Source organism: Pan paniscus, chromosome 8, assembly GCF_029289425.2.
Source record: "Pan paniscus chromosome 8, NHGRI_mPanPan1-v2.0_pri, whole genome shotgun sequence".
NCBI classification, from domain to species: Eukaryota; Metazoa; Chordata; class Mammalia; order Primates; family Hominidae; genus Pan; species Pan paniscus.
In genome coordinates, this window is record NC_073257.2 from 99,348,728 (window position 1) to 99,409,675 (window position 60,948).

The 60,948-nt window shown below is 44.8% G+C and overlaps 2 protein-coding genes across 2 annotated transcripts; one reads left to right on the forward strand and one right to left on the reverse strand.

Annotated features, from left to right (window-relative positions):
• Nucleotides 1-27,764: 27,764 nt before the first annotated feature.
• On the forward strand, nt 27,765-36,800 carry LOC117974671 (NUT family member 2D). The gene is made up of 7 exons (XM_034931050.3): nt 27,765-28,089; nt 30,138-30,837; nt 32,795-32,923; nt 33,896-34,035; nt 34,476-34,813; nt 35,295-35,411; nt 35,745-36,800. The coding sequence occupies exons 1-7, from the start codon at nt 27,924-27,926 to the stop codon at nt 36,528-36,530; spliced, it is 2,376 nt and encodes a 791-aa protein (XP_034786941.2). The 5' UTR covers nt 27,765-27,923; the 3' UTR covers nt 36,531-36,800.
• A 19,559-nt stretch (nt 36,801-56,359) lies between these two features.
• Nucleotides 56,360-59,956, reverse strand: LOC129393153 (procathepsin L-like). The gene is made up of 6 exons (XM_055092336.1): nt 59,230-59,956; nt 58,983-59,129; nt 58,538-58,762; nt 57,895-58,057; nt 57,185-57,302; nt 56,360-56,687 (listed from the first exon to the last, which is right to left on the reverse strand). Exons 1-6 carry the CDS (start codon nt 59,305-59,307, stop codon nt 56,588-56,590), a joined length of 831 nt encoding a protein of 276 aa, XP_054948311.1. The 5' UTR covers nt 59,308-59,956; the 3' UTR covers nt 56,360-56,587.
• Nucleotides 59,957-60,948: the final 992 nt, after the last annotated feature.

Sequence of the window (60,948 nt, forward strand, 5' to 3'; positions counted from 1 at the left end):
TACTTATAAAACATGCAAGTATCTTTATGATATTTGGTGATTTATTTTTCTCCAGCCATCTTGTCTTGTTGTTAGTGGGGAAAAAAATAGGGATGCTCTTTATCTATGAAAATGTGAAAAGTATATACACGTTTTAACTATACATGGTTTCCCTAAAAATTCTTCTTCTGTTTTTAATCCTCTACAATGATCATTGATATGTACAAATAAATATTGATGATAGCAACTGAAGGATCATTTTTGCTGTTATCAGAAATTGAAAATACTGTGACAGTCTATCAATAGAGAAATGGTTATGTACATTATGATACATAGCATATGTCCATATTTAGAATACGTACCAAATGTATACAACAAAGTACAATGAATACATGATTATACTAAGATGGATAGGCATGGATCCACATATTACTCTGTTTGTACATGGTCTTTTCCAAACAGAAATACAATGTAAGAAAGAAGAAAAGAAAAATAAAGAGAAAGAGAATAAAGGCGACAAAATAAAATATAAACCAGGATGCATAAGCTGGTCTCACCTTAGGGCTGGAACACCAGTAAAGCTTCTCTTCTCTGGAAAAAGCTTAGGTCTCTGAAGTTTTCTCAGTGCATCATAACTGACAGCAGCAGGAATATGGTTTTGCTAAAGGCAACAGAAAAGCAAAACAGTCTCAAGATTTAAATATTAATCCAAAGGTTAAACTTTTTACCTTAATGTTGCTGCTTTCTGTATGCACATCCCACAGGATGCAGGAAGGTGGAAAGGATGAAGGAATGTGGAAAATGTAGAAAATTAGAAAATAAGGTAAATTTAAAAGGGAATACGACTAACATTCATTCATTCACATTAAGCTCCTACCTTGTACCACATTCTATTGTAGACACTGCGGATATAGCAGTGTAAAAAAGAAAATAAAGAAAAATATGCCTTTTTGGAGCTTACATTCTCTTGGAAGGAGATGTGTAACAACATAAATAATTTATATAATATGTTAAGTGTTGCTAAGTGCTATGGAGGAAAGTAAAGCAGACAAAGCAAATAAAGAACACGAGGAGGAGATATAATTTTAAGTAGGGAAATAAGGAAGGCATGATGGAGACAGTAGCATTTGAGTGAAAGACTTGAAGAAGGTGATATGGTTTGACTGGGTCCCCCACTAAATCTAAAGCTTGAATGGTAGTTCCCATAATCCCCACATGTCATGGGAGGGACCTGGTGGGAGACAATTGAATCATGGGGGCAGTTACCCCCACGCTGCTGTTCTTGTGATATGAATGAATTCTCATGTTCTCTGAGGGTTTTATCAGGGTTTTCCCCCCCATTTTGCTTGGCACTTCTCCTTGCTGCCACCACGTGAAGAAGGATGTGTTGCTTCCCCTTCCACCATGGTTGTAAGTTTCCTGAGGTCTCACCAGCTGTGCAGAACTGTGACTCAATTAAATCTCTTTCCTTTATAAATTACCCAGTCTAGGATATGTTTTTATTAGCAGCATGAGAAGGAACTAATCCAGGAGATAAGGAAACAATTCAGGGAGGAATTTGAAGACAGGTGTTTTCAGTCAGAGAAACCATGTACAAAGTATCTAATATGAGAGTGCTATGGTCTGAATGTTGACAACCCCCCCCCCCATTACTGTTGAAATGTAATTCACAGTATGATACTATTAAAAGTTAAGGTCTTTGGAAGGTGATTATGTCATGAATACAGAGCCTTCATGAAGGAGATTGGTGCCTTTATAAAGGATGCCTGAGGGGGTTGGTTTGTCCCTTCCACCATATGACGACTCCACCATGTGAAGAAGAAGATGGGTCTATGAACTAGGAAATAGGGCCTCATCATATATGGAATATGTGAGCACTCTGATCTGGGACTTAGCTTCCGGAACTGTGAAAAATAAATTTCTGTCATTTATAAGCTACTTAGTCTATGGTATTTTGTTATAGCTGCTCGAATGGGCTAACACAGAGACAATTCCCAGCCTGCCCAAAGAGCACCAGGAAGTGTTGGGTACAGCAAAGCTGGAACAGAGGCATGAGGGGAAGAGCAACAGGGCTGTGATCAAAGAGGTGTGCCTGGTGGGGAGCATGAGTAGAGCTATATAATCTGTACAATAATGACTCAGAGTGGAATTAGAAGGCCTTAAAACTGAGTGAGCAGAGTGGCATGATCTCTATGATACTATGTTATATTCTTGCTTGGGTATTGAGAATAGACTGAAGGTGAGGGCTAATGCAGAAGCAGGAAGGGGGATAAAAATTCAGATGAGACATGATTTTGGCTTGGCCTGGGTGGATAACAGCAGTAGTAAAAATTATTTAAATGTTTTGAAGGTGGGTTTGCTGAGAAGTAAAGGATGTGTGGAGAAAACTGGATTGAGAATTGTATAAGGACTGTATTGTATATTGTATGAGAGTGTAGATCCAGGATGAGTCACAGTATTTTTGAAGTTGTAGTAAATGGAATGAACTAGGAAGATAGAAGTTAATGTTCAGAAGGCAGGAGACTTAAAAGCTAGATTGTAAAAATTTGCAATTAGGAGTAATAACGTGGTTTGAGCTGAGATCATGAGATTGAATAGCTAGATACTGAAGATAGCAAGTACATTGGAAATGACGAGGTCAAATGTCAAAGAAGATAAGTAATTTAAATGAGACATCAAAATAATGGCAGTAAGTCAGGTTGTAAAGACTTCAAAGAATGAGGGAAAGTGACTAAACATTGGGAGAGTGATCAATATAATCAAATGGTATGAGATTCCAAGCCGGAGGGGTTTGAGGAGAAGGAAGTAGAAGTATTCTGCAAGAGGACACTTATTTTACTTCTAGAGGCAGTGGTTAGAGCGCTGAGGGTGAGAACTAGTCTGCACTTAGGGGGCGACATGAGAAGCAGCAGCATCAGTGAGAGACAGATGACAATAAGAATGAAAATGTAAAGGGAAAATTGAGAAACTTATAAAAATTGAGATTCTTCTATGCACTCTGTACGTTTCTTACAGAAGCTTTCAACGCATTTAATTTCATTTAAATCTTGCAATACTCTTGAGAGATATTATCATTCCCTTTTTACCAAAAAAAGGCTGAATGGCCAAGATCACATAAAATCACATAAATAATAGAAGTCAAAAGTATGACTTTAACCCATCAAGTGTTATAAGAACCACATAATCTTCAATAAGTTGAAAGTATCTTAATTAATTAAATTAAAAAAATTAATAAAAATTTTTTCAAAAGATGTATTCAAGTTATCAATTTGAAGAAAAATGAACATATTACTTAGAAACAGCCCTGGATTAGAGTCCCAATTATATCACTTAATAATTGTGTGGTTTAGGTAAGCCATGTAAAGTTGCTGTACTACTTAAATTTAAAATAAAGACAATTTCACCTAAACATAAAATTGTTGTAATGTTATTGTGCAGTTATAAATCACTTATTAAATTATAAATTTATGATAAGTATTAAACAGAATACTTAATTTTAAGCCATAAGGTCTTCTATTAGAAAAATATTCAAATATAATGTGATACATCACTCATTTTTATAAAGAAAAATATAAATTTAATTATAACCTTAATAAAAAATTTTGGAGGTGCATTACCAAGGCTAAATTTATATTTCATAAAATGAACAAATTTAACATGTGTACCTTAACTTTATGTATTTCTGCACTCATATTCACACCAGCCATATCAAGATAAAGAACAGTTTCACTACCACAGAAAATGTTGTGCTGCTTTATTCCAGTCGATAACCACTGGTCAAATTTGTCTGGAATCATATAGATTTTATGCTTTTGTGTCAGACCTATTTTACTCAACATGATGTTTTGGAGATTTATCTATGCTGTTTTATGTGTCAATATTTTATTTTGTATTGCTATGTATTATTACTCTGTAAGTCAATATCATAATTTATCTCTTCTCCACTTTATAGATGTTACATCCAGTTTTTGCCTACAAAAAAAACCTGCTGTGAATAATTTTATATCGGTCTCTATTGTGTGAATACACACCCTCATTTATTTTTGGTACATACCTATAAATTGAATCATGATGTCATTGGGTATGTGTGCAGGTTAACTTTATAAGAAATTGCCAAACTTCTTTAAAATATAGCTGTAAATTTACTCTCCCACCACAAATGTATGAGATTTTCTTTGCTTCATAACCTCTTCAACACTTGCTATATTCAGTCCCCAATTTTCTTTCTTAAGAGATGGAGTCTTGCGCTATCACACAGGCTGGAGTGGAGTGGCACAATCATAGCTCACTGCAACCTTGGACTCCTGGGCTCAAGCTATCCTCCCATATCGGTCTCCAGGTATTTAGCCATTTTAATTTTACCAGTTCTCTTGGATATGTAATGACATCTCACTGAGGTTTTTATTTTCATTTTTTCTGATGACCAACTATGTTCAGCACATTTTCTTATCCTGATTCCCCAGTTGGCTGTCTTATGAACTGACCGTTCAAGTCTTTTGCCCACTTCTAATTGAGTGATGTATCTTCTGCATAACAATTTGTAGGATTTATTTACTTTCCATAGAAATATTTTGTCAGGTCTATGTATTTCAAATGTGTTATCTAACTGTGACATTTCTATTCATTTTTCATTGAGGTAAAAACATAACTTGTGATCTGTCCTCTTAGTAAGGTTTTAAATGTACAATATAGCACTGTTAAGTATATGCATGATGTTGCACAGAAAATCTTTAGAACTTATGCAACTTACACAACTGAAACTTTATACCTGTTGAACAGCAACCCTTCTTCCTCCTGCCCCTAACCATTCTATTCTCTATTTCTATGAGTTTGACTATTTTAGAAAGCTCATATATGTGAAATCATGCAGAATTTATCCTTCTGTGACTGGCTTATCATGATATCCTCCAGGTTCATTCATGTTCTTGCAGATGGCAGAATGTCCTTCCTTCTTAAAGCTGAAAATATTCCATTGTATTTATACACCACATTTTCTTTATTCATTTATGTGCTGATGGACATTTAAGTTTTCAAATTTTGTTGTTTTGTGAGTAATGCTGCAAAGAACATGGGTATGCAGGTAACTCTACCACATCCTGATTTCCATCCTTTTGGACATATGCCCAAGAGTAGGATTGCTGGATCATATATTGGTTCTATTTTTAGTTTTTCTAAGGAACCTCCATACTGTAATCCACAGTGGCCGAACCAATTTACATCCCCAGCAAGAGCATACAAGGGTTCCAGTTTCTCCACATCACTGCCAACACTTGTTATGTCTTGTTTTGTTTCATAATGGCTCTCCTAATGAGTGGTTAAGTGTTATCATATTTTGGCTTTTATTTGTATCTCTCTGATCATTAGTGATGTTGAACATCTTTTCATATACCTTTTGGCTATTTGTATGTCTTTGAAGAAAATCTATTCAATCTTTTTGCCCCCCTTTTTAAGTTATTTTTTTCTGTTGTTGTAGGAGTTCCTTATATATGTAATGAGGTTTTTTGAATAAATGAATATGTTTAATATAGTAAAAACATTAACACAATTTTTATTTTATGTTTAATACATTTTCTGCTCTAGAAAAAAAATCATTATTTATCTCACCCAAGATCATTACGATGTTCCTCAAAGTATTCTTCTAGAAGCTTTAGCATTCATATTTAGGTCTGTGATCCATCTTACATTGAATTTTGTGCATGATATGAGTGAGATATTAAGATTAATGAAAATGCTAATTATAATAGATTCTCAGGTCCTAGCCAAAGCTTTTGTATATTGGGATCTCTTGAGATCTAGGTTATTTAAAGGTAATAGACGATCAGTATTGATGAATTTGTTTTCTTTTTCTATCTGGTGATTCTCAACCCTTGTTCCATATTAGAATCAAGTGGTTTGCTTGCTTGCTTCTTTTTGTCTTTGCTTTTAGTAGCACTGCCTCAATCCTACCTTCAAAAATTCTAATTTGATAACCTGGACATCAGGATTTTTGGGGAGAAGGGGACAGGGTCTCATTCTGTCACCTGGGCTAGTGTACAGTGGCATGATCATAGCTCATTGCAGCCTCAAACTCCTGGGCTTGAGGGATCCTTCTGCCTCAACCTCTCACGTAGCTTGAATTACAGGTGTGAGCCACCATGCCTGGTGACATTGGGATTTTAATGGGTCTCTGGGTGAGTCTAATATAAAGCCAAGTTTGGGAATCATTGACAAGCTCCAAAAGCCTGGAAAAAATGTATACATGAAGATAGAGGTTAGTGTTACTCTCTCCTTGGATGAAAACCCCCGACAAGTTTTATTGATTTATTGGGAAACAACATTGGAAGCAGTTTCTCCTCTGCCTCTTTAATCCCTTGGCCAACGCAATCTTGAGTTAAGCGCAGTCTCACTATTAAGTCTTGTAGGGTGAATACATCTTTACTTCAAGTTTTCATCCACTTTATCTTCATCTCGGAGAGTTATTGTGAAAAAAAAAGTTCTCAGTGTATAACTCATATTAAGTAAAAGACATGTAATACATTGTAATAATTCAGCAAATATTGCTTGTGGTGTTTTACCTACTTTACACTTGTGGAAAATTTAAGGAAAAATTTTAAATAGTTCTACATTATTTTCATAGAAGAATCACAGTAAAATAAGAACTTTGCAAGTCCACATTTTACTACGTTGCATTATTTGAAAAGAAAACTAATTTTGAAGTGTCTGATGATTTCAAAACACGGTTCACTATTATTTAATTAGTGAAAGGAGATGCATGCGAGGATTTGAAATAGAATTTTTAACATTGACTTAGATACTTTCTCTAAATGTATTAGACATAAAAGTAAATAGTATTTACGTATTTGTTTGTAAGATGCTATAATTTTAAATTTAAATGTCTATGTAGCTTTTTCTGAAGGAAGCTGTTCTGACATTGTGGAAGCAATTTTGGGACATTTCTCTTACTTGATTGATTCTTTTCTTATCCAGATGCTACCCATTTTCAAGATTGCACAAACTCCACTTCTATAAGGGAACTCAGCCCACAAGGCTCTCACGTACATCAGTAACATCTATATCTTTATTGTATTACATATGCCTTGCCCTATCAAATGAAATTATATACCACGAAGTCAGGATCATATCTCAACTCTTCTGTAAACTCCACAATGCATAGCATAGTGTTACTCATGGAAAAATCAAATACTTGTGATTGAAATGGGTTAACATTCTTCTCATGTTAAGGAACATACTTCTTTAATTGTACCTGTTGTTATGCCGGGTGTAAGACTTTTTCTTTTCTCCTGAGTTGATATCAATAATTTAAAAACATATAAGAATTGGAGATAAATGGGGAAACAAACAATTTATGAAGGTCAAAACTATGAAGTAAATTTCAGTTCATGGTTATTTGGTAGAAATACTAGGTTGGAGAGTATGGTTCACATTTGAGACCAAATTAAATATTATTTAATAGATTTCTTTCACACTTAGTTGAAGGAAAGCATGCAGTAAAAACCTAGCTTGACCAAAAACCTGACTTGCTCTTGGCAAAAATTGTGGTGGAGAGAGAGAGAGAGAGAGAGAGAGAGAATGAATAACCTCTACCCTGTGGGAGGGTCTTTCCATTGCAAATGACCCAAGTAGAGAATCTGATGAATCTGAGCCTAGGAAAGTCAAAAAGGAAGCAGATTGGCATCCAGTCATTGAAGACAATAAACCTGAACACTAAGAAGGCATGATTAAATAAATGTCAGGTTCTGAACAATTAAACTGGTTACTTCTGTTACATTGAAGTAAGGAGAGAATACCTTGGAGTCTAACATAGTTTTCCAAATAAAAAGATAATGAGGCAGAAGATGACATTTTGTTTACTAAATTTTCTAGTTCATATTGAATAGTTTAATTAGAACTTGAAAGCCAAGGTCTCAGGGAACCATTTTTAAAGTGCTTTTCAAAGAGCTCATATTAAAATAATTATATGTAAATAACAAATAATTAGATATGAGGCTCACAAATGAAATATTTATGTTCATATAATATGGCTAATGTATGGTAACAATAGTATTAAATCTATAGATCTATGATGGGAGAATTACTAGAAAAACAATAGTAGGTCTCCCAATCCATGAGCATGGAATGATTTTCCATTTGCTTAGGTTATTAGTTTTCAGCATACAATTCTTACACATATTTTGCTAAATGTATTTCCAAGGGTTTATTTGTATAGTATTGTGAATATAATTATTTTCTTAATTTTTTTAAGAGATAGAGTGTCTTCCTCTATCTACCAGGCTGGAGTGCAGTAACTTGCAATCATAGTTCACTGCAACCTTGAACTCCTGGCTCAAGTGACCTTCCTGCCTCAACGTCCTGAGTACCTAGGACTGAGAGGTGAATGCCACCATGCCTGGCTAATTTAAAAAAATAAATAAATTCATAGAGAAGAGGATCTGTCTTTGTTGCCCAGGCTGGTTCTGAACTCCTGGCCTCAAGTAAGCCTCCTGACTTGGCCTCCCAAGGCACTGGGATTACAGGCCTGAGCTATTGAGCCCAGCCACTTCCATTTCCTGATGGCTTTATTGATATATTCTTCATTGTATTGACTATAACTTCCAGTGCAATATTGGATAGAATTAGGGAGAGTAAATTTTATAGACATCTTTGGCACGTCACCAATTTTGAGGGGCAAATATCCAGTCTTTCACCATTAGCTATGCTGTAAAATGTAGTGTTTTTGGTTGTTGTTGTTGTTGATGTCCTCTATCAGGTTGAAGAATTTCCATTCTATTTTTTTTATTAATTCACATTAGATTCTGTCAAATCCTTTTCCTGCATCATTGAGATAATCATTTCATTTTAGTTCATTTTATAACATAGTATATTACATTACATTTTGTATTTAAAATACAAAAACAGTCTTGCATTTCTGGAATTAATTTCACTTAGTCATGGAGTGCAATCATTTTTATATATGGTTGAATTTAGTTTGATAATATTTTATTGGAGATTTTTGTGTCTATATCTGTGAGGTACATTGATCTATAATTTAATTTTTATTTTTTCTTTTTAAAAATTTCTTTTTTTCTTTCTTTCTTCATTTTTGCTTTTGAATATAGGCCGTATAACATGAATTGGGAAGTTTCTTTTTCTATTTTCTGAGTATGTGTATCATTTCTTCACTGAATATGCAAAATAACTTACCAGTGAAGTCATGTGGTCCTGTATATTTCCTTATGAAAGACTTTTAATTGCAATTCGACATATTTATTCAGATTTTCTATTCATTTTTATTTCAGCTGTGGTAATTTATATATTTTTAAGACTTTCTACCTTAAATATAAGTTGTATAATTTGTGGTCACAAAGTGTTTCATAGTATTTCCCTTATAATTCATATATTTGGATGGGATGGGGGAGGATTGATAGTAGTAACCTTTGCTCCTGATTTTGGTAATCAACACATTATCTCTTTTTTCTTTCTTTTTTTTTTTTTCTTTTTTGAGACAGAGTTTTGCTGCTGTCGCCTAGGCTGGAGTGCAATGGCAGGATGTGGGTTCACTGTAACCTCCGCCTCCTGGGTTCAAATAATTCTGCCTCAGCCTCCTGAGTAGCTGGGATTACAAGCACCCGCCACCATGCCTGGCTAATTTTTGTATTGTTAGTAGAGATGGGGTTTCACCACGTTGGCCAGGCTACTCACGAACTCCTGGCCTCAAGTGATCCACCCGCCTCGGCCTCCCAAAGTGTTGGGACTACAGGCGTAAGCCACCATGCCCGGCCTTTTTTATTATTCATCATCTAAGTATTTCTCAATTTTGTTTATCTTTTCAAAGATTCAAACTTTGGATCTTTAAATTTCTTTATTGTTTTTTGTTTTATTTTCTGTTTGATTGATTTCTGCTCTAATCTGTATTATTTCTTTGTTTTTCTTGCTTTGTGCTCAGTTTATAGTCTTCCTTTTCTAATTTCTAAGGTTGGGAGAAAGAATTATTAATTTAAGAACTCTCTTTTTAAAATAACCTTTAGATTTTGATATAATTGTAGATTTACTTACAGTTATAAGAAATAATATAGAGAGATTTCTTGTAACCTTATCTCAGTTCTCCCAGTGGTAACATCTTGCAAAAGTATAGTACAATATCATAACCAATATGTGGAGATTGATAATAGTCAACATACAGAATATTTCCATTACCACGGAATCCCTCATGTTGTTCTTTCCTAGCCACATCTATTTTCCTCTTTTTCACCTCATCTTTAACCCTTGATAACCGCTAATCTTTCCTCCATTCTCATAATTTTGTCACTTCAATAATGTTCTACAAGGGAAATTCTACATCATATAATCTTTTGTGGTCAGATTTATTTACTCAGCATAATTCTCCGAAAATTTATGGAAGTTGTTGTCTATATCAATAACTTGTTTCTTTTTGTTGCTAAGTAGTGCTTCATTGCATGAATGTAATACATTTTGTTTAAACTTATTCACCCCTTCAAAAATGTCTGGGTTGTTTCCAGCTTGGGGTTATTAAAAATAAAGCTGTTCTGAATATTTGTGTAAAGTTTTTGAATTAAAGTGGTTTTTAAAAATTACTCTGCTGTAAATGCCCAGGAGTGAAATCACTGAGTCATAAAGTCATTGCCTGTTAAACTGTTTGTTTGCTTTTTAAAGAAATTATCAAATTGTTAGAGAATGGCTTTGTTATTTTACATTCCCATCAACCATGCAGCAGTTATGTAGTTTCTTTGCAGCCTTGCTAGCACTCAGTGTTGTCATTATTTTTTATTGTAACTATTCCATTGGGTATATATTGAAATCCCATTGGGGTTTTAATTTTTCATTCCCTAATGGCTAATGATGTTGACGTCTTTTCATGCTCTGATTTTCCAAACATATATTCTTTTCAGTGAAATGTATATTCATGTCTTTTGCCCACTTTCTAATTTGACTTTGTTCACTCTTAAGTTTTGAAAGTTCTTTATATATTCTTGCTACTAGTCTTTTTCAGACACATGGCAAGCAAAAGGGGAAGGAAGGAGCACCTTTTTACTGTCAAGTTGAGATGAAGGTCAAGGTTCCCCATTAGGCCTCCTTTGCCACACAAAAAGTAAATACTCTGTGTTTTTAAGATAAAGTAATGGATGCCAAGAAAGACTCAAATTTTTTATGTACTAATCATAAAAATGAACTATGATTTATAATTCTTCTCTTCCATTTTCATTATACATAAGTTAAGAAAACAAAATACATCATACTCAATAATAAGAATTCTGAGTAGAAACTCACCAGTTCACCTTAGCTATATTTTCCCTTTTGGGTTTCTTTTCTTTTACTTTTTTTCTCTCTCTCCTTTTTCTTTAAAAATTTTGGAGTGTGCAGAGGGATAAGGGTGAGGGAGCGTGGCAAGGAGAGGAGTTCAGATCAGGACAGGGAATGGAGGAGGGCAAGGAGTGAAGGGCACAACCCACAGCCTGGGAAAGAGAGGCATGAAACCCAGCGTGTCAGGTGGACGGATCATGGAATGGGGGGCCAGCGGAGGTTAAGGAAGGAGGGCCCAAGGGTAGGGGTGGGAAAAAGAGAAGAGGAGGAGGAGGAGGAAGTGCGCGTGTGAAGAGTGTTAAGAAAACGACAGGACAGAGCGGGGACGGGAAAAGCGGGCCGAGGGACAGGGTGAAAGGTGAGAAACGAGGGTATGAGGAAAGAGGGTCCGGGGCGCTGGGGAGTTGGGGAGACGATGGAGCGACGGGTAGAGCAGCTTGGGCCGAGCCGCGGGGGTGCAATCCAGACGCCGGGCGGGGGAGGGGGCGGCGGGGCGGCGGGACGGTGGGTGGGGGCCACCAGGCGGCGCCGGAGACCACCAAACATTACAGCGAGCGAGCCTGCTTCCTGGAGAGAGTGCAGACAAGGACCAGGAGCGGGAGCCGAGCCTCGCGGCCCGGGGCACGGCGCCGCCCGCCCCTCCCCGGCAGTGCCTCCCGACCCCCTGCCCTCCGCTGGGACATGGCCTGAGGCCCCGCCCGCCGCCCGGACCCTCGCCCCAGGACCGCGGGGTCTCTTCCCGGCCCCGCCGCCCGCCCCGGCGAGAACAGGCCCGGCGGGCAAGGCGGCGGCGGACCGAGGGAGGCCTGGCCCGGCAGCGGGGAGAAGGGTGCGGCGCAGCCCGAGTTTCCCACCTTTTCTCCTGGCCCAGACGCGGCTGGGGCGGACGGGACCTCTCGCGCTCTGCCTCCTCCTCTTGCTTCATGGAGCCATGCGCCTGGGTGGGGGCTCCCGAGAGCAGCTGGCCTGCGGGCGGGCCGGACGCGCTGCGCGGACGGGGCGGGGCGAAGGAGGCCGGCAGGCGGAGGAGGAAGCGGCGGGGCGGAGGCGGCGGCGGCCGGGAAGAACTAGAGGTATTCCCCGGGCGGCTGGAAGACTGAGTCGAGCCGGGACCCGAGTCCTCCGGTATCCCAGCAGCCACCGGAGGCAGTGCGGTAATGGAGGAAGAATGTAGGGAGTCCTCCAGTGGACCACACTCCTTCTAGCGAGCCGCGGAAACCATAGAGATCAGGGCTCAGCCGGAGGGCCGGCCCACTGCTGTCACGTGGCCTCCATCCGTGCGCTTTATTGGCTGGTGCTGGCTTTACGGGGTTGAATTTTGGACGCTGCCTGCCATTCGTGGGACCGAGTTTCAGGCAGCTGGAATAAAGAGAGACATCGGGGGAAAGCCGCGAGAAGGCCAGCGTCCCTGGCTGGGAGCAGAGCTAGCCGAGTAGGGCGCCCGGCTGTCAAACTGGCCGGCGCAGTGCACGCTGGGCCGCCCCGGAGCGGTCGCAGAGCCCGTCGGGAGTCGTAGTCCGGGACGGGCCCGCGGCATTGTCCGCGACGCAGCTCGGGATCCGGGTCGGGTTGTCGGCCGGGTTGCTGCCGGGCACCGTCGAGCGTTAGCCACCCAGCATTGATCTGCCAGCGGCTGTTCTCCCTAAGCACCCTCGCTCACGTCGCCTCGCCTCGCCTGACCGGCCGCAGCCTTGGATACCAGCCTTAAATCGAGCCGACTACGGCCCAGCCCCGCCCGCGGCGAGGTGCGCGGGGTTCGGTGCCAGCCGCTCGCCCCTGGCCGGGCCAGCCTCTTCATGCGCCGGGGACAGGCGCGCCCATCCGACTCTTCGAAGGGCGGCAGGGCCCCATCTGTGTCTTTCGCTCTCGAGCCCCCAGCTAGAGTTGGCTTCAGCGGAATACCTACTGTGCAGGATTATTCAACAAGCCGATTGATCACATTCTTCAGCTCTAGCAGTGCAAAGGCTTCACTGAAAAAGAACATTACAAATTTTTTTTGAAAGAAATTTGGGGGTAAATTTAATTTTAAATACTGATTTTTGATAACATTTGATCTTATGACAGCATTTGTATTTTTAATTACAGATAGGATTACACTAAAAGTCATTTCTGACCTGCTCCCTTACCCTTATGGCTAAAATAAACTGCTAGACCCTGAAGCAAAGGCGAGCCATGTTCTAGAGCAATGTTTTTCTTGTATTAAAATACGGCCCCATGCTCACAAAAAAAAAAAAAAATTTGGAGTGTAAACATATACATCATCTTAATTTGAGTCCTTATGTGTTGACGGTGTGCAGGGAAGAATGGGAAAGTAACTAAGTGGAGCTCAGAAAGAACTAACAAATTCATGAAAAAGTGACATTATTGCTGGTCTTTTTTTTTTTTTAATTTTCTGCTTCCTCACACTCTCCCATACTAAATGAATTATTTAGTGGTTTTTTTTTGTTTTGTTTTGTTTTTTGTGATACGGAGTTTTGCTATTGTTGCCCAGGCTGGCACGATCTTGGCTCACCGCAGCCTCCGCCTCCCAAGTTCAAGTGATTCTCCTACCTCAGCCTCCCAAGTAGCTGGGATTACAGGCATGCACCACCGCGCCCGGCTAATTTTTTGTGTTTTTATTAGAGACGGAGTTTCTCCATGGTGGTCAGGCTGGTCGCAAACTCCCGACCTTAGGTGATACGCCCACCTCGGCCTCCCAAAGTGCTGGGATTACAGGCGTGAGCCACCGTGCCCGGCCGACAGGTGTTTTTTATGAGTTACAGACTATGTGCTTTCAGAATGAGGCAACCGATTTAAGGATGTAAGCATAATTTAAGGATATTGAAAATGATATAGGAATAAATTTTGTTTAGTCATTCATGGATTTATTCATTTTCAGATGACTATGTGTGTGAATATTTAAGAATTCTAAAACCGCATGGGATTACTTATAACTATATAGGAGCCTAACACGATAATGGAATCAGAATATACTTTGCTGAAGGGAGGAGGCTTTTAACTGAAAGTCTTCTCTCTACGTTTTTATGTCTCTAACAGGAATCCACTGAAGACCTACATTTCCCGGAAGGTTAACAGCCCCCTTCTCAGTTTTCCTGGTAAAGTGTTTTTATATTGGTAGAATACCTTCTGTCACACTCTATATTTTTCTTATCTCAAGTAGAAAAAATTTTTGCCCTTTTGCTTGGGACTGTTAACAGCCCTGGTAGTGGAAAAGTAGAAGGAAATGATTCTGTGAATTTTCTGTTATATAAATTTTAGCCAGTTTAGGACTTTTGAATGAGGGGCCATACAGCCAAGGATTTAGGATTTCAGCTCAGGAAAGAAAACTACATAGGTGTTTAATCGTGTCCTAGCCACTTATTAGCTGGGTAACTTTGAGCAAGTTTTATACATATCCTTCCCACGAGTTTTTCATTTCTAATACTGGCTGTGTAATACAGTATGTTTCATAGACTTGCTGTAATAATCGATGGAGTGTATCTAATAGTGTTTATTTTACTGTAACTGGGCCACAGTTCGGAAGTACTCAATTAAAATTAGCCGTCATTATTCCTAGTATTAATATGGTGATGAACAGCTAAAGAGCATTTAAATAATTATCATTAATATGGATAAATTTTGACCATACCTGAATAAATATTTATAATATAACTGTTGAGAGTATATAAGTTTAATATTTTAGGGAAATACAATGTCAAATTCTATCAAGCTCTATTCTCAAACTAAAACAATAGCAGTTTGCTTTCAGATATTTTGAATATTATTGTGACATTTCCCCCTTCTACCTTTCTGGGACCTTGGATACAGGAACCATGTAAGGGTAAATCGTCTAGGTCTTCGTTGTGGGACAGGGGTGATATACTACAGTTCCACAGGGGCTGAGCCAGGTTTCAAGGGTGAGATAGAGAGCTGATGGTAAAAATAACAATGAGAGCAAAGGCCAAAATGTATGGAGTATTTATTATGTGTCAGACATTTTTCACTAAGCATTCTAGTACAATATTTCTTCAGATCTATGAAGATCTTAATCTTAAGTAGTAAATGGTTTTATTATAACCACTATACAAAATAGAAACACTAACATAAAAAGGTTAATCTGTTTAAATTATCTTGGATTATCAACCCAATTAGCTGTGTCCTCAGAACAGAAGCTGGTAGCACTACACTGAACTATACCACACTTGCAAGCCTTCAGAGGAAAATTCCCTAAGAGAAAATGGTATCTATGACTCAATATTTCTTCCCATACCCTCAGTGACTTACGGTATTTATTTACTAAATGCCAAAGCAGATAGTCCAATAGGAAATATGTAGCTAAATGGCCTGCGAAGAGAAGGGAATGTCAAATAACAGGCAAAATAGAATCTGACACCCTAGGTCTCAGCAAGTGTTTTGAATGGACAATAAAGAAAGTGACTAGAATGTAACCTCTGAAAAAATGTTGTGAAGCACCAATGGCCTTGAAAAAATCTAGGGAGCTGATGTAAAGGACATCCACTTCATAATGACAATTGTTGAACAAATTACTTGTTGGAGATGGAGTTGCAGGCAAAGCAAATATTTACCACTGCTTTAAAATACGTTTATTGTACTCAGGAGAAGAGTCTGGAACTGTGGTTTCAGAATGAGCTTATCCAACAGTAAGAAGAGGACTGGGGCATACCTTTTAAAATAATAATGATATATTTATAATCATCCTAGTGTGATTTATTTACCTTTTAGTAAATCAAGTTCTTAGAAAACTAAAGTAAAAAAATCTTAACATTACATATGCAGGACTTAATCTGAATAATCATAAATTTTCATAAACTTAATTTACATACCACACCATAGTAGCTGTGATATAGTAAATTAATAAGTTTTTTGTACTATGGTGTAGCTCTTTCATCCTAAGAATAAAAAAGATTCTATTATGTCAAAAGACATGTATCTGGATGGTTAAAAAAATCCAATCATACATAACTGAAGAAAATGTAGGTATTTTAGTGGAATAAGAATGTGATATATGAAAACAGAAAAATAAATATCTTCAATGTTACTTAAAGAAACAGAATTAACAAAGATGTATCATGGAAGAGAGGATAGTTCTGTAAAAACACGTAAAATAACTTTCAAAGATGAAAATTTTACATATGTAAAAGCATTTGTCAATGAAAGTAATAATAATTCCATTCATGCATTTGTTCATGTATAACCAATAACTTACTTGTGATGCCATAGAAAAAATTCAAGCATCAAACTGAAAAGCAGATTTTAATAGGTAAGAAACTAGTGGCCTTTAAGCTGACAATATATTTGTTTGAATAAAAAATATTATTATTTTAAAATAATCAAATTAGCAAAATACAAAAAAAAGAACATTTCACATGAACATCTTAATTTTTGGTATGTGTTTAAATATCAGGACATTTACTCATATTCTTCATAAACAGAGTCATAAGTCTTAGTAGATGCTGCCATGTGTAGGTGGGTTGTCTTCTCTAATTATCCTCAGTCCCCACCATTCCATAGTGTCCCCAGTAGAGATATTACTGACATTTTTCATTTATTGCCATAATTTAGCTGTTGTTTTTCACAGTCAGCTTGCCTTCTTTATTTTAATATTTATATACCACGTAGGCATCTCAGTGTTTCACTCTTGCTATGAGACAGCCATAGATCTCTTTTGACCTAGAGTTTTTTATTCTCTTTGTTTTTCAAAATTATTTTCCCTAAAAGAATGGAACCTATGAGCCTCCAAATAGTGCATTTAAACTCAATCACCTCTAGAAAACAATGCTAAACTATTCAGAAAGAATGAAGAGAATAAGTGAATTCTCCAAACCCAGAGCTAATGAGTGCCAGCTCTGAAAATGAAGTCCTTGATTCTTGACATCTGGCCTAGTGTGCCTAGGAAGTATAATCAGTTACTCTGACTCAGTCATTTTAATAATTGATGTAAACTACTTAACAGTTAAACATTATATACTTAAAATACTTAAATTAGCTTAGATATAATCGAAGAATTTCACTTTTTAACTCCAAATAATGAAGTGTTTGGTTGTAGGGTATTAGATCTTTCATGGAAGAAAGTAGTCCCGTAAGTCTAAGTACAAATTTCAAATGTAAAATAAAACTGATCAAGCCAGAGACCAGGTTTGGCAAAAAGTATCATTTGATATGACTTGTAAAATGTCAATTATTGTGAACAATTTTAAAAAGACCTCATCAGACCATATTGCATGTTCTCGTAAAGGGGAAAAGAAGTATATAACAGCATGTACTGAATACTTTATACCCATTATACATCGGGCTTTTTAGATTCATTCTACCATTTAATTTTTATGGACATGCTGGGGATACGGTATTGTTATCATCCTTATTCTTTAGTGAGAACTGAGATTTACAAAAGAATAAGTAAATTTTCCAAAATTCATTACTGATAATCTGTACACAGACCATTTCCAAATTCATGAGATAATTGCTGTTTTAGTTACTTTGGGCTGTTAAAACAAATTACCGTAGACTGGGTGACTTAATCAGAAAACGCGTGTTCTCACAGTTCTGGAGGCTGGAAAATTTAAGATAAAGGTGCTTGCACATCCAGTGACTGATGAGGGCCTGTTTCTTTGTTTGCACATGGCCATTTTCTCATTGTATACTGACATGGCAGAGACTGAGAGAGAGAAAGAGATTATCTCTTTGATGTCTCTTCCTATAAGAGTATTAATCTCATTCACCAACTAATTACTTCCCAAGGGCCCACCACTGAATACTATCACACTGGGGACTAGGGTTTCACCATATGAATTTTGAAGGCACATAGACATTCAGTTTTAGCAACTGCTAACAATATTACTCTTACACAACCATTTTTCTCACTTAAATATTTTCAATCAATTATTTAATAAATGGAAGCAGTGGGATTACCTTGGTATGACCATAAGAATTTATCTGGGAGATGTCTATGTGTGTGTGCATGTGTGTGTGTATGTTTATCGTGGGGAAGAAGTTTGTGAGTAGAAGCAGTGGATTGAGAATCTGGATAATAATAAAATATTCTATTGATCCTGGTGATTTGAATGTATGATAGGAGCTGGTTGTCAACTGATTTAATCAGTGGGTATTTCAGTATGAGGCATAGTTGGTGACTGAGCTTTCACATGGTAATCTGAGGTGAATATTGACATAGAGTTAGAATTATAACTCACATAAATTCACACAAAAACATTTTTACATTGCCTACTGATTTTTATACATATAACCAAGAAATAAAGTATATGGTGGCCACCTTTCTCCAGGGATTTATAGGGTAATTAGATGAACTCTTCAATAATTATAAAAATAAGAGCTGAAATAACAAGTGCATATTCTGAATTACAAAAATCATTCAAAGTAACAAAAAGCTTATATCTTTGATCCCAATAACCTATTTTAATTTTCTTTTTAAAATAAAAGTGTTAGAGGCAAAAAAAAAAGCCATAACTAAACCAAGTACAGATAAAGGAAATAAGAATGAGAAACAGTGTATGTGTGTGTGTATGTGTGTGTGTATGTGTGGGCATGCCTATAGGTATAGTTGTGTGTGAATTTAAGTGAACACACTTACTAATTGAATAAAATACAATAAGTGTTTGTGTATGTATCTGCATGTTTGTGTCGTATTTTGGAGTTGTTATTCAGCTTTTACAGAATATTCAAATAGAAAACCAAATAAGATTGTCACCTATATTGCATAAATAACCAGAGAAAAGTCACTTAAGTGGCCATAAAAGAAATGTTGAACATAAATGCAGAGAATTCTATTTAGAGTAAGAATGCCCACATGTATTACAGTCCCCAAAAAGCAATTAAGCAGAAGAAATTGCTTTCAGAGCTTGGAAAGATTTAAAGCGTTACCATTAAAGTTTGAGTTGGATGTTACTCCATGAAGAGAATATATCCTTAAACACTGCTGCCCTGTGCATCAGCACATACTCACTCCGATATTGGACCTGTTGCTGGTTAGAAATGTCTTGACAAATGGGATCTAATTAAACTAAAGAGCTTCTGCACAGCAAAAGAAACTACCGTCAGAGTGAACAGGCAACCTAAAGAACGGGAAAAAAATTTTGCAATCTATCCATCTGACAAAGGACTAATATCCAGAGTTTACAAAGAATTTAAACAAATTCACAAGAGAAAAACAACCCCATCAAAAAGTGGGTGAAGGAAATGAACAGACCCTTTCCAAAGAAGGCATTTATGTGGCCAAAAACGTGTGAAAAAAAGCTCATCATTACAGAAATGGTCATTACAGAAATGCAAATCAAAACCACAATGAGATACCATCTCAGGCCAGTTAGAATGGCAATCATTAAAAACTCAGGAAGCAACAGATGCCGGAGAGGATGTGAAGAAACAGGAACACTTTTACACTGTTGGTGGGAGTGTAAATTAGTTCAGCCATTGTGGAAGACAGTGTGGTGATTCCTCAAGGATCTAGAACTAGAAATACCATTTGACCCAGTAATCCCATTACTGGGTATATACCCAAAGGATTATAAATCATTCTTCTATAAAGACATATGCACATGTATGTTTATTGCAGCACTATTCACAATAGCAAAGACTTGGAACCAACCCAAATGCCCATTAATGATAGACTGGATAAAGAAAATGTGGCACACATACACCGCGGAATACTATGCAGCCATAAAAAAGAATGAGTTCATGTTCTTTGCAGGGATGTGGATGACGCTGGAAACCATCATTATCAGCAAACTAACACAGGAACAGAAAACCAAACACCACATGTTCTCACTCAGAAGTGGGAGTTGAACAATGACATGTGGGCACATGGAGGGAAACATCACACACTGGGGCCTGTCGCGGGGTGGGGGGCAAGGGGAGGGATAGCATTAAGAGAAATACGTAATGCAGATGACAGGTTGATGGGCAGCAAACCATCATGGCACATGTATACCTATGTAACAAGCCTGCATCTTCTACACATGTATAACTTAAGTATCATAAAAAGAAAGAAATGTTTTCATTAATAATATTTCTCACCTTTTCTAGATATAAATTTAATTCACAGTTGGGCAGGGCATGGTGCCTCACACCTATAATCCGAGCACTTTGGGAGCCCGAGGCAGGCGGATCACCTGAGGTTAGGAGTTCAAGACCAGCCTGGGCAACATGGTGAAACCCCGTCTCTACTAAAAATACAAAAATTACTACTCGGGAGGCTGAGGTAGGAGAGTCGCTTGAACCCGGGAGACAGAGGTTTCAGTGAGCCCAGATCGTGCCACCATACTCCAGCCTGGGCAACAGAGCGATGCTCCATCTTAAAAAAAAAAAAAAAATCAAAATAAAATACAATAAAAAATAAAAATAAAATTTAATTCACAGTTGTAACCAGCCTAAATTAAAAATATTTCTTAAGAAAAAGATTGAGACTTTATGTTTTAGATAGTTGTGTTTTTATGACAGAATACCTACACACACGCACACACACACACAAACACACAAACAAACTAAAGAACTTTTTCTGTTATATATCAAATCATACTTTTGTTAGTGTGTTTAATTTTATTTTATCTTTCTGTGTTTCTCTCATCAATTTATCTATTATCTGTCTCTTAATCAATCCATCCATTCATCCTTCCATTCAATCTTCTATTACTTTTAATATTTTTAAATAAACTGCCTTGTTGCTGTGATTTGTATTAATGTAGACTGGCAGAGCCTGAAATGACAGAAAGACTTTTATTTGCATGGAATCTCCTGGAATCAGCTAATAATTCACTATGGACTCTATTTACTCAGGTTAATAACTGTGCAGAAATGTCATTACCTGAAGAGCACAAATCTGGGGACAGACAGAATTTTAATCATGGGCTCTGTCATGACTGATTGGTGATTTTGGTTGCTTAAATAATCCAGACTCTAGTCTCCTCAATTATAAAACAGGGAATAATAATGGACTTAACTTTATTATATGTTAAGCAACATAAATTGCTTTGGGTATTCAAAGAAGATAATTGCCGTGGATTAGGAATCTGAAATAGAAGCTTGAATTCCCAGGAGTGAAACAAATTTAGCAATATTTGCATGACTATTGGAGAACCAGGCCACTTAACAGATATACGTATGCCCCTCTGACTACCTCCTAGATATTTTCTGCCACGTCAGCAGTAGGCAGAGGACCAGTTGGCTTAGTGTCTATATTGTTTACATGTGGCAGCTCAAACAATGTGATATGAATATGAACTAAGGAGGGAGACACTTCACACTTAACATCTGTTCTTCAGTTTCCCCAACAGGATGCCTCCAAATGTGAAAGGAAACTCATCAATAACAAGCTGAGAAATGAGTCTAAACAACTGACATTTTGGAATAACATATTTGACATTTGTGAGGTCCACTGGTTGTGGCTTAATCAAGAAAGCCATCAGATATCCACAGTATCCATCTTTTAGGCATACACATCTAAAAAACACATCCATTTGTCTTATTTTAAATCCATATTTTAACGTTCAAAATATTTCATGGATATTTTGCCACACGATTATGCTAGTTTTTACTGTTTTCTCCCCTAGTGTGTAAAAGTACAAGAGAATACAAATTCCTTGGCAAGTCAGTTATTTAGTCATTTCAAATTTTGATATTTCCAGAAGTCATAAGTGGATTCTTCTCTCACAGATGTGATTATAAAACACATTTGACTTACCAACTTTTAGACTTCTGTTTTCTACAAATTAGCTCTCTTGTGCAGGTGGAGAAATAGCATATGTATTTGGTACTAAGTTTCCCTCATAATTGTCAGAACCTCACCATTTATTGTTTTGTAGAAACTGGGCTTTAAAAAAAATCAGACCATATGATAATTTTGATATTAATACTCTTCTGAAAGACTAAGTGAATGAACTGGTCATCTATATTCACTGATTAAAAACAAAATAAGACAAACTTATTCCATAGTATAGTACTTTGGGTTTGTCTAAAAAAAAATTCGTTTACAAATACTATTTCTGAGGGACAATAGCATTTCTCTAGGATATATCTATGTACATGCAACTGAAGAAAATAGCTTTTAAATTTACTTTATCTCTTGTAGTAGTTTTATAGCTACATGAGTATTGTAATGCAAAAGGTACATCATAAAAACTGCTTTGTTATATGTTGTGTGCATTTGTATTTGTGTATTTACATATCGACAGCGTACTCACTATTGTTCAGTAGCATATTTTATGATGAATAATGAAACCAGTACAAATTACATGTGAATTTGACTTATGAACTCTTCACATCCACTACCTCATAAACACTACAAGCTAGAGAATGTAGGGACTTGAATCCACAAACCACAGATGTCAAGATTAATCTGTTACGTTTTGAGTACTTGAAACTGCCTGTACAATTGAATTTATAGCTGTTTTTTAAAAAAGAAAATAGAACTGAGAAGTGCTACAGCAATCATACTTTGTGATTTAAAAGAAAATAAATACTATTAGTTCATGCCCAGAAAAACAAAAACAAAAACAAAAAACTATGGGAACTTTATTACCCTTATCTATACTCTCCCACCTGCAAGAAAAAATGCCTCTCCTCACAATGAATATAGAGGAAATATTTCTGCTTAGTTTTAGAAGGAAGAGAAAAAACATTGTGAAACATTCATCTGTAAATAAGAATCTGAAGGAAAAGGCAATGTGGAGGAGGATAGGGCATGACTTCACTGCTGGGAGGGAGCTGTAGCCTGGCAGGCTCACAGCGACTTTTTCATAGTCAGAGCCACCTACCCAAAGGTAGAAACCAAAGCAAGTATAAATCAGAAAAATAATCCTCAGTATATTACATTTAATGTCAAAACATACTTTGTAGAATATGTGAACTGCAATCTTATTTTGAGAGCTAGTCTAGAATTATGATTATATTTGGAAGCCTGATTCTGTTTGCCTCATTTGGTCCATTTGGTTGTACATTAAGGCTTGAACATAAGGTTTGTGATATAAAGCTGTCTTTAAATAGGCTCCATGACATTTAAAGTTATCTGCTGGGAAATAATCAACTTTTTCAAATTCATAATAGCCTTGCTTTGGGGAAATTAGTTTTGATTTGATGAGCAAATGGATCACTAAGGATCACTGAGGTGGGGAGTAGTGATGGGAAGCAGTCATAGAAACCACTAGTTAACACATGTCACGGCTAATAATATCAGGTATTTTGATGCTAGTGTCAATGAGATCCAGCATGCCAGTTAATTTCAAAGAAAATAAACAACAACAAACACTTTGATTGTGTTATACAAGCTGCAGTCATTATTTTCTATTAGCTGTTATCTACCTGTCTGTTTATCCATTGATTGATTCATCAGTGTGTGTATGTGTGTGTGTGCATTTCAGAATGGAATGAGTGATGAAAATTATATTCTTTCATGCATAGATATTTGTAGAAGGCCTGCTGTGTGCCAGATATTAAGCAATTGCAATTGAGTAAAATAGTATTTAAAAACTACTCACAGCCTTCAAGGAGCACAGCGTCTAACTAGGGAACTCAGACAAGTAAATAGGCAATTACAGTGTAGGATAGTTCTGGGGATCAGAAAACAAAACCCCCAAATGAAAGCCTCAGCAGCAGCCTCAGAAACAAACGTTTTTCTCTGACCTTCTCCAGTCCTCTTGTCTCTCAGTTCTATTCTCCCATAAGGCTGGCCATGGAAACTAGAGTCTCTCTTCCACAACAGTGGGTCATAGTAGACAGACCCCTAGAACCCCTTTTCTCCAAAGCCAGCCATAAAACCTATGGCTTTACTGCATTTTTTGTTTATTATGGCTTTATTTGTAAATTCCACATAAGTAAGCGATTCTCATGGAAGCTTTTCTTGACTTTGGCCACACTCTTGCATCCACAACCAACTTGTGCTACCAAGTGAACAAACTATGACTAAAGGCCTGTTCTTCCACTTTGCAGCTGCTCCTATCAGTGACAAATCAGCGTATTAGAACATGCATGCTGGCTGATCATTCTGATCAAGTCAACAAGCTTCACAACTTACTCAATGAGGTCGTCCGTGAGAACTTCACTGTTTTACGAGGACAGGAGCTACTTCTTTGCTGAACTGCATCACGGTTTCAACTGCTGAGGTTTTCTTCAAGCTTTTGCATTGTTTGGAATGTGAAAGGCACGGCCGAGACACACTTTGAGGTTCCCACTGCATTGTTACACCTCCCCCCTCACTTCAGGGCCAGGTGAGCAAGGGAAAGGAGCGCGGCCTGGGCATCCCGCAGGGCCCCCGCTAGGAAAGCTATGAACGTTCCCGCCTTGAGCGCAGCCACAGGCCTGCTCTGATCACAATGTGGGGTCGCCCCGCGGACACTGGTGACCAGTGAGAGCATGACCAGGAGGTGATTATCTTCTGATCACCCTTGGCTTTATTTTTAGGTAACACCAAGAAGGACGCCATGAGAGCGGAGGCCGTTGGGTAACCGCCCTTTGCTCTCGCGCTGCGCGTTTCCCTGCCATGAACCGCTGCAACCGGCGCTGGGAGCGGTTGAGGGCGGCAGCCGGCCTCGAGCTGGAAGCGGTTGAGGGCGGCGGCCGGCCTTGAGCTGGAAGCGGTTGAGGGCGGCGGCCGGCCTCGCGCTGGAACCTCGCCCACCTCAAGGCTCGTGCGGCGGCGCATGGGGCAGGCCAGGAGCCCGCCCTAGGAGGGCCCTGCTGGAGATGTGGAAATGGAGGGACGCGGCACCTGGGCGCTTCCTGGGGCCAGACAACGCCCCCTCATTGGAACCTCCATGACCGTGCCTCTGAGAAACCAGCGCGTCCGCAACGATCACTCCTAATTTTCGGTAATACAAACCTGCAGTCCATGCACTTACGTAACACCCTTGCTGAAAGGTTTACCTTTGGAGGGTTTATCCTAAAGCAAAGTATCCTCGAATTGCATGTCTTGCATTCCCTTTGGATGGCATTGATTTCATTCCTGCTCATGCCTTTCAAAAAATAGTATGCCCTGTTTTCCTACTCAGTCTGGAGGTTCCATTAAAGAGTATTTCTGGCAAAGATTTTTAGACCTGAAAACACACTCCAAAATATACTTTCTTCTGACTCCATTCCCAGAGTTTTTCCTACCGCATTCAAATGATTTCTAGAAATGTTTTTGTTGTAGCCTTGATCAATTTCAGTCGATAAAGCAGCAGATAGTAAGGGAACAATTCCACGCTCCCCACCCCTGACTCTGCAACACAGTGCAGAATTCCAGTTGGCAATAAAAAACTAGTAGAGAAGCAACTCACTGACTTGAGTTTGTAATAGCTTCAGAAAAAACTTTAATCGTCACATCCTTTCTGCTCATTTGCAGGATTCCTATCATCTGTCTCCACGTGATAACACTGAAGAGCCTTCACGTTGATGCAGGCCCAGGGCCTCAAGTGCAGAGACTGAGAGCTCTGCAGGACACAGCATGGAGCCGCCATTCCTCTACTGGGTGGAAGAGCATGTGTTCTCTGAACAGGGGATCAAAGCCCTGAGATGTTCTTTCTCAGCTGTCAGTGCGGCCCAGGACTTTCTGTGGGGATGCTCAGACAGCAGGGGCCGGAGGACTTTTAGCCACCACCTCCCATGGCCAGTCTTCACAAATTACCTTTGGCTAATTTGACTGTCTCTCCTCCTGGGGTCTAGGACTTCAAACATGTACAGAAGCAATTGCAGAATTAAGACAAGACACTTCCACAATATATTTTTTGTATCACTGGCTCAGAAAAAGACTCATTCAAATCCTGTATCAAAGCCACGTGTGAGAATCTTGAGAAAGCATCAGCTGACTGACTTGACAAGGGAGGAAGCAACCAAAAATTCTGCGCTTCTTCAGTATCTGAGTATGATATTTTGCTTCAACATCCCTCTTAGATGAAGTTATTGATTGAAAGTCATTTAAGTTTGCCGCATGGTAAAAGATCAAGTCCTCAGAAAGATCTCCAAAGCGTTTATGGTTTGTTTTGGTAAGTTTACCATGATTTTGCTTGAATTGCTCTCCGTTGATCTTCTCAGCTAAGATGGAGGTAGAGTTGCACAGTGGAAGAGGGCTGCATGTAAGAAGGCAGTTCTGTCTCAGAGGACAAAAGGCCTGGGAGCACCCAGACAGTCACTGCATGGAGGTCACTCCCCTCCCAGTGGCCACTGTGGAGACATTTCACAGAAATGCTTGCTGGACCATTCAGGTTTAGAGTTGGGACAAAACCGAGAAATCATGGGGATATTGGACAGGAGTTAGGAAATGACCTTCTCACACAACTGGGGCAGTGGGGGAGAACCCTGGGCTTGAGACTTGCAATCCACCAGTTGCCCCTGCCCCTGCCCCTGCAGTGTGGCCGCTGTTACATTTTCCTGCAACTCTGCCTTCTTGAGTCCAAATGTCTTCGAAAGGGGCAAATGCTTCGTAAGTGCCGACAGGGTGTGTTTCAGTGAATGTTTGCAGTGCGCACCGGTCTGGCTGAAGGCCTCTTCCCTTCCCCAACACCCTCCCATCGTGCAAAATTACCCTGCCCAGCAGGGAGTGACTTGTGTGTCTCAGAAGATTTTGTTGCTGTGCTCTGAGTTCTCACTCCTCATCTCCTTTGACCAGTTTCTTCTAATACTCCCCTTGTTCACAACACAGAACATGAGTGCTCTTTCCTGTCATTTTGACACTAATAAACGGACAGTGATTCTCAGTGTGGAAATGAGAATGAAGTCTTTTTTAAAGACAGGCTACAATAATTCCCATGCAGAGAACCACACACGATGACACTGGATTCCAAACAGCAAGAACGTATGGTGAAGATGAGGCCAACAGTGAGCTGAGAGAGGCCAGCCAGGGTGTGTTTCAGTGAAGATGAGAAACAATCAGATAACACCTGTTTCCTCCAGGAAAGAAAATGTGGCCAGGGAAAAGAGATGGGAGGAAGGCTGGTCCTTGCCTGTTCCACTGTGCACAGTTTGAATTTGGAGCCGTGAAAAGTATTGCTTGGTTAAATTAAAATCATTCAAAAGATAAAACATAAACATTTAACACCAGCACAATATGCTGGGAAACAAAATGAAAGGATTTCTGGTCTCGGTGCTGTAGGTCACATAGCCACTCTTTCCTGGATTGAGGCTTTCCAGCAAAGGGGCTGGGACGTAAGGCTGGCCTGCTGGTATGGACAGAGATTCCAGCAACATGCATGACCTGGGGGTACAAGGATTGCTTCCTAAACAATGATAAGCACACAGCCACCTAATAGTCTGGATCAGCTGAGACCATCCTGATTTCAAACACCCAGTCCCCTTGCCTTCCTAAGAACCCCTGTGTTTCTCAGACTGAAAATGTGTTTTGAATTTTGTTCACGAAGTGAGGCCGCTGTTGAAATTCGTCAAGACTGGGAAAGAGCCAAAGTGGGAAGGAGCATGGGTTGACTGGCACAAAAGTAGGTCTGTTGATAAAGAATGGAAGTAAAGGGGCCATCAGGTAGAAGCTTTTGCTGTGAGTCAGAAGGACAATTTAAAAGTTGCCTAAAGAGGCACACACCGTCTCTGCTGCTGCCTTCCAGTTGGAAGGGAAACTCAGGTTCTTGCCTAATGGCCGAAGCCCTTCACAGAATGTCCCCCACCCCTAACAGCTGCCCACTGCCCCTCCCCCTCTGCAGAATGTCTGGGGTCCTATGTTCCAGGAACCTGTTTACTTTCAAACTTCCCTGTGTCAGTTGGACTCAGGAGCGTCTGGTGAGCCAGGTCACTCTCTGGGTCTTACCCTTGGCTTTTCTCATTGCGGAAACTGCCAGACAGCGGTGGTCAGTGCCCAGCCTGAGGGGATGGCTTCAAATGGAGGTAAGCCTGTAGGGATGGGGGCATTATCTGAGTCTGCCATGCCTCAACTCCTTAGGAATTCAAATTTGACACTGCCCCGGGGACAGTTGATAGGGCTGATGTTGAGGAGGGAGGGAAGACTGGATGTCCCCAAGGACATCACACGTGGGGATGGCCATGGCACCCTGAGTCTGTGTTTAGGGAGGACGGCCCCTTAGAGGTGGAACAAGATGCCTGGGGGAATACACCGTGTAGGAGAAAGGACAGAGTGGATGGATTGATCCTTTCTAGAAGGAGACAGGTCACGTCATTGTGTGTTTGTAGGGAGTGGTGGGATCATGTTGTGCTGGTGGCCCCGGGAGGATGATAGGCAAGCCTGAACCCTGTGCCATATCTTCAGGCACCTGGAAGGTGCCCTTCCATAGTGTTCAGAGAGATTTGGACTGGAGTTTTCTAGATCTTAGGGAGGAGTGGGGAGAAGTGGTCTCAGCCAGAAAACTGTTGGGTGGGTTGGCTGTGACAGAGCATGTAGTGACAGCCCCTGGGTGGGCGAGGCTGGGGGCTACTGTAACTGCCACAGCCCAGAGCCCCTCAGCTCTCTCCCTAGAGATGGCTTCTGCGTCAGTTCAGGTAGCTGTTGGCTTTGATTTAACAGGGGTGGGGGCAGATGAGGAAGTTCAGGCAACACAGGGCCTGGGTTTCCTGAGTTGTTCTGAATTGTTTGCCCTTTTGTGGAAGCTCAGGTCTTCAGACCCACTTCCTCTTGTCTGCTAGCTCATGGCCTGTCCTCTGCACTTTGTGTTAGTGTGGAGATGAAGAATTTGCTCCTATTCCATTTATACTACCTCATGAACGGGGGGCAGGTGTGGATTCTTGCTGGTTCTCAGTGGAAGGGTCTGGAAAGGCTGGTTTCCTTTTCAGTAGAGGAAGGAGAGTAGCGCACGAATAGGAAGATGGTTCTCTTATTATTATTATTCAAGTTAGGATATGTGTCCTGAATGATGAGGTGCATGTGCTGTATCCCTTATTCCCCTTGACTAGAGACTGCATGAGGTCCTATTGAACAGGGATGAGTTCCAGACAACTTTGCCTCACCCGGCCCATGGCCCAAGAACCCCTGGTTTTTGGTTGGTCACTATGTTCAGTTATTGGGAGCTCAAAGGAGAAGGGCCAGGGATGGGCTCCTTGTCCCACTCCCTATTGTAACATGACCAGCAGCTGTGAAAATCCCTAGACACCTCCCCTGATAGCCCTGCTGCTCGCCATTTGCTGGCTGTGTTCTAATCGTGTGTGGCTTTTGCTGGCTATGCAGTGACACTGTCTCAGGGGACTCCACCACTGCCTCTCAGACCTGCTCCCTGGGAACAGAGCTTCCTGAGTGGCAGCCGGGACCATCGAGTACTGCGGAAAGGGTGGCCCGAATCTGACCCCTATTTAGCACTTGCTGTGGGTGGTGCCAGGACAATCACTTGCATGCTGGGCATGACGAGTTATGGATTATCTTCAGGGTTCCTAGGGCGCTGGCTTGGGAAAGATTTCCATCCAGTGGTTTTGTTTTGTTATGTCTGAGCTGGGAAAGAAAGGGGTTTACAAGAGCGTCAGGAAAAGGAAGATTGAAGAGGAGATGGGGCCATAATATTCGGAAGCTTCTGGCTTCCTGTCGGCCTTCTGAGTGCCGAGCACTGCCCTGGGGTAGGCCCCTCACCTGTTGCTGAGCACGCTGAGGACCACCAAGCCGCTGAGAGACTCATCCCTGACCCATGGCTTGGGAGATGCCTGTGAGGCTGACAGGGTCTGCCAGGGACACCCGAGGGAGACCCTCGGGCAGCAAAGGCTTGGCTGTTACTTCTTGGGAGACGGGTCAGGGAGTCTTGGTGACCGGGGCCAGGCTCTCTAGCGGAGCGACTCTCCGTGGAGGAACAGAGCATCCGATGCACACTCAGGGACATTTGCAAGCTGCAGTTTCCCTGTCATATGCCCTTAGCTGTTGGGACTCCCCTCTGATTCCCCAGTGACTAGTGTGGACCTGGAGACCCCAGCTCATTCACCTCTTTCCTTTGTCTCCACAGCATACCCAGTGCTGGGACCGGGCGTGACCGTGAACCCTGGCACCTCCCTGTCTGTGTTCACGGCTCTGCCCTTCACCACACCCGCTCCCGGCCCAGCACACGGGCCGCTCCTTGTGACTGCAGGGGTTCCTCCAGGCGGCCCTCTGGTGCTGTCTACCTTCCCCAGCACACCTCTGGTGACAGAACAGGATGGCTGCGGCCCGAGTGGGGCCGGGGCTTCCAACGTCTTTGTCCAGATGAGGACAGAGGTGGGGCCTGTGAAGGCCGCTCAGGCGCAGACCTTGGTCCTAACTCAGGCCCCCCTCGTCTGGCAGGCTCCAGGCGCCCTCTGCGGAGGTGTTGTGTGTCCACCTCCCCTACTCCTGGCAGCTGCTCCTGTGGTGCCTGTTATGGCTGCCCAGGTGGTTGGGGGCACCCAGGCCTGTGAGGGAGGCTGGTCCCAGGGCCTTCCTCTTCCACCACCACCACCACCGGCTGCCCAGTTGCCCCCCATTGTGTCCCAAGGGAATGCTGGGCCATGGCCACAAGGGGCTCATGGAGAGGGCAGCCTGGCTTCCTCCCAGGCCAAGGCCCCGCCAGATGACTCCTGTAACCCCAGGAGTGTCTATGAGAACTTCCGACTCTGGCAGCACTACAAGCCCCTGGCCCGGAGGCACCTTCCCCAGAGTCCTGACACCGAAGCGCTTTCGTGCTTCCTCATGTGAGTGTCCTCAGGGCATTGGAGCTGGTCCTGCAGCTCACACGTAAAGAGGCTGCTGGATGGACGGGAGGTCACGCTGTTCAGGGGAGCTTGCAGGGCGGTTGTGAGGGTGATGGGCTGCACTATGGGAAGGTACATTTTCAACAATATTAATCTGGCTGCGGCTCAGGACAGACTGTCAGGGGCCTCATCTCAACTGCCCGTCACTGTCCCGTGAGTCCAGCCAATCCTTACTTTCAATAATTTTCACAACAATGTTTACAGAAGACCCAGGTCAGAGAGGGTTCCTGGTGTGACGTGAGCTACGGTTTGGGTTTAGGTCTTTGAGTACACACCCCAGTGCCTCCCCTTTAACCCAGTATTGATGGCCAGGAGCACCACACATGGGGCCGGGGGGAGGAGCTGCAGGGCCCAGCAGGAACCTGGCACATGCCCGCAGTTCCGCTGAGGTCCAGTTAGCACAGCGGTGGTGGAGCCTGCACAGGGGGATGGTCTTGGGCCCTGCACTGGGGCCGATGCCGGGCAGGTATTTGCATCTTCACCCTCAATCCCTCCTAGAAAAAGGGACAATGACGCTTCATTCAGAGGATGGTGAAGAGATAACTTGAGCTCACATATGACATGCATAGCACAGTGCCTGGCACATGCTATGACACATTACATGACAGCAGTTATGATTACTGTCCCCATTACTATCATTATCAAGACTAGGCCATCTAGGAGAGCACTCCCCAAAGCCACGGGCTCCAGTGATAGCTCTGAGTGCACCATGAGTCCAGCAGCCCAGGGCCATGGACTGTGGTGACTGTGAGGCAGCAACGTCAGCATCTGGGAGAGTTTGTGGTTTCATTCCCAGTCCCTGCCTCTCTCCACCCTGCGGTGCCTCTGTGACCCTGTGTTTCCCGCTGATGAGCAAACGGGAGCCTGAGCACATCCACCGTGCAACACACTGGCCGTTCCCCTAGGGAAGTCCCCTGCCTGGGGTGTAGGTGGAAGGTGGCCCCATTTTCATCCCCCAAAATCTCGCTGTTCCCGCACCCTGGAATTGGTTGCATTCCTCCTTGGAGCGGAGTCCCGGTGCACTGGGGACCCTGATTCTTGGGGTGGAGCTGCCCCAGGGTCACAGGCCTTTGCCATGGCTCCTGTGGGAATGTGGGATCTGGACCTGCTGCTTGCAGTGGCGTGGACACCGCTCTGCTTTGGTTCTGGACGTGTGCTCCTGCTCCTCATGCTCCAGGGCCCTGAGGCTACGTCCCCAGGGGCTGCCTTGCTCCAGAGTCCCCAGGAAGCCGGTTAAATGCTCAGTCTTGGGGCCCTGGAACCTGCACTTTAACCCTCACCCCCAGGTCATTCTGTGTGCACGCTGTCTCAGTCAGCTCAGGCTCTGCCATAACGAATGCCGTAGACTGGGTGCTTTATCAAGACACATTCATGCCTCCCAGTTCCAGAGGCCAGAAGTCCCAGATCAAGGTGACAGCAGATGGGGTGTCTGGTCAGGGCCCTCTTCCTGGCTGGAGAGAGCTGTCTCTGGCTATGTCTCCTCGTGGCTGAGAGCAAGAGCCCTGGCGTCTCCTTCTGCCCTTATCAGGGCTTGGATTCCATGACTGGGACCCACGCTCATGACCTGCTTTAACCCTGATTGCCTCCAAATACTGACACACTGGTGCTGAGGGCTTCAGCACAGGAATGTTGGAGACACACATGTTCCACCCATAGTACTGAGTCCACTTCTCAACACTGAGGACTCGAGGGGCAGTCGGAGAGGCCACTTGGTAGCTTGTGTTGATGTTTGATCTTGGGGGTGTGTCCTGGGGCCTGAGGAGCCCACATGGGGGAGAACAGGACAGGGACAGATGGCAGGACAGGTGTGGGGAGGACAGGGGCCAGGTGTTGGGAGCAGGTGGGCTTGGGATGAAGGGTGGGCTTATAGACTGAGACTGACTGCACTGGTTTACAGCCCAGTTCTCCGATCCCTGGCCCGGCGGAAGCCCACCATGACCCTGGAGGAGGGACTGTGGCGGGCCATGCGGGAATGGCAGCACACGAGCAACTTTGACCGGATGATCTTCTACGAGATCGCGGAAAAGTGAGTCTGGGGTCCTGGGAGCAGGGCCCGCGTGGCAGGGTGAGAGTGAATGACAGAGGCCCGGTGGTCGTGGTGGCTTCTCAACGTGGAGTATGAGGAGGGTGTGGAGAAACCCAGGACACTGTGGGCCCCTGGCTCCCTCAGGAAGCTGCTCCTGCCACCTAGAGTGTTCTGGGGTCTCTGTCCTGGCCTATTGGGAAGCATCCCCTGCCTGGCCTGGGGCCATCCCTGCCTTGACACTGGAGGTCATGGCAGGAGCAGCCAGCATCACAGCCCAAAGTGGGTCACCTCCAGCTGTGGGGATGGGGAGAAGGGGCGCTAGTGACTATGGACAAGAGTAGGGTGCAGGCTCCTCACAGCAGTGGCCAGAAGTCGGTTTTCTCCCATCCCAGCCTGGCCAGGGAGTTGGGTTGGGGAGATCTGCACCTGGGACACCATGGGACCCATCTCTGGCCTGACTGCCTTTGCTCCTGGGCAGTTCCCTCCATGAAGGCAGACAGATAGACAGCAGCCTCAGGGGAAAGGGGCCCTGTCCTCTGAGCTCAGCTTTTGCTTCCTCCTGACCAGGGGTCTCCCAGGCCTTGTGCCCCTGGGTTATCTTTCAGGGGCCCACAGTCCTAGCCTCAGGACTCCTGCATCTGGGCATCATCCCTGATGCCTTCTGCCATAAATCCCACCCCTGGCCAGCTGAAACCTGGAGGAGGGGTCCCCCGAGACCCTCCTGGACCTCGTGGCCCTGAGTTGAGTCAGGAAGCCCCGTTGATGCCATGGGCTCTGCAGGGGCCGGGTGAGGGAGGGTGAGCCCAGAACTCTGGGAGCAGCTTTCTCCTGGGACTGGGGGATGGGACACAGTGAGGGCCTGGACAGCCCACGCGAGGCACTCCCTCCTATCCCTGCCCTTGGCCGCTGCCTGGTCCTGGGGGGAGGGGGCCTGGACCCTCTCAGCACAGCCTGGGCCTCCTTCACCGCCAGGTTCCTGGAGTTTGAGGCTGAGGAGGAGATGCAGATTCAGAAATCGCAATGGATGAAGGGGCCCCAGTGCCTGCCTCCTCCAGCCACACCGAGGCTTGAACCTCGAGGACCCCCGGCCCCTGAGGTGGTCAAGCAGCCAGGTATGGCTTCCCACATTCCCACAGGAGCCATGGCAAAGGCCAAAGGGGCCAAGGGAGGCCACTGTCCCCACCCCATGCTTCCCTTCGAGAGGGGGATTTGCTCCCTCCAACAGGACAGTTTCCAGGAGCATATGTTCGGTACTGACCTGGTCAAGTTTCCTAGCTACTCTCTCCCCTCGCCTGTCCAAAACTCCACATATGCTCTGCCCAGGAAGCAGGGATGAGCGGGGAGAGTACACGGCATATTGGTGGCTCCAAACTTCCTCCCAAGCGATGCTGTCTCAGATGTGCCCCTCCTGCCTCCTCCGGGGGCGCTGTGGTTCAGGTGGTCCTGACCCAGCTGGGACCCACTTCACATCCCCAAGCCCTGCCCTCCCCTGTGTGGTGCAAGCAGGAGGAGCGGCCCTCACCACGCCCGTCCTCCTCCCTCTCTGCCTCAGTGTACCTTCCCAGCAAGGCCGGCCCCAAGGCCCCGACTGCCTGCCTGCCACCACCCGGGCCCCAGAGGCCAGAGACCAAGGCCCGCCGGCCACCACCCCGGCCCCAGAGACCAGCAGAGACCAAGGTCCCTGAGGAGATCCCCCCAGAAGTGGTGCAGGAGTATGTGGACATCATGGAGGAGCTGCTGGGGCCTTCCCTCGGGGCCACGGGGGAGCCCGAGAAACAACGGGAAGAGGGCGAAGTGAAGCAGCCACAGGAAGAGGACTGGACGCCCCCAGACCCGGGCCTCCTGAGCTACATTGACAAGCTGTGTTCCCAGAAAGACTTCATCACCAAGGTGGGCTGGCCTGGAGTGCTGGGGTCTGCTGGATTCCAGGGGGTGGCACTCCCAGGTCCTTGGAATTAAGCTCTGTTCCTTAGCTACTCAGCAGTGTGTGTATTTCCATGGATTTGAGTGTCTGTGTACGTGATTGTGTGTGTCTGTGTGTTGCTGTGTGTTTGTGTCTGTGGTTTGTTACTGTGTGTCTTTGTGTGTCTGTGTGGGTGTGAGTGTGGAGTGTGTACGTTACCTGTGTCTGTGTCTTTTCCTGTATCATATGTGGGTCTGTTTGTGTGTCTGTGTGTGGTTTGTGTGTCTCTGTGTGTGCGTAGCTACCAGGTCTGTGGTCTGTGTCTGTAGCTGGTGGTCACCATGATATGAGACAGCCCCAGGAGGGTGGGGACGGGGCGCTCGCTGCTTTCTGCATCTCCTCCAGGTGTCCTTGGCTCCAGGTTACTCCCTGCCCAGGAAGCTCACGCCTTCTTCCTTCTGTTTCCAGGTGGAGGCCGTCATTCATCCCCAATTCCTGGAAGAATTGCTTTCCCCAGATCCACAGATGGATTTCTTGGCCCTAAGCCAGGACCTGGAGCAGGAGGAAGGACTCACCCTTGCCCAGGTACCCCAGGGGCAGGAGGGACCTGGCACACAAGGCCCACCTGATTGTCTAATCCCCCCCGCTGGGGATGCTCGGCTTCTTGGGGAGCCACTCTGGAGTGGGAAGATGCAGGTTCAGAGGGAGTAGGATGGACAGGAGCCAGGGAGGGGAGTCAGCATGCAAGCTGTGGTGAGGCCCAACGGGAGGCGCGGCAGAGCCACACCCTCTCTCTTTGACATAAAGCCCAGCTGCCTCAGGCTTCCCTACCTGCCGCCTAAGTGCCCTGGTCTCCACCACCCCGGGCCCTGCTCACACCTGGGGCAGTGCCAGTAAGTGCCCCCTTTCCTCCCGCAGCTAGCGGAGAAGCGCCTCCTACCCTTGAAGGAGAAACAGCATGCGAGGGCAGCCCCTAGTCATGGCACAGCCCGGTTGGACTCAAGTTCTTCTAAGTTTGCAGCTGGCCAAGGAGCAGAGAGAGACGTCCCTGACCCCCAACAAGGGGTTGGCATGGAAACCTGCCCACCCCAGACGACTGCCCGGGACTCTCAGGGACGAGGCAGAGCACACACTGGCATGGCCAGGTCCAAAGACTCTGTGGTGCTTTTGGGATGTCAGGATTCCCCTGGGCTGAGGGCTGCCCGGCCAACCTCTCCTCCCCAGGACCACAGACCCACCTGCCCTGGCGTGGGTACCAAGGATGCCTTGGATCTCCCTGGAGGGTCTCCTGTCAGGGAGTCACATGGGCTGGCTCAGGGGTCAAGTGAGGAGGAGGAACTCCCCAGCCTGGCCTTCCTCTTGGGTTCCCAGCACAAGCTTCTGCCCTGGTGGCTACCCCAGAGCCCTGTCCCTGCCTCGGGCCTTCTCAGCCCAGAAAAGTGGGGACCCCAGGGAACTCATCAGTCCCCATCTGCTGAGAGAAGAGGCCTCAACCTAGCACCTTCTCCTGACAACAAGGCCAAGAAGCGACCTCTCTTTGGAAGCCTGTCCCCTGCTGAGAAGACACCCCACCCAGGGCCTGGGCTCAGGGTCTCTGGGGAGCAATCCCTGACTTGGGGGCTGGGTGGCCCCTCACAGTCTCAAAAGAGAAAGGGTGACCCCTTGGTCTCCAGGAAGGAGAAGAAGCAGCATTGTAGCCAGTAGGGGCTTCTGAGCAGGCTCTCTGGGGCCGATCCCCAAGGATGGGGCTCTGGCATCCGATGCCCCAAAGCGGTCAAAAGCTTCTTCTCCCCCAGTGCTGATCTTGCTGGGCCTTAGCTTTGGAGGGTAGGGGAGGGAGGGGAGGGAGAGGGTGGCTGAATGGGGAGGGCAGGAAGGGAGGGTCTGGGGGGAAGGGGCTGGGGAGTGGGGGTGGGAAGCAGTGCGTTGGGGGCCTCGTGTGTAAGTGTGAATAAATGTAGTTGTCTTGGAAAATGCTCTTGGGGCTGCTGCCTCTGTCCTCGGTGCTGTGCTGCTCCGTGGAGGGTGTCTGTGAGGGAGGGCAGAGGAACTGGCAGATGCCAGGCTCTGGGAACCCACAGGGGCCGGCCCCACTCTTTCCTCCTGACGTAGGGAGCCCCTTCAGATGCTCCAGGGACTGACAGATGCTGAGGAAGCCCTGATCCCTCCCACCACCCACTCACAAGGCCCTGCCTGCTTTAGGGAGGCTTCTTGGGGCCCCCCATCGTTATCAGCATCCCTGGAAAATCCTGGGATTGGAGAGAGCTGGCTGGCTCTTGTTCTGCTCGGTGGGAGCTGAGGAGAAGGCAGCCGCCTGCAACATGGACATGGGGAGAGGAGGCTGCTCCTGCTTAACCCTCATCAGGAAGAGCGCGGGCACTGGGCTGAGGGGAGACGTTGAGGTGACCATCCACACAGGTGTGTTTGGGATACGATGATGGGTGGGGAGCAGGGGAAGTCCTTCTGCCTGTTTCTGGGCAGGAGAGAGTCTTGTCCAACTAGCTAAAGCAGATGCTCCTTGCTGTGGCCACAGGGACTGGCCTCGGGGCCCTCAAGGTCCTGCATGGAGCCCCCCACAGCTATGATTCCCTTCCCATATGATGACTGAACTCATGTGGAATTGATGTAGACACAGATTTACATTGGTTTCTAAAACAGTTCCCTCCCAACACACCATCACCAATGGGAACAAGCATGTCCAGTCCATCAGGCGCAGGGTGGGTGTTTCTGCTGGTTCCAGGGCCCGGAGGAGCTGGGGCCCAGGCCAAGAGGGGCCGAGGGTCAGCCGCCCTTCTGCCAGGCACAGACCCCAAGGGCAGAGCAGGGGCTGCCTGGGATGTGGCATTGGCTGTCTGGGAAGTGCCCTGGGAGTTGGGGGCTAGGTGTTCGCCAAAGGGAGACTTCCAGAGTCTATGAGTGAGATGAGGACTGCATCAGGAGAGGGACCGAGGCTGGGGAGGATGCTCTGCTCTTTCCCAGCTTGTCCTGTCCTCCCAATCTCTGCTGAACTGCCCTCACCCCATGGGCCAACTTCTGCCCCCCTTACCCCTAACCCACCTCTTAGAATCTCAGATCCCAGCATGGACAGGACCCGGCACCCACCCTGGTTCCCTCCTGGCCAACACCTTCTTCTCCACGGTCTGAGTTCTGATTCCTCCCCCAGGGCGCTTATTGGCTCAGGACCCCTGTGACTGCCAGGGCACTGGTCCCAGCACTGCCTGCGTGCAGAGCTGTGGTCACGGCACTGGGGGCTGGCCCAGCAGCAGAGGCTGGTGGGGCAAAGCTGTCTGGTACACGGTGGCCTGGCCCCTCGGCCAAGTGACAAAGGGAGCCATGTTTGGGTCCTCTCTGGCCCCATCTGCCCACAGAACACAGCAGTCAGCCTGACAGATGCCCCTCTGCCCCATCCCTTCTGCTCGATGTGGGCAGTGTCGGAGGCCTGCTGTCTTCTGTGGCCTTTGGGAAGGAGAGTTTATCTTGGCAGGGCTTCCCCAGCTCAGTGCACATCAGGCCCTCGGGGAAAATGTGGGGAGCGAAGAGTCACTGGTGGGTGATGTGGGCAGCTCCCGTGACTCCTCTACATTCAGAGCCATCCTCAGGAGATAAGGTAGCACTGCCCCTTTGCAGGGTTTAGGAATGTTAAGTGAGCCGTGTTTGAAGGGAACATGGTCCATACTCTGGCGTGTGTGGGTGCCCAGCCAACTTCCTCACCTAAGGGTGAAAGTGACACCCTGGGGCTCCTGCTGGTTACCCCACTGGCTGTTGTCTATCCCACTGTCCCTGTCCTTGTCTTGGCTGAGCCATTCCTAGGAAGCAGAACTTGTGCTTCCTCCACCTCTGTGTCCCACCTGAGCCCTACAATCTGCCCCTAAATGGGCACAGTGGGGCTGACTGGGGGGCTCTGGTAGACTGAACATACGTCCCCCGCCCAGTTCCTGTGCTGAAGCCCTAACCCCCAACGTGATGGTATTTGGAAGTGGGGCCTTTGGGAGTTATTCAGGGTTAGAAGAGACCATGAGGGTGGGGCCCTAATGATGGGATTAGGGCCCTGGTAAGAAGCAGAGACCCCAGAGCTCTCTCTCTCTCCCTGACACGAGGACACAGTGAGAAGGCGGCCATCTGCAAGCCAGAGAGAGAGCCCTCACCAGAACCTTGCCCACTGGGATGCTAACCTCGGACTTCCAGCCTCCAGACTGTGACAAATACATTTCCTTTTTTAATATGTGCCACCACCCCCAAGTCTATGGCACTTTGTCCTAGCAGCCCTATGTGACTAGGACAAAGTCCATAATCTCAAGAACTTCCTTCATGACTGGTATCTGGAAACCGTGCATCAGAGCCACGGGAAAGAAAGGCTCGGCCCTTTACAACTGTCAGCACACCTCCACCCCAAGTGCAGTGTATCACACATGAACCAGGAGAGCCTGGGACACAGTGAAAAGGAATCTGGAAATACCCATGATGTCATCGCATCCACACTTGGGGAAGCCATGCAGCTTGCTCACAGCAGGTGCTGGGGGTGTGCTGAGTCTCTTGGTCAGCTTGGCCTCCCTGCTCACACACCCAGGTCACTCTCTGGGAACCAGTGCGGCTGGGGTGGCCCCTGGCAGGTTTGCCTCCAGAGACCCCTCCCTTCACCATTGGATGACAGATCCCCGAAGAAGCCATAGCCTCCTGGGAAACTCCATCTGACAACGTGAGCAAGGCTTGCCCCCGTTAGTGAACATTCTGTGCTTTCTGACAGCTATGAGGATGGACTTGATCCAGGTGGCTGCCCTTTTGTAGCTCACTTTGATTCTAACTTCAGCGTTGCATGATGCCCTATGAATGGAATATACAATGTGTGTCTTTCACATCTGTCTTCTTTCACTTAGAATAATATTTCCAATGTCATCTACATTTTTAGTATGTATCATTACATCAAACCTTTTTGTTGCTGAATAATATTCCATTAATGGATATACTAAAATTTATCCATTTATCAGTTAAGAACGTTTGGGGTTTTTTCACTTTTTGGCTATTGTGAATAACACTTCTAAGAACATTTGTGTACAAGGTTTCCTGGGGATGTATGTTTCCATTTCTCATGGCTACATACCTAAGAGTGAAATTGGTGGGCCATATGGAAACTCTATGTTTAACCATTTCAGAAGGTGTCAGACTGTTTCCAGTGTACATGAACCATTTTATATACCCACTAGCTGTGTGAGGGTCCCAGCGTCTCTCCATATTCGAGCCAACATTTATTATCAACTCTCTTTTTGATAAAGTCATCCTAGTGGTTCTGAAGTTGCATCTCATCGTAGTTTGCATTTGTGTTTCTCTGATGTTGAACCTCTTTCACGTACCTATTCACCACTTGTATATCTTCTTTGGAGCAATGTGTACTCAACATTTAGTAATTTTTAACTGGTTTGTGTTTTGTCATTGAGTTGTAAGAATTCTTTATATATTCCAGATAAAAATGCTTTACAAGATATAATTTGCAGAAATATTCTCCCATTCTATGGGTTGTCCTTTACTTTCTTGATGGTACTCTTTGAAGCACAAAAGTTTTTACTTTGGATGAAGTCCAATTTATCTATTTTTTCTTTTGTTACTTGTGGTTTTGATGTCATGTTTAAGAAACCATTAACTAGTCTTAGGTCATGAAATTTATTCCTATGCTTTTTCCTTTTTAAAAAACCATCTTAAACATTTTAAATTGTACAATTTAGTAATGTTATGTATATTCACATCATTGTGAAATTTAGATCTTTAGAAATTTTTTGTCTTTCACAACTGAAATTTTGTACACATTAAATACTAATTTCCCCCCTACTTCCACCCCCGGCCCTTGGCAACCACTACTTTATGTTTCTGTGATTTCGACTACCTTAAATACTTCATATGAAGGGAAAGTATTTGTCCTTTTGTGATTGGCTTATTTCACTTAGCATAATGTTCTTGAGATTGATCCATGTTCTAGCATGTGACATGATTTCCTTCTTTCCATAGGCTGCTTAGTCTTCCATTGTATGTATATACCATATTTTATCCTTTCATCCACCAATGGATATTTGGATTGCATCTCTTGGCTACTGTGAATAATGCTGTAATAGGGATTGTATGGAATTTGTAAATTTTTTTAGGTAATATGGACATTTTAACAATATTAAGTCTTCAAATCCACATGCATGGAGATGTCTTTTCATTTATTTATATACTCTTTGGTTTCTTGTAGCATTGTTGTTTTGTAATTTTTAGTGTCCAAGTTGTTTGCCTCCTTGGTTAAGTTTATTTCTAAGTATTTTGTTCTTTTTCATGCTATTATAAATAAAATTGTGGGTTTTTTGTTTTTGTTTGTTTGTTTGTTTGTTTTTGTAGTAGAGACAGGATTTCACTATGTTGGCCAGGCTGGTCTCAAACTCCTGGCCTCAAGTGATCCGCCTGCCTCAGCCTCCCAACATGTTGGGATTACAAGTGTAAGCTGCCGCACCTGGTCTGAAATTTTCTTCTTAATTTCCTTTCCATATTGGTCATTGCTAATGTATGGAACTGCAATGGATTTTTGTGTGTTAATTTTGCATTTTGTAACTTTGCGGAAATCATTTATTAGTTCTTACAGGTTTTTGGTGGAATTTTTAGGGTTTTCTACATATAAAACCATATAATCTGTAAATAGAAATAATTTTACTTCTTCCTTTCCAACTGGAATGCCTTTTATATATCTTTTCCTTGTCTAATTGCTCTGGCCCAGTACTACGTTGAATAGAAGTGGCAAGAGTGGGCATCCTTGACTTTCTCCTGTACTTTGAGGAATAGCTTTGTCTTCCACTAGTAAACATAATGTTAGTTGTGGGCATTTCATGTAAGGCCTTTATTATGTGGTAGTGTTTTCCTTTTATTCCTAGTTTGTTGAGTGTTTTTAATCACGAAATGGTGTTGAATTTTGTTGAATGCTTTGTCTGAATCATGTGGTTTCTGTCTTTCATTATATTAATGTGGTGTATGACTTGACTGATTTTTGTATCTTCACTCATTCTTGCATTCCAAGTATAAATCCAACTTGGTCATGATGTATAATCTTTTTTTTCTTTGAGATGGAGTCTCACTCTGTCACCCAGGCTGCAGTGTAGTGGCGCAATCTTGGCTCACTGCAACCTCTGCCTCCCAGGTTCAAGTGATTCTCCTGCCTCAGCCTCCTGAGTAAGTGGGATTACAGGCACCTGCCACCAAGCCTGGCTAATTTTTGTATTTTTAGTAGAGACGGGGTTTCACCATCTTGGCTAGGCTGGTTTTGAATTCCTGACCTCGTGGCTCTGACATGGCAACTTTGCTGACCAGTACAGGGTGTTCTTGTCCAGGAGTCCATGGACCCTCAGGCAATCTAGCAAAATTTGGAGTCTGTGATGGGCTTGGAAATTTCAGTGAAGATTTGGGAGTGTCCTAACCCCAGCTATTTAAGAGCCTCTGCTTTAGATGGTGTGAGGGACCCAACAACCACATTCTATATAGCTGTCCTGGGCATGCTTGGTCTTCCCAGCAATGAATTTTCTGTGGTGTGGTCTCAGAGCTCACTTCACTCCACCCTGAGACTCTTGTACAGTGAAGTGCAAGGATGTGGCCAGGCCAATTGTCAGCAGTCAGCTCCTGGCCTGCCTAACTCAATATAGAGCATGCGTCTACTGTGTGCTACTCTGCTGCCCAGAGTCATCAGGCTCATGAGCCAGATACTAATGCTGAGTCTGGGGCCTGCGTGCCCGAGAGGCCCTTTCCTGTCAGTTGGCCCAGGGAGCATCACACAGGGCACTCTTCTCCTCAGTCTCTCTCGCATCTCTCTGGCAGACAGGTGGTCATGATCGTCAGTGCTGTGGGGCCCTATTATTCCAGAGCAAATGCTGGAGCCAGACTTACCCTGTGGAAATGCACGAGGACGTGGGCTGTGGTGATGGGCACCCTCAGTCAGGCACCAGCTGTCCCGCGTTCCTGGCTTCCACCTCTGGGGCAGCTCCCCGACATTCTCTGAAGTCTGTCCACTTTGTTTTCTGTTACATTTGCCCTTGTCAGGGGGAGCAGTGGGCTTTGGCCTGTTTACCTAAGCCCTCATGTGTGTGCTGCAGCCTGGCTTGGGACACATTTGGTCTCCATGTGAAGAACGAGATTGCAACTTTCTGCGCTTGGAGCCCAAAAGGACAGGTGGGGCCTGAGGGACGGATGCCCCCATCCCAGGACAAGGAACTTCCCCCAGGAGAGCTGCTCATGGCCCCCTGTAACTCCCAACTCCCATGGAGGGGCTGACAGGGGCTCACTGCAAGCTGAGGCTCTGAGCACAGGGACACCTGGGGCCCCACATACCAGCCCCATGAGAAATAGGGCCAAAGAGCCTCATTCCCCCTGTGAGTGGCTGGTCACCCACACTTCAGGGCCTCATCCTGCGCTGATCTGCACCTGACATGCTGAGTCTTCCTTGGGCTTCATCCCCTGGAGTCGTCCCCTATTCCTGGCTCCCATGCTGGTGGCCCTGCCTTCTCCCCCAGATACCCAAGGACTCTCCAGGCCATACCTCAGTGACAGCAGCTTTGCCATCCCACTGGCCTCAATCCCAGAAAAACTTCAAGAGAGCAAGGCCCAGGATTTTAAAAGGGCTAAGACTAATGTTACAGAAAATGGACTGTGAGTTAAGGAATTTTCACAAGTATTCTCCAATTTATGCAGAGAATGAAACAGAAATTGTGGAATTCAAAGTTGCAAAAAACAACACTAAGAAATAGTGGTTTAAGCGGATGATGCTTTCATGGATTCAGGGAAATGACTGCTATCCACAGAGTGTGCAGAGGAAGTGCCTGGTCCTTGTGGGTAGCATGGCTGTGGCTCATCCAAGAGAATGAGACAGGGCTGGGCAAGCCTTATATGTGGAATTCACCAGAGTGAAGCTTGGCCAGTGATGCAAGGGAAGGACCACGATGCTGAAGGTGTTGACTACCAATTTTTGCCACCATCAACCCTGATTCAAAGCATTTGCTGAAGAACCAGAGCAGACTGACAGTGAGATTTTGGGCCCCCGGGCCAGTCATCCCTACAAAATGAAATATTTCTCTAAGAACAGGACAAGGAGTCACCATTTTCCCAAACCACAGACCATATCTTAATAGAACAACTTTTTAAAAAGTTTTTATTTTATTTTAAAGTTCCAGGATACATGTGCAGAATGTACAGTTTCATTACATAGGTATACATGGGCCATGGTGGTTTGTTGCACCTATCAACCCATCGTCTAGGTTTTAAGCCCTGCCTGCATTAGGTATTTGTCCTAATGCTCTCCCTCCCCTTGACCCTGACCCCCTGACCCCCTGACAGGCCCCGGTGTGTGATGTTCCCCTCCCTGTGTCTATGTCTTCTCATTGAATAGAACAACTTTTAAAAATGTGCAGCTGGAGCAGCCTTGAAGGGAATTGGTAAGCAGTGAGTGGAGAGTGATGTGTTTCAGGGAGGATTTGGACTGTCTGGCTTGCAGGTGACCCTCTTGTCCCACAGAGGCAGTCTGCCAGTAACTCATCAGGAAACCCAGGTAGTCTTCCTCAGGCACTTCCATCATTCCTGGGATGGCAGAGATAAAAAGGGACTGGAAGAGATGGGGGCAGAGAACAGCCCTCACTGACAGCACAGAGCCTCACCTCTCCACACAGTCTCTGTCTCCTCTCCTCCTCTGCCCACACGGTGACTCCCAGCCGCTAAGATTCCTGCTTTCAGCAATGCCCCTGATAGCACACCAAATATCTGAGGAGTTCTCAAACACCAACTCTTCACTGCCCATTAGCACAATGAAGAAATTGAGGAAAATGTATATGTCCCTGAATGTTGCTAATGGTCTTAGGGCAAACTGCTACTTATTCTGCATTATGTATTTCTTAGTTAATTGGGGTTAGGATGTCATTTTTAATGAAATGATGTTAATAGTGTTTGTAAAATGAACGATGTGCAACCCCATGAAAAACTCTGTGCTTTTTGAAGGAGTAAAGGAAGCAAGGAGGAGTGATAAAAATTTTGATTGTTGAAGTGGCATGGGGGCAGGTTGAACTTGTCCAAGACTGCTTCCCTGCAGGCCAGCCCCCTTAAATGCTTCATGAATGCTCTCCATCGCTGGGCATAAGGTCATCAAGGCTGAGTTCTAGTAGAAGAGACATTCTAGAGGTCTAGAATGTCTTATACAAACACACTTAGAGACACCTGTTCTAGTAGTCCACCATTGCCTCCACTCCTTAGGTCTTGAAGTGAAATCATATTCATTCATTCTACAAGTATCTACTCAAGATGTGATATTTGTCAGGTGAGTGATGAGCACAATGGTTGATAGGCAGAGACAAACAATAATAAAAAAATGAATAATAAAGGGTAATGAAGGCTGGGCGTGGTGGCTCATGCTTGTAATCCCAGCACTTTGGGAGGCGGAGGCAGGTGGATCACCTGAGGTCAGGAGTTCGGGACCAGTCTGGCCAACATGGTGAAACTCTGTCTTTACTAAACATACAAAAATTAGCTGGGTGTGGTGGCCTCTGCTGAGCTCTCTTTTGTGTTTTAATGTAAGGTTAAGGAGCTCCTGGGCCTTTGGGGATTCTCAGCCAAACCAGGTCCCATCATCATGGCTTTCTCCCCTCTCTGCACGGGCGGAAAGATAATCTGCTGCTGCACACAGGACACACAGAGCTCACCCCTGCTCACTCAGGCTCACCTCCTAGGATGCCTCCTAGGCAGGCAGAAGTCGAGGCTGGCTAGCCACACTCACATTCTGGGACCAGGGACCTGCACCTGCCCTTGCTACACTCAACTGTCTCTCGGGCTGTCACCACTGCCCTCAGAAGAGCTCACACTGCTGGGGAGCCCAACTGTTTCTCAGGCTCTTGCCAAGAGGTGGCAAGAGAGTTTCCCCTACTTACCTGCCCACTGGGAACAAAACTTTATTTACTTTTTATTGAGGTAAAACAGATTTAACAGAAACTACCATTTTCATCATTTTTGAGTACAGGGTTTATTGGCGTTAAGTTTATTCACATTGTTTTCTCACCATCACCGCCAATTCATCTCAAGAACTTTCTCATCATCCCAGTATCAGACTCTGAACCCATTAAACACCCAGCTCCCTGCTCCCCTTTTTCCAAGTCCCTTAATTTGAAGTGCAATGAGGAGACTATTTTTGAAATTAGAATGTTCACTTTTTGTTGACTTTCTCCATGAAAACCTTCCCTTGATTTAGTCAGAAGTCCCCACACCCTGGTTTCTGGGAAAGATTCCTCCCAGGCCTCAGGAGACTGTGCCCCATCTGCTGATGATGCCATAATGGGACCCCAACAGGAAAACCAGGATATCTAATGTGCAAGGGTGGGGTTTTCAGGGGAGAGGAGGGGGTTTCCCGAGAATTCTGGAAGCATGTCTGGAACTAGAGCCTTGCGTGGGAAGTGCGGCATTTTTCTATCAGTGAAGCACTGATAGAAAAAATGGGGAGACACCTTCTGAGGGGGCATCACAGGCAGGGAGAGGAGAGGCAGACAAGCACTGGCTGCACTTATACTCAGGCCACTGAGCAGCGGAAACAGTCCAGAGTGTGTGGTGCCACTTTCCCATTGGGATGTTGTGCCTTTTCTTACCAATTTTTGAGAACTTTTGGAATATTATGGATAATATTAAGGATAATAATCCCTTTCCCAGTTCCGGGCTGCTCCCTGTGGCCAGAGAAGGCAGCCTTGAAGGTGTTGGGTAAAGACCATCTGCCCAGCTCTCCAGGCTTGCTAATGCGGGGGAAGGAGATGCAGCCCAAGGATCCTGAAGCTCTTGCATCAAGTAGCTATACTCCACCCAGAGCTGCCGGCCACGGGTCCAGCGAAAGAAAACTGTCAGGACCACCACTGCTGCTGCCACCAACCCCTCCCCGGCAATAGAGGTGGAATAGAGATGACCTGCCCCCACCTGCTAAGCTTCCCTGCCTATCTCCTGAGGGATTCCTGGGCAACATGGATAAGAAGAACACCAGTAGAACATCAGAATCCAGGAGACTAAAACAGCTGCTTGAGAAGATAAAGAAGACATGGCAGGGCAGGCATGGTGGCTCACACCCGTAATCCGAGCACTTTGGGAAGCTGAGGCGGGCAGATCATGAGGTCGAGAGATCGAGACCATCCTGGCCAACACGGTGAAACCCCGTCTTTACTGAAAATACAAAAATTAGCCGGGCATGGTGGCTCGTGCCTGTAGTCCCAGCTACTCAGGAGGCTGAGGCAGGACAATGGCTTGAACTCGGGAGGTGGAGGTTGCAGTGAGTGGAGATTGCACCACTGCACTCCAGCCTGGCGACAGAACGAGATTCCGCCTCAAAAAAGAAGACATGGCAAACTGCAGTGCCACCCAGCCTGCCCCTGCTGTCTCCACACCTACTGAGACTCCCTGCCCGGGCCACCTACACTTCACAGATCCCAGCTCCTCCTCCTACCTCTGACTTGGCCCACATGGCTGCTGGGCCCCTCACCCTGCCTGCCCCTCCACCTTCGCCCACACCAATAATTGAGTAAAAATTGATATCCATAATTCCTAACTCTCCCCTGGGTCTTCCTGCTGACCTTGCCCCCATTTTGGGGGTTCCATCTAATGAGAAAGGAGGCTGCCCTCATTCAGCTGCAGCTTCAGCACCTCTGACCTCTCAGCCCTGCCCCATACCTCCTAGCCCCGCATCTTTCTCCTTCCAGCTTCCCTTCAGAAGGGAGCCTCCTACACCCATATGTGTTTTCCTCTCCTCCTCTTTTCTCCCCAACTCCTCTTCCAGCACCTTCCACCGGGATCCCTGCTATCACTCATCAGCAGATGAATTCCACAGCAGCCATTTCCACCATCACAGCAAGGGCATCTGCCCACCTGACCTTGAAGCCTCCTTGAGCCCTCAGCTCTTTGCTATGGACATGACTTCCACTACTAACGCTGTGGTTTTCAAATCTTCACCAAGCTCCAGAGTGAGCACCCTCTTAATTTCCCAAATTCAGTGCACAGTAGAGGCACCCTGAAAAGATATCGGCTTACGTCTGCCTGGCTACATTCATATTCTCCAGGCCCACCCCTCAGCCCACACTTGGGGCCCCCTGATGGGCAGCAATGAAAAGCCTCTGTCCCCAGTGCCCCTGTTTTTCCAAGCCTTCCCATCGGGGCTCCTCCAGGCACCTCCAGTTTATGGAGCAGCGCCTCTGCAACATCCTCCTCCAGAACAGATTGTGCGATGGGGGATGGCACCACAACTGCTGCAACTGAACACAATTCGGGTCCCCATTCAGAAAGAGCACCCAAGGCCCACCTGGTACACACAGGTGGTATGATGGGGAACAAATAAGAAGCAAGTCTCCCTCCACATATGGTCCCCATGAATGGACATTGCTCCTGGAGGAAGGGACTCAGTCCATTGAAGTTAAATTTAAGCTGCTCTCTCCTTATAAAAGCCAGAGGCCCCAAACCTCAAAGTGTGTGTGTGTGTGTGTGTGTGTGTGTGTGTGTGTGTGTGTGTGTGTTTGTGTGTGTGTTGGAGGAGGATGTGGGGCTGATGAGCCCAATCAGAACCACAGTGTATTTGAGGCACTCCCCTGTGGACAGAAGAAGAAGCCAGCATGTGTCATCATCAGCTGTGCCCTCCCCGGCTTGACTGTTCATCTGGCTGACCAAAGCCCCCAGCCAGGTCTCTATTCTTTGAACTGGCAGGATGCCCACTGCTATTTCCAGGTGCCCCTCTTCCCCTTGCCTGTTTACTTTGATGGGCTCTTCTCTGTCCTGATTGTAAATTAAAACCTTATTCTTGTTGCTCTGCCTCTGTTCATGTGTCTATATATTTTATAATATATATCTTACATATTTTAAATTTTAATTAAATATTATATATATTAATTATATGTAACCTTAAAACTAGATATAAAGAATGTAGGCATGTAGATACCTTGCAACCATAAAACCTAAAGAAACTTGCAGATCAACAAATGCAGAGACCTCATAAAATTCAAATGACAATATTAATATAATGGAACAAAGGCAGAACAGTCACTCCCCTCCGCTGTGAGGAAGTGGCGCCCCCTGTCCACATGCAGACTCTCCTGAGACCCGCCTGTTGGCGGTGTGCTTTGCAGTAACTGGCTGCTTCCACCACTTGTCCTTATGTAAGTTACAAAGAGGCTTCCTTTGCACATCCTGTAATGAAGCCTTTTGGCCTTCACTTGGTGAGAACACAATATTTCATATTAACTCCCTGTGCATTCTTTTTTTTCTTTAATATTTCTCTTTAACAAAGAAAATGTCATGCCCTGGCAACAAAGAAATATTAAATAGATAAAAATATGGAAGCTCTCTGTTAAGTCGATCATCCAAATGAACCAAAATATGTTGATCTTGATCGGTCACTCCACATCTCCAGCAATATGACCCTGTAGGCACCTGATCTCCTCCATTAACATTTTATTTACAAAATCAGGCTTCAGGCCAAAGCTGGCTATGGTTTGCTGACCCCTGTTCTAGTAGAAGAGACATTCAACAACTAATTACACAAATAACAACCACTAAGTGCTATCAAGTAAAAGTACCCAATGCTTAAAACCCTCTAAGAGTAGAGATTGAACCTATGCAGGTAGATCAGATTGCCCTGAGGGAGTGGGTCTTAGATTAAATGTAGTTAATTAGTCAGGTGAGGGCAAGACTACTCCAGATGGAGGAAACCACCTGGGGAAAGGGTTGGGGCAGAAGACAGCCTGGCAAACCCAGTTTGAAAGAGGCTTATGGAGCGGGAGCAGGAAGAGTGAGGGCCAGCGCCTGTGAGCTCAGGCTGAAAACAGCAGGGAGGCCAGCCCCTGTGAGGTCCTGTGGGTCTTGTGAGGGAATTAGGTCTCTATTTAAATACAGAGACTGCGGCACAAGACAAGATGGAGTTGGAAGCCTCCTCTGTTCACCTCCAGACCCACCTTCTGTATCCTCTTTGTGTTCGTTTTGGTTCTAGGCTTGCCCAGTGTCTTTACAAGTTTTCCTCCATGCAATTCCAAAATCTTCCAACAAAACAAAAAGGAAAGGAAATTTTGTCTGCACCTAGGCTATCCTATAGTGGAGGACCTAGAGGACTGGAGAGAGCTGTGTTCCTGCTTCTCCTTTCCTCTCTGATGCCCCCTTATATGGAGTCTTAGCAAAGCTTTCTCTGTCCTTGATGTCAAAGGAGCCTTCAGAATATCACCTGGGCTCCTCCTCCTGTGTTACCATGCCTTCTGGGTCTCGCCCTGCCCGCCTCTGCACTCAGTCCTCACTGCCTCACTTCCACGCTCCCCTTGGGGACACTTGCACAGCTTGCTGCCCCGTGAATGCTCCATGTCCCCTTTTCAGTTCCACGTTGTTCCTCTGCTGGAAGAGCATGTGCCTCGCCCGGCCCCTTTGTCTGGACACCTTCTTTTCTTTAAGAATCCACCCAGGAATGGCTCCTGATGCTTCCAGGTCTGCAGGAAGCCATCCCCGGCCCCTTCCTCATCCAGCCTGAGCGCTGTGCTCCCCTGCAGTGTCCACACAGTTCCTGGTATGAAAGACTGACATCCCAAACTACTGTTCACGTCAGCCTGCTGCACCGCACCCTGAGCTTGTGAGCTCTATGACAGCAAAGGGCTTATGTGAAGGGCGTTTGGCACTTTCCACGTGAAGTTTAACCCATTTACGTTGTTAATTCCATTTGTTCCCACCTCTTAGGTACCTGCATATTTCTATCCTTCAGATTTCCTAGCACTGGGCCTTATAGCAGCATTTCTTAAAATGGGGTCCCCAGTCCAATAGCATCAGCATCACATGGGAATTTGCTGGAAATGCAACTTCTGGAGTCCTCCTTGGACCCCTGGGATCTAAAACTCTGGGGTTAGGTGCAGCGATCTGTGCTTTCATAACCCCTCCAGCTGACACTGAGGCCGGCTAACGTTTGAGAACCACGGCCTCCCAGGAAGTCACTGCTCATGAAATTGTTGATTCCCTGAGGACAGTAACTGGTTATTTTCAATCTGAAAAAGAAAAAGAGTAACTGGAGGAAATGACAAAGAAAAATTTTACTTTAGAAAAAGAATTTTCCAACTTGATATTTCAAATACGTGACTTCCAAAGAAGGCCTAGCTTTGTACATTTAAAAACAAGGTTGAAACCAAACACCGCATATTCTCACTCATAGGTGGGAATTGAACAATGAGATCACATGGACACAGGAAGGGGAATATCACACTCTGGGGACTGTGGTGGGGAGGGGGGAGGGATAGCATTGGGAGATTTACCTAATTCTAGATGACGAGTTAGTGGGTGCAGTGCACCAGCATGGCACATGTATACATTTGTAACTAACCTGCACAATGTGCACATGTACCCTAAAACTTAAAGTATAATAAAAAAATAAAAAAAAAACAAAAAAAAAACAAAAAAAACCAAGGTTGATTCTGCCTGGCTCAGTCTACCCCACGTGTGGTTTTGCTGAAGGGCAGGTGTTTGGAAGAGATAACCTTACCAGGTGCCCTCCACTGCTCAGATTCTCTGCTTCTAGGATATTCTATGTAGCATAAAATAAATATAAGCTAGAGAGGAGGGCATGGTTGCTAGCGGAGTAAAAAGATGGTTTCTGTTTTGCAGGATGAAAGTATTCATGGATGGATGGTGGTGTTGGTTGCATAAAAATGTGAATGCATTTAATGCCACCAATCTGTGCGGTTCAAGATGGTTAAAATGATCAATTTTATGTTATTTATGTTTTACCACATTTTGAAAATAAAAATAAAAAGATAAAGCTGGCACCTAAAAATGTCCAGGTAACAATAAATCTGGCAGAGTGAAGTACAGGACTACCCATTGTATTTAGAGCAGCCCAGCAAAGCAGAGGCCCCTAGAGAAATGGGGATAAGAAAAGTAAAAGATTGTTATTTTCAAAATAACCACCTACAAAGTACAAAGTGGTCTTCCTAATGGGAAGAAGTGATTGTTCCTTGGCTCATTTTCTTTTTTTTTCCCTTTTTTTTTTTTTTTTTTTTTTAGTTTTCAGGGTTTTTGTTCAGTTTGAATTCATATGTGGGAGGATGTCATCGTGTTTGCAGGCCTTTGGATTCCTGAGAACTTAATCAGGCCAAGCTGTTCATGAGGAGTGGGGTGCTCAAATTCATTCTTCCAACAAGAGGCTGTTGGGTACCACTATGGTGCCAGCCCTGTGCTGGCCACAGGTATGAAATGCCCAGTGAGGGCCACATCCTGGCTCACCTACCAGGCCACGGGCTGAGCTCCACAGTTGCCTGAGAAATTTGCTTTCAGGGGTAATTTGTAGAGATTGTAGCTGAGCTTTGGGTGACAACCTGAGGTGCGGTCAGACTTTATCATCACAACCAAAAGTCACATGCTGATGAGAGGCTCCAAACAACACCTGGAGCCCATGACCCAGCAACTTCCAGATGTTGAGTTGGGACAGGGAACAGGCTTGTCTGCTCCAAATGAATGCCCTGACCAGAAAGAGTAAACCAGGGAGGCACTCTTGAAAGAGCGTGTTAAGGAGCAGTGAGCCCCCTTCCACCTCCACCAGGAAACGTCCCCAGGACAGACAGCTGCCGACCTCTTTCTGGAAGCGCTGGGCCTCAGAAGATTGCTGGTTCCTGCCTACTTGCTCCCAAGGCATATTCTTGATCAGAAAGGAGGGAAGAAGTGCATAGGCATGGGGAGGAGGGGCAGGGAAGAAGTCACAGGAATGCCCACAGCAGAGGTCTGTGGAGATGCTGGGCTATCCCTGGTGGCAACACTCTTGGGGCTGGCGCTGGGTGAGGATGGCCTCCAAAGCACCCTATGCTGTGACTCCAGCCCCCAGGATCCTCCTCAGGGTACAGAGAAGGAGCTCAGGTGAGCTCTGGGTGGATGATACCGTCTTTTTCCATTGAAATCACAGAATTTTACAACTAAAGAGAACTTCCAGATGATTTCAGTCAACCGCACTCTTTTGGGGGCTGGAAGCAGAGATGAAAAGATTTAGACAAAATTACACAGTTCAATGATTAACAATTCAGACTAAGTGTCAGGCCATCTGACCACAACTGAGGCCCCCCGATACTACTCTACTAAGTGTATTATACTGTGGTGTGTATGTAGGTGTGTGTGCACATGTGTGTGAATGTGTGTCAGGACTACATGTATATACATGCGTATTGTGTAAGGGTGTGAGTATGTGTGTATTTGGGCATCTGTACATAAGTGTATGTGTATAGGTGTGTTGTGTGCATACATGCTCATATGTGTAATGAGTTAGTGTGCATGTACCTATGTGTGTATTGAGCATGTGTGTAATTCTATGTGTTTGTGGGTGCACATATATGTGTATTTGCGTGTGCTTAGTGAGCGCTTCGCTGGCCATAATGGCTTGTTTTTCTGGCCAAAAGACTTGATTCTCCCTGATTCAGCCGTGAGTGTGCATTTCCCAGGGTCAGGGTGACTAACCAGGACATCCGGAGAACTTTCTTCTTCTCTGCCCCACCTATCCTGCCTACTCCATTCTCGGGTGTCAGAGGCTGAGGCTCTGGCCCCAGTGTGAGCCCCACAGGAGGTCTTCAGAGCCCTCAGGTTGCCTCACAGCCAGCCTCCATGAGCATCTTTCTGTTTTCCAAGAGGGTGAGCCAGGGCTGCTCCTGTCAATGACAAGATGCTGGGACCTGGATTCACATGCAAGGAGAAACCAGGCACTGGGGGCTGAGTGTCCAGCTGCTGCTGGGCTGGGAGTCAGCAACCTCTGTGCTTCCAGGGCTCACCCTCCCTGGCCATGGGCAGTGCCCCTTGGCTTTGCGGCAATTTGAGGCAATGAAAGTTTTTATTTCCTCTGGCTGTATTTTCTAGACATATTTTAATGTAGCTATAATCTTACAAAATGTTGAATTTTTTGTCCTGCTTTTAAAAAGATTTTAATTAGGTTAGATTATAACCAAGGCAGGTGGATCAACTGAGGTTGGCAGTTCAAGACCAGCCTGACCAACATGGAGAAACCCCATCTCTACTAAAAATACAAAATTAGCTGGGCATGGTGGCACATGCCTGTAATCCCAGTTACTCGGGAGGCTGAGGCAGGAGAATCGTTTGAACCCGGAAGGCAGAGGTTGCAGTGAGCTGAGATCGTGCCATTGCACACCAGCCTGGGCAACAAGAGCCAAACCTCATCTCAAAAAAAGTAAATAAATAAATAAAAATGACTAATAAATACTTACTGAAAGTATAAGTATAAAAAACTTTAATTATGTTAATTATGAGATTTTAAAACTGTATTACTGAAGAAAAGAGACCAAATCTCCTCATACTTTTTTTGTTAATTTATTTAATAATAAAGATGAACATAAACACCTGTGCAATTCAGTGTTTAAAGTTTGCCAAGGTATATGTATATATTTTTCCCAACGTTGATGCTGTGAGAAGCCCAAGCCATGGAGAGGCCCCAGGCAGGTGCTCTGGTCAACAGCCCAAGCTAAATGCCCAGCCAACACCAGCATCTGCAACCAGCCCTCTGAGTGAGGGTTTGCAGATATCTAGTCTCGTCAAGCCCTGCAGATGTCTAGTCCCATCAAGCCCTACAGATGTCTCCAGCACAGATAGAGCCTACAGATGTCTCCCCGTGAAACCACACAGCCAAGTCCAGGCGGAAAATGTGAAAGATGTTTCTACCAAGCCACTGAGTTTCTGGGTGGTTTGTTTTACAGTAATAGAGGAGAACCAGAACGGTCTGTTCCTGCACTCTCCAGTGGTCCCCTATGTTCAAACACTCTGCTTAGCAAGCTTCATCACCCAACACCTGGAATTAATCACTTTGCAGGGTCTCTCACTGCAGTCATTTCTTAGGGTTACTGACATGCTAGTCTCTGCTAAGATGCTCACCTCTTCACCTTCCCTTAGTGACTGGCTGCTCTGGTTGATATTGTCTTTCCCTTCCTCCCAGAAACCCTCCCTCATTACCTCCCTTTCCCTAACAGTTGCAGCTCCTTGAGGTCAGGGCCTGTCTCTTCCACCATGGTGATAACCTGCATATGTTGGGTGCTGCATAAATTCTAACTGCATCAAATCTAGGACCCAACCTGCACAGTTAAGGGATTTACCTTGGGAATCTTCCCAATCTTCTTGCTAACATGGGCTACTTTTATTATAAAATTTCACAGTTGCCATTTTTGTCATTTTATGTCAAAAAGATGGTTTTAGCAACGACTAGGGAAGGGCACGTAAGAGTCCAGCATGGCACATGATCCAGTTCAGATGAACTTAAATGGAGCCTGCTGGAGGCTTTGTGGGATGAGACCCCATTGTCCTCCTAGTTTTCTTCCTGAAAGATTATGGAGTCTATTCACTAAACACTTCTAACTATCTTTTATATTTTTTTTCAGTGGGAACATGAGACTTTTGAAAAAACACAGGTGATGAAACTATGTGCTCTTTTAGCCAATACAATGTGGGAAGTTTTTCTGTTGGTTAAAATAATTCAGGTGCTTACAGGTAGCTTGGTGTGAATGTGGCCACAGACTCTCAGTTTGGGTCCTCTTATCTGTCTTCCACCTTCCAAGGCCAGCACACCATTCCTGAAGCCCAGCCTCACACCCTGGAGTTTATCCCTCATCCCTTGAGGACCCAAAGACAAACAGCCTTGCCAACGCACTAGTGCCTTGTCTCACCTCAACTGCAAAGTGGCCATGGGGTCTTCACCAGCAGCTGGGGAAGATGCTCCAGAAACTGGCCCTGATAGCTTTGCCCTGTAACTTGGCTGGGTTGCAAACATTGTGGGTGAGATAAACATGATCTCTAAGGCTCTTTTTCAGTATTGAAATTACATGTATGTCTGATCACTTTAAAGAAAAATGTGAATTTTTTCTTTATTAAAACAATTTTCCTTTGTCCTTATAGATCGTTTGTCATATTTTGCTTCAATCAAGAGTTGGGTCAGACACAACCACTGGGCAGCTGACATGAGATCTGCACATTTGTTACTAGAAGAGCCAGAAGGCCACCCACTGTTCCTCCTAGTGAACCACTGGTAGAGCAGGTATGGCTTAGAGCCCAGTTTCATGCTTGACTACTGATATGGTTTGGCTGTGTTCCACCCAAATCTCATCTTGAATTTTAACTCCCACAATTCCCACATGTTGTGGGAGGAACCTGATGGGAGGTAATTGAATGATGGGGGCAGGTCTTTCCCATGCTGTTCTCATAATAGTGAATAAGTCTCACGAGAGCTGATGGTTTTATAAGGGGAAACCCCTTTCGCTTGACTCTCATTTTCTTCTCTTTTCTGCTGCCATGTGAGACATGCCTTTCACCTTCTGTCATGATTGTGAGGCCTCCCCAACCACGTGGAACTGTGAGTCCATTAAATCTCTTTCTTTTATAAATTGCCCAGTCTTGGGTATGTCTTTATCAGCGTGAAAACAGACTAATACAACTACACAAAAAAGTCAGTGCATCAAAACAGAAAGAAGCCCCACCAGTACATTTGAAATTACAGTTTATTTAAAAAAGTAAAATTGTATATATCCTTTTAAAATGAAAATACAAAGTAAGTGAATCAATAATACAAACATGTTTATAGCAGTAATTAAAATACAGGTAACATTTACCAGTGTGAAAATATCAGAATTCCACTCACACTTGGATCTTCAATGATTGAAGTGTGCATTCCACACAGCAGGGGCTGGTAGATTGAAGATAAATTCCTCCTTTGGATGTGCCATCCTCAGTCAAGTTCTTCCTCATCACCATCCATCAGCTCACACAGTGGGGTAGCTGGCTGCTGTGGCAATTCCACAGTTGTTCCTCCGGTCTTTGGCCATCTTTATGTAGCCATCCATGCCCCAGTTTTTACCCCAGCTGAAAAGAGAGCAGGTTTTCCATTTCAGAGGAAGGATAAAGCACACTGGGTTATTAACTTAAACAGTGTGCCAGAAGCCACAAGCTTAACATAAAGAATCAGGTGATGCTGATGTTCCTGTTCATCCCTTGTAAATTCTTGAGTCAAAACCTGCATATCGCTTCAATCCCAGACCCAAAACTATGACCTTTCACAGAACTGCAAAATCAGAAACAGAAAAAGGATAGGATGCCTTTCCAGCCAATATACTTCAGAATTAAGAAAATGTTCAGAATTTAGACATGCAATGGGACAAATACCATATTAATATCCCCAGCATGCTTGTGACAGTATCTTGACGTTACAATCAATCATTAATATTCTGTGTTCTGCCTAAGGGGGAAAAAGACTTCTGGGATTTCAGAAATGTGATCAGGGGCTTGTGGTATGTAAATACTGATTGCAAAAAAGGATTCCCTTTTGAATTTCAACTATAAGTCTTTCTGGCAATTTATACCTGTTCTTCACCAGCCAATATTTATTGTTATCTGAGTCTGCTCCTTCATAGCTGTAGCCAACCACCAGCATAGCATGATCCAGGCCTTCAGGGTCACAGCGTGGCTCAAAATAAATTCCTGAGAGAATAAAATGAAGGCTGGGTGAGAAGTTCCCAAGGACACCTGACAGTAACCCACCCTGTCACCCACAGGGAGGGAGGCATCTCTAAAATCAGTGAAATGACACACAGTCCAGATCGGGCTTAACAAGATCTATTGTTATCAAGGCTAGGGAATTAGGCTCTCATCCACAACTAGCAGAAATAGAAATTAGCATAAGTCCCTCATAAAAAAACTTTCCTACAGGCATAAAAGACCACTCATTTTAAGCTTGTAATTCTACTCTAGAATATCAATCTTAAAAATAGCACAGAACACCAAAATCCTTGACTCAAAAGGCTCTTTTCAGATTTAATCACAGAAGTAAAAATCTTTGGAAAAATTATAAGAATACAACAATTAGACAATATTTAAGTAAATTAAACTATACTATAAATAACATAGCTATTTATAAAAACTTATGAAGTACAGGTATTCATGGAGATACGCTCAATGTAATATCAAATAGAAGCATTGGGCATGATTATTGTGTGTATAGAGTCCATCATGCTGGTGTGTCATGGTGGTTTACTTTTTTTCTGCAATAATTTCTATGAAGAAAGATGCTTACCTTTTTTATAGAACTGGAAGGAGACATGGCTTGCACCAACAGCAACAGAGATGGGCCCCACAGTTGCCACTGCCTTTGCCAGGTCCTTCTCCCGTGAAGGGACGTCCACAAAGCCAGTGTCATTAGCAGCAGAATACTTGGGATTGTACCTACAGATTTTAACCTTTTAAAGGTGAAGAGGGAGGCGACTTGATTACTACCATCCTTCTCCTGGGGAATGTGAGTCAGAACCACAACACTCAGCAGTTTGCAGCATAGAATTTCCAAGTCAACACTGTTACAAATCATCCAAGGAAGTGAAATGTTATTATTAATAGTTAATTTGAAACTGAAAATTAGCTCAGTTCTCTTCAGCGAGACCCCTAGGTTTACTTTCTGTAAGACATTTTTCACAATGGAGACATCTGTATTATATGTAGAATGGTTTGTATATTCTCCATGTCACATAGAAGCAAGAACAGCTGCATGTTAACCATGTAATCACAGAACTGTGCAAAGGCTATAATTTATAATGACAACACTGTCACTTTGCAGATAGAGATTCCACCATCTAAAACGTGAATTCTGAAAAGTGTCTGTTATCTCTGAAAGTGTCCCAGTAAAACCAAGCAGGAATGGCAGCAAGAAAAGGAGCTCCATTTACCTTTCCTTCATATGGATAGGATGCCTCAGAGTCCAGGCCTCCGTTCTCCTGAACATACCGGAAGGGATTATCCATGAAGCCACCATTGCAGCCCTCATTGCCTTGAGGCCCAGAGCAGTCTACCAGATTCTGCTCATTCAGTGAGATAAGTTTGCCTGTTTTCCAGAACATCTGCCCTTCCAGAGCACCAGTTGCACTAAAAGCCCAACAAGAGCCACACTGACCCTGAAAAGAGAATAAAAAAGCTGATATCCACACACACACACACACACACACACACACACACACAGCAAGACTTTTAACAACATGAGTATTTAGCTCATGTAGCTAAATACTCCTTTAAAAAGTGAACTGCATGTTGCTGCACAGTCTACCATAGCACAAATGTCAATTGCTTCTTGGCTTTCCTGGGGTGATGGGAGGTCTGAACCTAACACAGTCTCACCTGATCCTTCACAGGAGTCATGTAGCCTTTCTCTCTCCAGTCCACAGATGTGGGGATCTCAAGAAGCAGGCGTTCCTGGAACTGTTTCCCCTTCCTGTGCTTCTGGTATTGAAAACCATTCATCACCTGCCTGAATTCTTCATTGGTCTTCAAAGAAAAGTAAATAAAATGTTAAGAAGCAAGAGATTAATTTGGTAAAGAACTGAGGAGGGGAAGCACAGAGCTGGGCAGCCCACAGCATGCTTACCATGTCTCCAAAGGCGTTCATGGCCATTGTGAAGCTGTGTTTCCCTTGGCTGTATCCCTGATTGTGCTGCTCAATCATCTTCACGTCCTTCTCTCACACTGCTCTCCTCCATCCTTCTCCATTCTAAAGGCAAACATGTAACTGATGCTCTTCATTTCTTTTTTTTTTTTTTGAGACGGATTCTCGCTCTGTCGCCCAGGCTGGAGTGCAGTGGCACGATCTCAGCTCACTGCAAGCTCTGCCTCCCGGGTTCATGCCATTCTCCTGCCTCAGTCTCCCAAGTAGCTGGAACTACAGGCGCCTGCCACCATGCTAACTTTTTGTATTTTTTTTTTAGTAGAGATGGGGTTTCACCGTGTTAGCCAGGATGGTCTCAATCTCCTGACTTTGTGATCCGCCTGCCTCGGCCTCCCAAAGTGCTGGTATTACAGGCGTGAGCCACCGTGCCCCGCCGATGCTATTTATTTCTAATTAAAACCTAACATATGCTAACCAAGTGAATCTTCAGACAGAGATGTAAGAGTAACCATGGCCAGGGAAGGCTTGACACTTCTAGGAGATGTTCTCCAAGCTGAGACACAACAAGGGTGTATGCCCATATCGTGCTCATAATCAGTGCTATTAAGTTATTGCGTTAGGTTATTGGTAGGAGCCAGCCTCTAGAAGCCACTCTCTGGCCATATGATCCCAATAGCAATGCCCATCTCTCTGGGGTTCCCCTGGACAGTTTCAGATGCCACCAACCATGCCATATAATCTCTTGTGCTTTGCCTTCCACTTGGTCCATTGTGCGTCTAAACTGTGGTCACGTGTTAGAGCAGCTGAGGCAATTCCCAGGCAAAAGGCAGCCAGGAGGAGTGAAGGATTCATGTTTCAAAAATCTAGGAAGGGAAAAGAAATGAGGATCTGATTAGACCGATCCTAAAAAGCCATTTTACTATGCCCTGAGAAACTAGGGCCACCATGGTAGAATAAAAATATTTAAATTATTTTTCCAAGCATTTACCTAAGGACTGTGGAAGAGGCCAAGGATGTGGCTGGAGAAAAACAGGGCAAGTGGAGGTATTGGATGGACCCACCAAAATGAAAAGCAGCCTGTCCAGAGCTGTAGGAGTTGAAACAGTTTTATGGGGTGATGATGACAGGCTATGAAAAGGACAGGAAGGTACCTGATGGGCGAGAAGCTTAAGGCAACAACCAGGAAACTAGGAAACCGTCGGCCCAGGTTTTGTACCAATTGTGCTGAGGTCATCCAGGCAAAACCTCAAGAATGAAGACATCTAATTTCAAGAAGGGACAAAGGGATCCCCAATAATTGGGAAGTCACGTCACACCTTGTTCTTGGCTAATACACAGAAGAAGGTGAAGTATGTTTTCCAAATGCCCCTTGTAATGAAACAGTTCTTGAATGTCTTCCCAGGACAAACTGGGAAGGAGAGCACCTATCTACCGCCGTTCCCGCAGTCCTGCAGTCTTGCAGGTGGGCCAGTCCTGCCAACACTCCAACTCCCCTCACAGAGCATAAACTGAATCAGGTGGCCGAACCACCGGAAGCCAGAGTCCCCAGTGTCCGCGCCCACACAGGGGTAGGCAGCTTCCCAGGCTTTGGGCTGGGGACCCAGGCCAGGTCCCCTGGCTCTTGCTCCCGCCCTCCGCTCATGCTCACTGTGGCCCCAGGACGTGGGCGATGTTGCAGGGAGCAAGGGGCACCTCTGCCTG

What these genes read in the sequence shown, in the direction of transcription:
- LOC117974671 (XM_034931050.3), top strand. Translation starts at nt 27,924, where the DNA reads ATGTTCCAGGAACCTGTTTACTTTCAAACTTCCCTGTGTCAGTTGGAC. An exon ending in GCGCTTTCGTGCTTCCTCAT is followed by an intron (nt 30,838 to 32,794) that starts GTGAGTGTCCTC and finishes ACTGGTTTACAG; the next exon opens with CCCAGTTCTCCGATCCCTGG. An exon ending in TGAGGTGGTCAAGCAGCCAG is followed by an intron (nt 34,036 to 34,475) that starts GTATGGCTTCCC and finishes TCTCTGCCTCAG; the next exon opens with TGTACCTTCCCAGCAAGGCC.
- LOC129393153 (XM_055092336.1), bottom strand. Translation starts at nt 59,307, where the DNA reads ATGATTGAGCAGCACAATCAGGGATACAGCCAAGGGAAACACAGCTTC. An exon ending in TGAACGCCTTTGGAGACATG is followed by an intron (nt 59,130 to 59,229) that starts GTAAGCATGCTG and finishes TTTTCTTTGAAG; the next exon opens with ACCAATGAAGAATTCAGGCA. An exon ending in TGACTCCTGTGAAGGATCAG is followed by an intron (nt 58,763 to 58,982) that starts GTGAGACTGTGT and finishes TTCTCTTTTCAG; the next exon opens with GGTCAGTGTGGCTCTTGTTG.